Raw genomic sequence first — 60,948 nt, 5'->3', positions numbered from 1 at the left:
ATTCAGCTTTCAGATGATGTATAAATCTCAATTTTAAAAAATTGACCCTTATGACTGGTTTTGTGGTCCAGGGTCACATATACATACAGTACATATATTGACCTCATGACAATGGGATTATTTAGCTATTTCATCATTGCATATTTGTGAAAAAACATTGCAGGTCATTGTGTAATTTTGCTCATCATATTAGTTTTGGTGCCTTAAAGGGATAGTTCATCAAAAAATTAAAGTTCTGTCTTCATTTACTCACCCTTATGTTGTTCCAAACCAGTATGAGTTTCTTTCTTCTGTTGAACACTAAAGAAGATATTTTGAAGAATGTTGGTAACCAGACGGTAGCCACTGACTTCCATAGGTGGGGTGGGGATAGTATGTCAACGTCAACTGTCTGGTTACCAACATTCTTCAAAATATCTTCTTTTGTGTTCAACATAAGAAAGAAACTCATACAGGTTTGGAACAACATAAGGGTGAGTAAATGATGACAGAATTTTCATTTTTGGGTGAACTATCCCTTTAATATGAGAAATATTCCACATATGTGTCTCCACATGAAGTTATGGGAAAAAAAAACTCTATGTATCCTAGATAAACTTATGATGGAAAATTCTCTACTGAGGTACAAGTTGTCAGACATATGTTTTCTTCAGTACATGGTTTGATTTGAATCACATATTACCTTGCTGTTCTTAATCAAAATACGGGCCAACTGGGCAATTTGGTCTCAGAGAGTGTTAATTTTGAACCCTGTGTGGCTAAATACTTGACAATACACAACATGAAGTCAGTTTTGCGTAAATCGCATCTTATGTCTTTCACATTTCACTTCCAGTCATGTGCTCAATATCTTTCTGGACACATCTACAGTACTGCCGATTATATAGACAAACATTGACAATATAATTAAAATGCCCCTATTATGCTTTTTTCGGATATTCCCTTTCATGCAGAGTGTAATATGGCTGTTTGTGAATGTAAAAGCCAAAAGTGCAAAATAAATGGAGTTACTGTCTCCCAAAAGAAAGAACCGATTCCATTGTTACTGTTTGTATCACTCTGTATCAAGCTGAAATTCAGATATGGTAATAGGCGTTTGGTTTTTGACACACGCTGTAAATGGCAGACCAGTCACAACAGACTGGGCCATCTGACCAATCAGAGAAGAGTAGGCTGTCAGAAAGGAGGGGTTTAGAGAGAACGAATCCTTGATCAAATCATTTCAGATACTGTGAGAAAAGAGGTGATGTGCAACGTATATTATGAGAAAATTAAAGTGTTTTTTTGACCTTGGATGCATGTAAACCTACAGTAGGAGACCTCCAAAACAAAATTAGGAACTTTTGAAATAGCATAATAGGGGCAACTTTAATGCTTGTGTACATTAACTACAGGGTGTTACAGTTGATTGATATTTCAAAATATTTTCTGTAATTTTTGAAAATACGTCCATGGATATATAGAATTCATGAAGCAAACTTTTAAATGCAATGCCATATAGGAAGTTTTACAGCATACCTCACATTATTCACATAAAAGTCCTGATGACCTGGCCTTTGAAAACCAGCGCAGGATCTCTGTGTAAAGTGTTCGGAGTAATTCAGTTTTGATCGGCAATGTTCTGCTCTTTGCTCCTCTCCTGCAGGCCGAGATCTCGTTCTGCAACCTCTGAATAGGCAGAGGGCAGTGCGGTCGAACTGGCTGATATTTCCGCAGCCTGGTTGCCAGGTGGACCTTGTGAGCCTGGACTAACTCTGTTCTCAGCCATAAGTGGACTGGTCAGACCCAGACTGCTCAGAGCATCCAACGTGCCATCAGGGTCCACCATGATATCAATTACTAGTGATTTGAAGTTCAAGAAAAATACATCTATTGAGTTATTCTATTATATAGTCATTCACCAATGCATCTAAAGACAATAAATCATTCAGTCAATTAACATATTACACATTGAATAATCTTACCGCCCAAAACATTTTAATGGTAGTGTATAAAACGAAACAAAACAAAACAACACTATAAAATGTTTTAAAATTGTCAAAAACGTAGTGGTTTGGTAATGATGCCTAATAAAGCTGCTTTAAAGGCTGGAATAAACTGCATGACTGCATAAAATCTGAACAGATTTTAAAACACTAGGCATCATACACTTTGCAGACTTTGTAAATGATTACAGAGAAAAACTGGGCATCACACACTACCAGACTTCAAAGTAAACGGTCTAAAAATAAAAATGACCCTTTTTATATATATTTAATAATAATAATAAATTAACAAATACACATTTTCACATCATACAAGTATACAAAGTTACATACTATAGGTCTATATGTACACACAATATAATGACAGGAAAAAAAAAACACTAAATACCAAAGACTTTTTGTTGGGTCTCAGGAGGATATTGCAAGGCAGACATTAAACATATATGGACAAGACAAGAACACCTCAGTACTGCTTACCTAGCAACTGTCGTTCCACTCTTTTCAGATTCTGGAGTATGGAAGAAATCTCCTGAGGATGATAAAATAAAAAAGACTGAATAGAAAACCCTCATAAGCTGCCAGATCTTAGATATAATCAAACCTTTACAGCAAACTGAACAGAGAATTCTGATGCTTTGTGTAAACTACTATGACTTTTTTAAAATAATGTAGCTGAAATTTCAGATTCATAGCACTGATATGGTTGTGGGTAAACACATTATGTAAATATTATAGCAGTTTAAGCCAAGAGATTTTTTTTTTCTGTCAGCGCTCTGTCGTTGTGGTCGTTTGTGCTCCTCCACTGCTCAACAGCTTCTTCATTTCAGAAGTTCCAAGTTCAGTTCAGGCCAGCCTGCATTACAGAGTTAGATTTACTGCCCTGTCATTGAGCAGAGTTGGTACGCCTCAGGCCTAATCTGAGCGGTGACAAACCATGTGTCAAAAGCTCAGTCCAATTAAACTGAGAGATCTTCAGCTGAGGTGCCTGTGATGTATGAACTCTGAAATCTACCAAAACATCAGGACAACTTCCCCATCATTGGAGGAATGATCCCCGTTAAAAAACAAAACAAAAAATGCCCCCACTCTGACAAAGCAATTTGCTTTATACATTTACAGCAAAATCAGAGTACAGGAGGAATGATCCCCGTTAAAAAACAAAACAAAAAATGCCCCCACTCTGACAAAGCAATTTTCTTTATACATTTACAGCAAAATCAGAGTACAAACAGTTTTAGCTTAAAATTAAAGACAAGCCAAAATAACAGTAGATAAATATGAATATGTATTAATGAACCATGCTGAAAATCAGCCTATTTTAAAAACATTGTTAGCTGATGCTAACTGGCTAGCTAACTAGCTAGCTGATGCTAACTTGAGGTAATCTTTAAATATAAAGTCCAAATATTTTTATTCAACCACCTAGTTAGATTACATTTGATGGAAAAACAAAGGATGTGATGTTCAGAACATGGTAACTACAGTAATTATGATAGTGGGAAGTGATGCCCCCTGGGGGCGTTTTACCTCAAGTGGCTGGAAGCTGAAAATATAATTATATTTTCCATACATACCATGTACTCCCTAACTACAGGCCTTACTACTCTCATATCATGTTATGTTTTGCAAAACAACAAAGTTTAAAACACTTTTTTTCTTACTGCTGAAAATTAGATCATTTACTATGAAATCCGTTTTCTCTGAGTTATGTTACCAATGTAAGCTTCACAGTGAATACTTCTATATCACTCTTGTTAACTTAGTTAACGTATATACTGGTTATTTTGGGAAAAACAGTAGGGCGTTTTACCCTAAGGGGGCGTTTTACCCCACTCTACCCTAGTAACAATATACAATACAATACAATATAATATAATATAATATAATATAATCCTGAGTTTGATGATCACTGTTTTCTGATCATTGTTCAAAAAATACTCCCCTCTCACCTGATTAGAGGTCTTGAGGAGAGGCACCTCATTCTCTGCCTGCAGTCTGCTTTCAATCTCTTCCCACTTTCGGTCTTTGTCTTTGAATAAAATCCTGTATGAACAGTTATAATTCAAAATGTGGCCTTCCAAAAGACTGTGCAGAACTAAAACTATGAATGTTTTACATAATACAAGGCTATCAAATCATGGTCAGAGATGCACAAGGATCATTTTTATAACACATATTCCGTGAAGACAATTTTAACAAACATGACATAAAATGTAAAGAATTAAATAAAAATAGTTTACAATTTTGGAGTCAAATTTATTACACAATAACTAATTCAAATGATTAATGTTACTAAATTAACATGTTAAATTCACAGGTTTTATTAAAAACTAAAGCTATGTACTTTTTTTTTTTTAGTAGCAGTGTACCTGATTTTGTTGGCTGTTTTTTCCATGGCCTGTTTGATTTTTGCTGAGAGCTGGGAGACTGATGCCAACAGCAAACTGTCCAACACACCCTGTGAATGCAGAATAAGCATATGCTGTCACTGTAAGAAATAAGATGGATTCAGAGACACGTGTCAAGATCCTGCTTTTTGTTATGACAGACAAAAAAAATAACTTCAGCACCCTCTTGTGGAACACAAGTAACAAAATAAATTGGAACTTCTAGTAATACATTATATAGTAAGTATGTATATACGCTGACTAACAGAGTTCAAGCTCTAAGATTTTTGAGATTCAGCAGATTTACCTCATCTCTGCTCCAGGTCCTACGGCGGATGGCGCGGGGATCTTGACTGCTGATAGCACCGCGAGGTCTTAGTTCCACACCTCTGCCACTGATCTCTGGAGCACTGCCTAGAACATCCTCAAACACACGATCCTCAACCTGAGAGAGGTAGAAAGATAAGTGCTTACATCACTGATTACACAATGCAGTAGTATTGTTATTTTCTATATTGAAAATCTTCCAATATATATCTAAAAATGCAGTGTTTAAAAATGGTTTTTGAAAAATTGTTTCGAATCATAATCTCTTAAACGATCAATATGCCAGTACGCATTTAATTAACTACTGAATTAATTCTGTGAACAATGCACAGTATGCAAAATCAAAGTCCTTAACAGACTTGTCGAGATGTATTAATATTCATCTCTACAGGCACCAAAGAATTAAATGGTCCATATAAATATAGAAGATGCCCATGGCTCTGGTAATGATGTAGTTGTCTTCTCACTGAAGCTGAGGGAGCAGAGGAAGGACTAACAGAGTCAATCTCGCCCGCAACGTCATGAATCTCACGTGCTAACATGGCCAGATCCTTAGCCAGGTCTTGACTGATCCTGGAACAAAGGAATACAAAGTATGATTCATGATCTAAATCAACCATTTACTAGGTCAACAATTATTTGTATTATGAGTAAAAGTACATTTTATTTATCATACAAAGGTAGCTGATAAGACTTTTTAAGGCATAAGCAGTAGGCACTAGCATCACTAAAGATGAAGAAAGTATTTGTGACAATCGAGAGGAGAACAGGATCAAGAAAGGACCTGCAGTGCTGCTATACCACATGTCACAGCGCTGGCCACAATGATATAGGTCTGACAACAGTTTTTAGTTTGTGTTTGATTTGAGTTTTTCCAACATACACTAATGTTCAGTAATATTCTTTTGGAATTAATAGCAAGGATGCATAACATTGATCAAAAAAGTGACCGTAAAGACATTTAAAATGTTAACAACGATATCTCTTTTAAATAAATGTGGTTCTTGAGAATTTTTTCATTCATCAAAAAATGGATCACTCACTGTTACCACAAACATATTAAGCAGCACAACCATTTTCATTATTGTTAATAATAAGAAATTTTATTTGAGCACCAAATCAGCATATCAAAATGATATGTGAAGAATCATGCGACACTAAAGACTGGAGTAATGATGCTGAAAATTCAGCTTTGCCATCGCAAAATTTAAAGTAAATTCGAACAGAAAACAGTTGTTTTAAATTGTATTGTATAATATTTCACAGTACTACTGTTTTACTGTATTAATGACCAAATAAAGGCAGCCTTGGTGAGCATAAGCATTCTTTCATTTAAACATTTAAAAAAGTCGCACCTACCCAAAACTTTTGAACAGTACTGTAAATTTCTTATTGTACCTTGTGTGAATACAATACACACGCACATCCTATAAATACTCTTTAAAATGGATTTTTATGCTGTGTTCCTATTAAAGTGTTTTGGCATGATAGTAGGATGTGAGGTAATGTTTATTAATTATTACACATTATTATTAATTATTACCTCAACAAACAGCCATGAACAACAAATGTCAATCACTCAATTGAACAAATCACATTTTTAAATATTATAATGTTGCTTCAATGTAGCGAACTACTTTTTATATGCTTGTATAGTAGCTAGCTCTAAAAGCTAGCTTCATCTTAGCTTAGCAGATTTGTGTAGTTTGTAGCTTAGTTCATTAAACTTTTTGAGTAGCTTGCCCAACACTGGCCACTTTTTATTACCTGGCAATCTCCTCACTGTGGGCAGTCCAGTCTCTCATGTAATCATCCTGCTCTCTGCTAGACTGGTGTCGTAGCATGGAGATGCCTCCAGGGCTGGGTGTTGCAGGGGCTGAACCCCCTAGCTGGGTTACCCGTGGAGCCATTGGACGCAGACGACCGTGCTGAGTGGAGTGACGGTTGGAGCCATACTCATCCTCTGAGGTAGAAGCATATTCGATAGGTACCCGGCGCCACCTTCCACCAGCTATAAGGAAGACATATTACAGAAGAAGAGTGTTTTAGTTGGAACAATTTCGGCCAATTATCCTTTCTAGTATATTTTCCCCAAAGGTCTGACCTGCAGGTGTATTTTGAACATTGGGAGCACCAGGACACTTATCAGGCAGTTTGGAAGCGCTGTTAGCTCTCGCTCTGGGGACGGCCACAGAGGATGAGGCTGCTGTAGAGCGGAGACCGAGTCGTAGAGCACTCTCTGGGGCAGGGCGTGGGACGAAGCCCCTGATCTTGCCTGATGTAGCCTCTGAGTCACTTCGAGCTGAAGGAGAGCACACTCTTGGCCTTCTTGGCTGAGCAAGTGCTTCAATCCGAGAGAGGGTCCTGCGTCCAGCCGAAGGTCTCGATGCAGAACTGGCGGTAGAGGCCTCTGAAGCAACAGACATATGATCGACATCAGCGAGGTCTGTGTCAGAAGCTTCGCCCAGTCGTGCACGGCGAAGAAGGGAAGAGCGTGTGGGTCTGGGCCGGGGAAGGGTGGATGGTTTAGAGGTGGCTGGTGCAGGAGCTACAGTCGTCTTTGCTCCTTTGCTCTTGCCACTTGTTGGCTCTGCCTTAGAGCTAATATTTTGACCCCGGCCCTGAGGTCGTTTTACCAAAGTAGCGTCTTGGGCAAGCGAAGAGCTCAAGTCATCATCTGTCAGATCGAGAGATGTCCAAGCCCTGGAGCCAGCTGAGCCAGAGGGGTGAGCTTTGCCTTTCCTTTCTATGGCGCTGGTGTTCTTATTGGCTGTTTCACGGCCTGGACCTCCAGCTGAACGTTTCCTTTGGGCTGTTTTACGCCCTCCTTCTCCACCAGCCTGACTGACTGTGCTTGTCGTATCAATGTCAGATTCAGGTGAGACAGACCCCTCCAGGGAGTAGCTCGGTGGATCTGCAAGGTCTGATAAAGTGGTTTCCAGAAAAGCAGCCACAGCCTCTGAGTCTTTTAGTATAGTGGCAGCATCAATGCCCTCATTGATGACAGCCATTTCCCTGTGCTGGGTTGAGGCACCAGGCCCATCGATGCAAGGTATGAGCTCTAGGGGAACATTAGCACTTGGCCGTTCCACTGTAAAGCTCTCTTGTCTCAGTAGCGGCTTCCCTGTCTTCTCTCGGTCCTCATCACCCTTCTTTCGTCTCCCATCTTCTTGTTTCTTCTCGATCTGTCTAGCATGAGTCCCCTGTTGCCCAACTTTATTCTGGATTCTGGGTGGAGTTGGCTTGTTCACTTTGGACCGATCTACATCCATGACAGCTGTGGCCATTCCTGAAACTCTTTGTCCAGTTTTAGAGATTCTATTGAGCTTATCTACTTTCTCCTGAAGTTCTAGATCTTGTTTCTCTGATGAAGGGACTGGTCGTCTGAATTGGCTCTGTGTGCCCTCAGGAGCCAGTGGATCCATAGCAGAGTCTTCAGAAGGGAGGTGCGGGAGGGTCCTTCTCTTACGTTCAGACGCATTGATATCAGCTGTTGAAACAAAAAGAAAATCTGTCAAAATCGAATCATAATACAAAACCTAAGAGCTTTTTTTAGTTGTTTGATGCCCGTGAACCTTTTTCATCTGTGGAAAGCATGGTGGGTTCACCCCCAGATCCCTCAGGATCGGTCCGTATATGACTTGCAGCTAGACTAGCCCACTGTGAGACCCACCTTGGACCACCTACTACAACCAAGTCATCTGGTAGCACCTTTTAAAGAGGAAAATGGACAATAAATTTAGTTGTCTCAAAAATCTCAGAAACAAATGATTAGGAAAAATTGGAAAAGAATCTTTGTGGTTCCAAGAAATCTACATAGTTTCTTTTGAAACTGATATCAATGTTCTTTACTGAATATCTTCAAGGATACTAAAATGTCTTCAAAAAAGTGTGGCAAATATTATTGATATACCTCTGCACCTACATAACCAGTTTGTCTGTTTTCCATGGATCCAGATCTTGGACAGATAGTTCCTCTGTCTTTCTGGTGTTTTGGAAAACGCAGTTTAGTCAGGGCTTGGTTGTCCTCCACCCCAAAAACCTAAAAAGTAACACATTCTGCACCATCATTGCGTATCAGTATCTAAAAGTTGCGATTTTAAAAAGAACTCCAAGTCTATTGGTTTTGACATCTTCAACCATACAATAAAACATAACTTCTATGCTTCTGCAGGTCTACCTTATCAATCATACGCCTGGCCTCTTCCTCCTCAGCATTGCCATTTTCCAGTTCAATGGTGTAGGTCCCTCTGTCGCTTTGGTCATCTATATGTCCCCTATTTGGAGTCTCTTGAGACCCAGTGCTTTGCTCTCTGGGCACGTTGGCTTTCTGTGGGGAAGAACGGTTAGTTCTTTTTCCAACTTCACCTCCTACTGGTTCCATCTTTTTAGCTACAGATGATGGTTTGTACTGGAAGAGATCTTCCCTCCCATAGAAAAGGCCTTCTGTCTTCTGCACACCCTGCCTTCCTCTATAACGCTCCTGCAGGAATGCCCTCCGGTTACTGAGCTGCTCTCCCAGTGCATTCTCTGAGTCACTCTGTGTGCCATCCTCATGTTTACTGCCTGAAAAAGAAGGGGCGAAACATAAAGAAGTATGGAGCAAAACACATGACCAGTCACTTGTGACTACAGCCAATGGCATCCAGAAGGCATTTCGTTATTTATTGGTCAAAGAATTGCTACTCAATTTTTTGGCTGCATCTATATATATATATATATATATGTGTATATAGGATATTACATCAAATATGATGAATTACTTATTCATAAACGTCAGAGTTGCACCACATGACATTTTGCAACCTGAACTAACCTTGTCTTGTCATAAAGTCAAATAATCTGATATTTTAGGAGGTAGCAGGGGGGTCGTGTGAAAACAACAACAACAACTATTTACCTTTAAAAATATATTTTAAAAATAATAAGGTACACTCACATGTATTCAAGGTATAACAAAAGATTTTACTTAAAAATATCACTTTTTACTTGATTGTTTCAATTTCAAAAGAAGGCGGAGGTTTAACAGCTCGCTCTTCGGTTGCTCAACAACAACAAAGCTGGAGAATCTCACGCAGCCAAAATGACGATTGTCAGTAAAGGTGTTCAGCCTTACATTGTTCAATTCAGAGTCGGACACTGATGGCGAGACTCAGGAAGAAGTTACAACTTTTAGAATGCAACTGGACGTTTCTGAATGGTTAGTGGATAAATTTATGTAGTTGCTGTGGAGTTGATTCAACTCATCGACTAGCAAATGCCGTCATGTTAATCCTTTGTGCAAAACCTGTATGGATGCCCACTATACATAGTGTACCTGTTTGCCAAACAGAGCCATATACACACAGGCTAACGTTTATGATTGCTATCAAATGCTGTGAATGGTCTAATATTTTTTCCAAAATATCTCTTGGACAGAAACGCTCCTTTTTTGAGCAAATGAGCTTGCCAGGGTCAACTTGCAGGCTATCCAAGCTAACGAGACTCTAAATAGTGTTCTGTGCTCATCTGTGCAACCAACAGCAGAACAGTTAGCATGCTTTGCTTGAACTTTTGCCATGGCCTTCGAACTAGTACACCGTTGTCGCTTGCGAAAACAAAATGACGGCACTGTGGGTGGAAACATGCAGATTAAGGGGCGGTAATATTATAATAAGATCCACTTCCTATGTCACTAGTGGGCTCGTTTTTTCACATGCTTGCAAAGAAAGGCTCGCCAAAACAAAGTTACTGGGTTGTCCTTTTTCACATTTTCTGGGTTGGTAAATGCACCAGGGACCTGATTATAGCACTTAAACCTGGAAAAGTCAGATTTTCATGATATGTCCCCTTTAACATATCTGCATGAATACAAATATTATTTTTCTGAGTAACGTTACTTGTTAAATGTGTTTTAAACTCAATTTTTACAGGTGCATCTCAATAAATTAGAATATCATGAATTGTTTTTTTTTTCTGTAATTTAATTCAAAAAGTAAAACTTAAATATATTCTAGATTTATTAGAGATAAAGTAAAATATTTCCAGACTTTTTTTCATTTTGATGATTACAGCTTGCTGCCCATCTACAATGAGGGTAAGCCACAGAGGGTCATTACTGAAAGAGCTGGCTGTTCGCAGAGTGCTGTGCCAAAGCATATTCATGGAAAGTTGACTGGAAGGAAAAAGTGTGGTAGGAAAAGGTGTACAAGTGAAAGGAATGACCACAGGCTTGAGAAGATTGTCAGGCGAAGCCGATTTAAGAACTAGGAGAGCTTCAAAAGGAGTGGACTGAAGCTGGAGTCAGTGCATCAAGAGCCACCGCACACAGACGACTTCAGGAAATGGGCTTCAACTGTCACATTCCACGTACCAAGCCACTTCTGAACCAAAGACAACGTCAGAAGATGTCTTACCTGGGCTAAGGAGAAAAAGAACTGGACTGTTGCTCAGTGGTCCAAAGTCTTCTTTTCAGATGAAAGTAAATTTTGCATTTCATTTGGAAATCAAGGTCCCAGAGTCTGGAGGAAGAGTGGAGAGGCACAGAAACCATGTTGCTTGAAGTCCAGTGTGAAGTTTCCACAGTCAGTGATGATTTGGGGGGCTGCCATGTCAGCTGCTGGTGTTGGTCCACTGTGTTTTCTGAAGTCCACAGTCAACGCAGCCATCTACCAGGAAAGTTTAGAGCACTTCATGCTTCCTTCTGCTGACAAGCTTTATGGAGATGCTGATTTCATTTTCCAGCAGGATTTGGCACCTGCCCACACTGCCAAAGGTACCAAAAGCTGGTTCAATGACCATGGTGTTCCTGTGCTTGATTGGCCAGCAAACTCGCCTGACCTGTACCTCATAGACAATCTATTGTCAAGAGGAAGATGAGAGACACCAGACCCAACAATGCAGATGACCTGAAGGCCGCTATCAAAGCAACCTGTGCTTCCATTACACCTGAGCAGTGCAAAAGGAGGCCCAACCAAGTATTGAGTGCATAGAAATGAACATACTTTTCAGAAGCCTGACATTTCTATTTAAAATATCCTTTTTTTTATTGATCTTATGAAGTATTCTAATTTTTTGAGATGGTGAATTGGTGGGTTTTTGTTAAATGTAAGCCAAAATCATCACATTTAAAAGAACCAAAGACTTAAAGTACTTCAGTCTGTGTGCACTGAATTTATTTAATACACGAGTTCCACAGTTTGAGTTGAACTACTGAAATAAATGAACTTTTCCACGACATTCTAATTTATTGAGATGCACCTGTACATGGACATTCATATATCTTTGAGCCTTATACGTGTCTCTTTGAGCAGCATTACACAAATAGAGTCATCAGTAACTCTGTCACCTTACCTCTAAGGCTCCTCAGCTGAACCGGCACATCACTCTTCACGCTGTCTCCATCATCCTCAGCAACAGATTCAGAGCGGGCCAGTGGCAGCTCATTCTGTGCCAGCCAGTCCGCCACCTTTACCTCTGCTGCCACCATGGCAGCCTGCAAGGCACTCAGTTCCTCTCCTGCCCCTCTTTTCGGCCGCTGTCGATGGTCTTGGGCACCCTTTGAGGCTCGCTCTTTGCCCTTCCCTGAAGCCACTGTGTCAAACTCAATAGTGAAGGAGGCATGTCCATGTGCTCCGCCCTCCGACGCAGGGATTGTGGAAGCTGAAGCAACTGCCTCTAAGCTGGTAGGGATGCTTTCTCCTGTGTCGCCCCCGACTAGAGGAGTCTCCTTACAGGGGATCTCAAAGTAGCTTGGTTCCTGGGACCCCGAATTCTGTGTTGTGACTACTGGCCCCATCTCCTGCTTTGTTGCAGTGTCTTTATGGCCTGCATGAACACATAACATGAGCAGGTGGCATTCATGAAGTCAGTTAATTGAACACGACAACAATGACAACAATCTTACCTGTTTCAGATCTAACTTGTTTTTGCTCAGAGGCCTTTGCATCATGTGTTGCAGAATTTTCATCGTCTGCGTCCCCGTCACCCCACCAAGATGGCTGTCCATAAAGAGGGGTTCCTCTGTGGAGCATAGCTATGTCTCCTGCTGAAAGTTGGAGATACTTCAAGTTTGGTAAGCTAAATGTAACTCTTGTAAACTCACAAACCACCCATCTTCTACTCACCTGACACCTTCTCTTCTGCCTTTGGTGCTGATTCTGAAGGTCTAACCTCAGCATCTTTTCCTCCCTCTGCCCCTTTGACCTCTGGACTTTTGGTGGTTTCCGCTGATGGTGAAGGCTTCTTGGTTAGCTGAAGCTGACTGGTGAACTTTTCGTGCTGTCCATGAAGGTGAATGTAAAAAAGTCACTACAGAATACTAGATACAGTATGTTGTCCTGTAAATTTCAATTTCAGTTGAGCTTTATTAGCATGACTGTGAATCACAATGTTGCCAAAGCATTAACATAATATATATAAATAATAAAATAAACAAACAAACAAAACATATATGTATACATCATGTCATATGTAGCATAGTAAATAAATCCATCTAAGTAAATGAATAAATAAAGCAGGTCTCTCTAGAGAGTTATCCATCTCTAATGTTGTGAATGGCTAACACATATTTTGCAGCTAGTGTAAGCGCTGCTATCATCTTCACCAAGTATGAAGGGCATTTTCTCAGTATCACTCAGTTCAATGAATGATGGAATCAGTGGGAGAAATGGGGAGAAATCTGGGGAGAAATGTTTCTCTTACATTGTGATATTTAGGACAGATGAGTAGAAAGTGTTTCTCATCCTCTATTTGCTGTAGATCACAGTGTCTACAGATCCTCTGCTCTCTCGCTGTCCATGTTTGTCTATGTCTTCCTCTCTCTATTTCTAGATCATGGTCACTTAATCTGTATTTGGAGAGGATTTGTCTTTCTTTAAATTGTTTCATTAATAGATAATTTGCCAATTTATTGGTTCTATTTAGGGTCGAGTAACATTAGAGTTTATTTTGGAGTTCAAAATGTGCTTTTAGTGATTCATCATGAGTATCTTTTAGATTTTTGTCAATTTCTTTAATAATAGTTTTGGGGTTGTAGCTGTGGTCAGTTGGGTATTGAGTTTGATGGACAAGTTGAAGAGCGAGTGTGTTTAGAGGATGGGATTGTGCTGAGGTTTCATTGGCGAGGAGGGCTTTATATTGGACTGAATCAGGATCAGACTGATGGAGGTGATGCCAGAACTGAACACATCTCTTCTGGATCTCAATGCTCAGTGGGTACAAGCCTAATTCAGCCCTGTAGGCGTTGTTGGACGTGTTTCTGTGAACCCCTAAAATGTTTTTGCCAATTTCCAATTGTAGTTTTTTTACTGAAGTTTTATCCCAATTTCTAAAATTTTGTACTGGTCCCCAAATTTCACATCCATATAAAAGAATTGGTTTTATTATTGAATTATATAATTTTATCCAAGTTTTAATGGGTAATTTTAAGTGACCGTATCGTGACTTTATAGCATAAAAACCCCTCCGAGCCTTTTCACTCAGTGTTTTGACAGCCAGACCGAAGCTTCCCGAAGCGCTGATGTCGATGCCCAGATAACTGTAGTTAGTGCTGTGCTGTAAATCTGATTGATATTGATCACATACTGATTACCTACTGTTCAAATGTTTGGGTTCAGTAAGTTTTTTTTTTTTTTTTATGTTTTTGAAAGAAGTCTCTTATGCTCACCAAGGCTGCATTTATTTGATCAAAAGTACAGTAAAAAGTGTGATTTGCGAAATATAAATACAATTTAAAATAACTGTTTTCCTGTGATGGCAAAGCTGTCATCATTACTTCAGTATCACAGTCTTTAGTGTCACAAGATCACTCAGAAATCATTCTAATATACTGATTTATTGCTCAAGAAACCTTTCTTGTTATTATCAATGATGTATAAAAATTATTATCAACAGTTGTGATGCTGAATACTTTTGTGGAAACTGCTTTACATTTTTTTTTTTTCCAGGATTCTTTGATGAATAGAACATACAGAAGCATTTATTTGAAATAAAAATCTTTGTAACATTATAAATGTCTTTACTGTCCCATTTGATCAGTATAATGTATCCTTGCTGAATAAAAGTATTGCTTTCTTTCAAAAAACAAATCTTTGAATGATTGTGTATTACAGCATTTGTATCACCTTCAGCGCTTCCTCTGGAACATGTAACTCTCCACGCACTACGGTAAATAGGTTGGTATGTAAGATGTGTTAAGGAGGAAACAAATTTATATAGAAATGTAAATGCATAACATACTTGGTCCAATCGTAATTACATAGTACATACTTAAAATTTTAAATGTAGACAACTTGTTATATTGTGATTGTACAAACTAACTACAGTGGAACAAAACAAACCAAACCATCAAATTTTGTGCTGAAAGGATATCATAGCCAAACCGTAGCTTGTCACCCATTTTCAAAGTAATATATTGCTGTTCTTGTATACGAACTTCATTAACAAAGGTCTACAGGAGAGAAAAGGAGGTCAGCTTTCACCATATGCTTTTCATCATACCAGTGAAAACAAAATTAATATCTATTATAAACAGGCACATTCCTCACCCCATTCAGGCTGCCCAGGTCTTTAACTTTATGTTCATCTGTAGCTACTTCATAATTGATGACGGCGTGCTGTTTGTCAACACTACGAGACTAAAGAATATAAAGAGAAGTGAATGCATTATGGGAATAAAGAATATTCTGTAGATTAGTGGATGCTTGGTTCTAAGTGAAGGTGGGCTGGAGGAAATTATCTTTGAATTCTTTGAAATATTCTGCATAACAATTCACACAAATAGAGTATAAAACATGGTCAGAAACTTTTAAATGCAATATTTTTTTCAGTATATGATAAGTAAAACAAGTTACTAAAATTATGAAATATACTTCAAAATTTGCTTTTTTTACATTCTAGCAATAAAGAACGTCAAAAATAAATAATATGTATAAAATACAGGATACAATACAAATACAAGCAATCACTCAGCTCATTTGGCACCAACTTTACCATAAATTAAAGAAAAATGATTTTGTTAAAGGGATAGTTCACCCAAAAATAAAAATTTGATGTTTATCTGCTTACCCCCAGGGCATCCAAGATGTAGGTGACTTTGTTTCTTCAGTAGAACACAAATGATGATTTTTTAACTCCAACCGTTGCGGTCTGTTAGTCGTATAATGCATATCAATGGTAACACAATCTATGAGAGTAAAAAAAATATGCACAGACAAATCCAAATTAAACCGTGCGGCTCGTGACGACACATTGATGTCCTAAGACACGAAACGATCAGTTTGTGTGAGAAACCGAACAGTATTTATATAATTTTTTACCTCTAATACACTACTATGTCCAACTGCCCTGCACACGGCATCCGATTGTTTCGCTAGATAAGACCCTTATTCCTCGTCTGGTATCATTTAAATCCCTTTGAAGCTGCACTGAAACTGTAATTTTGACCTTCAACCGTTTGGAGAGACCACTGAAGTCCACTCTAAGGAGAATAATCCTGGAATGTTTTCATCAAAAACCTTTATTTCTTTTCGACCGAAGATAGAAAGACATGAACATCTTGGATGACATGTGGGTGAGTAAATTATCAGAAAAATTTTATTTGAAAGTGGACTAATCCTTTAAACTACGCCAGAGCGCGTACACACCTTACACACCGGATGCCGTGTGCAAGGCAGTTGGACATAGTGGTGTATTAGAGGTAAAAAATGATATAAATACTGTTCGGTTTCTCGCACAAACTGATCGTTTCGTGTCTTAGGACATCAATGTGTCGTCACGGGCCGCAGGGTTTAATTTGGATTTGTCTGTGCATGTTTTTTTTTTACTCTCATAGATTGTGTTACTATTGACATGCATTATACGACTGACAGACTGCAACGGTTGAAGTTAAAAATCATCATTTGTGTTCTACTGAAGAAACAAAGTCACCTACATCTTGGATGCCCTGGGGGTAAGCAGATAAATATCAAATTTTCATTTTTGGGTGAACTATCCCTTTAAGAAGGTTGATTGGGCGAGCATTACAACAGATATTTAATTAGTTTGTCTACTTTCATGGCATGTTAACTTTAATGTTAGATAATCTTACATATCTAACAGCTCTTAACACAACACACTAAGTGAAACAAAGTTGTGTAAAGTACCATATAGGCCTACAATATGCAGTTATGGATCCAGGGAGAACTGACTGTACACTTGAAGGGACAATGACGTTCTCCTGCTTGTGTATGAGTAACAGAGATCGAGTTACCTGTAGCATAAGCTCACAGTCATCCCGTCCCACGAAGATCATTTCCCGGGGAAGGCGGTGCCTTATTCCCCCACCGCTCACTAAGAACCAGGATGTCAAACTCATCTTGACTTAACCAGGCCTCCTCTTTTCCTCCTGATCTCTCTCTAGGTCATTCTGTTGAAAGGTCAGAGAAGAGCTGTTGCCAACAGAGACTGGTAAATGAATTAGATAAGCTCAACTTAACTTGTTTTATGTGAATATGGAGGAAATAAAGTAATGTATACTGTATACTGTATACTGAAGTATACTGATTGACAAACATTATTCACTATCAACAAACAAATACATACAGTATGTTGATAGAGCCTAGTCTCAACAATATGACAGTGGAGCTATACAGCTTGACATGAGCAATACTTTCCATAATATAGGTTTGTATTATTTAAAGTGCAGTTCATGAGGCTAAATATACCCGGTGGAAGCGAATTCCTCCATTCCTAATGAAATTGGATAATTTATTGCTAAGCACCAGACAAGCAGCTGACTTCTCTAACAACTTAAACTCTTTCTCCTCTAAAAAGGGTGAAATCAGGGTCTCTTCTTTAAGACTTTCAACTAAACTAAAATAAGTGATGCTGACCTATACCAATAAAAAAAAACCTCACGTCTCTCTCTCTCTCTCTTTTATTTATATATATATATATATATATATATATATATATATATATATATATATACCATTGATTCCAAAGGTTTCTCATACAACTTTTTATTTTACTTGGAAAATATCAGAAATGGGCTAAAGCTAAGACAAATTGTGAACTTTTTATACGAGAAATTAAACAAACATTATGGCACTACTTTTGATAGTATTAAAAACAAAAAAGTAATAACAACTTACGAAGCATTTTGTCACTTTAAAGGGTTAGTTCACCCAAAAATGATAATTATGTAATTAATTACTCACCCTCATGTTGTTCCACACCGGTAAGACCTTCGTTCATCTTCGGAGCACAAATTAAGATATTTTTGATAATATCCGATGGCTCAGTAAGGCCTGCATCGCCAGCAATAACACTCCCTTTTTCAATGTCCATAAAGCTACTAAAAACATATTTAAAACAGTTCATGTAACTACAGTGGTTCAACCTTAATATTATAAAGTGAAGAGAATACTTTTTGTGCGCCAAAAATAACAAAATAGTGAATTTATTCCACAATAGCTAGTGATGGCCGATTTCAAAACACTGCTTCATGAAGCATCGAAGCTTTACGAATCTTCTGTTTTGAATCAGTGATTCAGAGCGCCAAAATCCCATGATTTCAGTAAACGAGGCTTCGTTATGTCATAATTGTTTTGAAACTTCAATAGTTCATGTGACTCTGGCAGTTTGATTCGCGCTCTGAACCACTGATTCGAAACAAATGATTCGTAAAGCTTTGAAGCTTCATGAATCAGTGTTTTGTTATTTTTGGCACACAAAAAGTATTCTAGTCGCTTTATAATATACCACTGTAGAAACATGAACTGTTTTAAATATGTTTTTAGTAGCTTTCTGGGCATTGAAAAAGGGAGTGTTATTGCTGGCAATGCAGGCCTTACTGAGCCATCGGATTTTATCAAAAATATCTTAATTTGTGTTCCGAAGATGAACGAAGGTCTTATGGGTGTGGAACGACATGAGGGTGAGTAATAAATTACATTATTTTCATTTTTGGGTGAACTAACCCTTTAACTTCTTTTTTTTATCAAGTGTAATTTTTTTATCCCTGGCATAAATAGTTTTCCCTTATATATGTGTATTTGTTTTCATAGTAGTTGTGAGTTGTATATATTTTTACAAATTTTGTACATTTTCTGTAATAAAAACAAAATTACCAAGCCAATTTCACTGGGATAAGCGTCAGAAAATCTTTGATAAATTCTTTTCTCGCAAGGGAGATTACCATACACCACCCTGAAAATCATTTTCACAAACAATATTTAAAGGTAGGGTAGGCAATTTCAGAGAGGCTAGCAATAGCAAGCTAGCTTTGAAAGCATAAGATCCCACCCTCCCTTCAGAGCGTCTCCAAAGCCATGCCTCCTTCAAAACACATGAACGTGCACAGCCCAGAGCAGAGTCCGCAGTCGTGTCCGCGCATCTTTCAAAGTATACTCGGCCATGGATGCACACGGATCACCGAATTCGACACATGTGCAGTACAATTTTTTCTATTCTCTGACCAGACATTGTGTCATCAATGGGACATTCGCTGGGCAGGATTGGAGAAGAAAAATAGTGCATCCACCATTGCAACATAGTTCAGAAGATACACCAAAAGAACAGGAATCAAAAACGATGGAGAAGGTTATGCTTCTAAGTTTACTCATCTTGTTTTTGAATCGGCTTTTTCCATACTCTTCTTCGACGACTGCACACTGTGCTCAGTACTGTGCGTATTGCCACCTAGTGGACTCTTCTGTTCTGCTTGCACATGTGCTGTTGTACGCGCAACGTCCGCGTGGTCTCGAAATTTGGGCTGCACCTGCGTCAGCATCACACGCATGCGTCGTGCTGCTCAAATGTACAGCATCGGCCAACACGTTCTGAAGTAAACACAGAAGCGATGAACTGCGATCACTACGTCAACTGCGTATGACAACAGTTCAAATTGTTAAATAAAGTTGTTATTTTTGTTTTATTTTTGCGCAGAAAAAGTATTCTTGTTGCTTTATAACATTAAGGTTGAACCACTGTAGTCACATGGACTATTTTAACGATGTTTTAATACCTTTCTGAACCTCAAAAGGTGCAATGATGTTGCTGCCTATGTGTGATTCAGAAACCCTCAGATTTCAACAAAAATATCTTAATTTGTGTTCCGAAGATGAACGAAGGTCTTAAGGGTTTGGGACGACATGAGGATGAGTACTTAATGACAGAAATTTCATTTTTGGGTGAACTAACCCTTTAAGCATTCATGTTTAGTTTGTTTCGAATCAAAAGGCCCAATTTGTGATTGTTCTTTTGATCCGGCTCATTTCAGTGTATCATTTGAACCAGTTTATCAAATTGGACTGAATCTTTTGACATTTCGTGCCTTGGGTCAGCAATGATTCACAAGCCACTCAATCAGTATACTCAAATGTGTCCAACACTCCAACTAGAAAGGAAATAATATGGTCCTAAAACCCATGATATCTGTTTTTGCTATATCTTATTTGCAATTAACCGCTCAAACCACTTTGCAAATCGGATCTGACTGCAGCAGTTAACTGGTTTTAATGTTTGAGCACACAACAACTAAGATGTCAGAATTACATGATGACGTAAAAAGAACTGATAGACTGGCAAAGAACTGGTTTGAAATGAATCAGACTTTCCAACTCTATTTTGAATGGGTTATTTTCCATGGATTGATCAAACGGTTGAGCAAATCAAGCTGAATTATTTGGACAGTTTACTCACACACTGAATCGTTTGAATCGCTTTCTTACTGCTGTTTCAAACATGATAAGGCTACTTTTAGAACAAAAGAGCAGTGGATTAAGTGGATATTTAGGCTACCTACAATCAATAAAAACAAACTGCTAAAGCTCAGCGATGAAGAAGCTCAGTTTCCAGTGATGAAGATCTTTGCAGCTTGTGAATGACTTTATACTGCAGGTAAAGACATTTTAGTATCAAAACACTAACAGTAGGCCTACACAAAACATAAAATGGCATCACCATATTATTTATTTTTTTATTTATTGTACCTGGGAGTACTAAGTAGCCTATAGTAATCATTCAGTGCCATTGTATTGCCATCTGACTGATACCATGTTGAATGTTTGGTTGACAGAGTTGAAAAAAAAAAACCCTATAAGATATTATTTCATTATAGCCTATGTAATAATTAACTTTTGTAAATCAGGGTGGAGGAACATATAATTTTTGGGGATGGAATCTGTACTTGCAACAGAATTCGAATTCAACTTCCTGTTGGATTAGGCCAATTCAATTCACATTCCAATTCATGATTCCAAAGGGGGCCAGTTTTTCAATTCTGAATTTTGACCAATCCTGGGAAAGTGGAAAGTGATATGATCCAAGACTGTATAGAAATCCACAAGAGACTATAAGAGATCGTGTCAAGAACATGATGCATCAGAAAAATGAGACCAATTAGCAATACATGTTCATGCCAGTTGAATCCATCTGCCCAGTTCCCGTTACTGTAATGGGGGAAGTTCCATTATCATTTCTGTAATGCAAAAAATTACTAATTTCTATAATGCGCTAAAAAAGAAGTTTCATTATCATGAAGAATGTACTGTAGCGTGTGTTTTTAAATTTTGAGCGGAAATATTTAGATGAAACCACCTAATATGCATACATGCATCCTCATCTCGAGAAGCAGCGCATCATTTGCGTGTGTGCGGAGCATCAGTCTCCGCCTCTGCCTTCAAGCATTGGCCTTGTTCTGCACCGGTAATGACAGATATGATGTTTATTCTAAGAGACAGTCGCTCACTATATACACCCAGCGCATATTTTAATACATAGTTCTTAAATACGTAACGTTGCGCAGATATGACGCTCGTGAGGAGAAGTAGCCTACAAATCGACGCATGCATAGGCCTAAATATTTTTAAATAAGTGTACTACTATTTTCATCACGTATCAGACGCCGTTAGAGACCTCCAGTCGGTAATAGGCCAGATCGGTCGCCTCTAGAGCTCATGACAGCCAATTACTCCTTTCCATAAAGCGAAATATTTGCTCTTAAAATTTAAAACGGATATGTTCATAAAAAATGTGATTAGTATATAAAAAACAGCGCAACACTTACCTAGTACATCCCAATATATTTATTCCATAAATAACATCCGTCTGCTCTCGTGCGCGGAGGAGCGCTGCTCTGCCCATCCCAGTCTGAGGTGCAGTTGCGCGTCTTGACGCACGATGGCGCTACGGTGTCAAGAAAGAACAAGATGACAAGCGCTCCCTGTGGTCAGCATAGATTTGTGCTTTTGCGTATATTTTCAGACTTAATTAATGTGGAATTATGGGCTGAAATATAAGCAATTTTTTTTTCAATATATACCAAACAAGCTATGGAGACTTGAATAATAATGACACCAAAAGAAAATATTTTAAATCATATAAATAGACTACAAAATAAAATAGAAGATTAGTGGTTATGTTTATTTGTTTTTAAGCTTTAAATATGTATTAATAATACATTCTGATTCCTGTCAACTTCAGCTATTCGCCACTGATAGACAAAATGGATAAGAAATTAATAGGCTACTGTTTGTTCAGTCACCGAACACTAGATGGCGAAATTGTACATGACAGTCGGGATGATTTTCCTACAACAGAACTAGCAACAATAATAGATGGCAATATCCAAAATCCTTGTGGAGACATTTTTTGGTCCCCATGAGGAAAAACAGGTGATGGTTGTTGAAAATGTAAAAATGCAGGAAGTTTTCTGTGATGGGTAGGATTAGGGGATAGATTAGAATGAATAGTTTGTACATGGAATGTCCCCAAGAAACATGGAAACCCAACATGTGTGTGTGTGTGTGTGTGTACTTGTATTTATTACTTTGTGCGTAAGATATGTAATCTTTGACTTTGTGGGGCACTTTACTTGGTCCTTTATATATATATATATATATATATATATATATATATATATATATATATATCTTATCATCTTACTATCTTAGTGGGGTCATTTGGACCCCACAAAGTAGTATGTGTGTGTGTGTGTGTGCGTGCGCGTTTTTGTGACATATCAGGACATATCAGTATTACATGGAGAGGGTGACTTATGAGGACATTACCCCATGTCCCCATTTTTCAAAAGGCTTATAAATCATACAGAATGAGTTTTTTGTAAACTAAAAATGTGCACAGTTTTCTGTGATGGGTATAGGTTTAGGGGTAGTGTAGGGCGATAGAAAATACGTTTTGTACAGTATACAAACCATTACACCTATGCAATGTCCCCACAATTCACAAAAACAAACCTGTGTGTGTGTGTGTGTGTGTGTGTGTGTGTGTGTGTGTGTGTGTGTGTGTGTGTGTGTGTGTGTTCTTGGATATATGTTCAGAAAAAAAAAAAATTAATAAATTTTGAGTCATGAAATGGATAAAAAATTAGCAGTATTTACTTTTTGTCATCAAAAACATTTAATTTAGGCTAACTTATTTTAATTACATGGATGTTAACTTTATTTTTGTAAATACTGATATTTGAGGTTGATTTAATTGCTACAATATTTTGTCCTAAACTGATGGTTTACTGTTTTTTATTTATTTTATAAAAAGTAATTTTATTACTTCATCATGTCTCTTACAATTATAGAAGTGCCTATAGAGTGAAGAGTAAATGAAAAGCAAACAACAAGTGTCCAGCATCGGAACTCCTTCAAGACAGATGCACGGCATGACGCTGATTAAGATGCAAAGAGTTTGCAAAACACTGCGAAAAGATATACTTCATTTGTTTAGGATTATTAATCTAAAAGTTGAACATAGTAATAATTAAAAGTGAATGGAACTGTTCTCATTATCTTAAAAAAGCAAGCAGTGCAAAAAAAAAAAAAAAAAAAAAAAATGAACAGAAAGATGCACACTTTTTTGAGATGTGCTTATATTTCTCACATAAACACCTGTGATGTAGGCTATTATTAATGTATAATATTTATTATTATATTATATTTCATTTTTTTTAGCCTAAAATTTTATTTGAAGGAAACTATTGAACACAGGAAGGGTCATTTTGACCACCTTTATGTATGTCTTTTGGTTCCTGCATTCAGACATCTCTCTCTCTCTCTCTCTCTCTCTCTCTCTCTCTCACTCACTGCCCATTGGCTGTTGAGGTCTATGGTTCACATGCAGCCCATCATTGGTTTTTACGAGTCTCACCCCCTCCCACTCTCAGCCGTCCTCCTCTTGCCTGTGTTTAGCAGATCCATGTCCATCATCTACCTCTGGACGGTCAAGTTCGCTGGCACGTCACGTCCGCACTTGAACTTGCAGCAGCTCAGGGGGCTTCGCTTACTTTTCCATTCCTGTCTTGTGTTCTTCTCCGAGAAGCCATGAAGCCCAACGCAAGCGTCTTGCCACTACACGCGTCTCTTCTGTACTATTCTCTATAATTCATGTGGGATACCCTATGCATCGCTGAAGAAGATTTTTGCTCTGGACTCTCTGAAGACTCTGGCTCTTCCCAATGTGAGCCCAGCTGAGACCGTGTCCAACATGTCTCGCCGCAAGCAGGGCAAACCCCAGCACTTAAGCAAACGGGAGTTTTCGCGTAAGTTTACGGGGAGTTCTTTTTCTTTCTTGATAGCTCAAATATGTTTCATATAGGCTAAGTTTTAAACTGAGTTCATGAAGATGAGTCTCTCAAGATGGAACGAAGCGCGTGTTGATGTTGCGCTTCGCTATGATTCTCAACGCTTGAAGGTGAATGTTACGTTAAGGTTAGGCTACATATGTATGTGCATATAGCCTATGTATGTGTGTATATGAATGTATATAAGTAAATTAAACGCAACTTTTTAATAATTAAAAAAAAAAAAAAAATCAGTTCGGAAAATTCACCTCTGAGTTCACATTCCCTTTGGATCTTTTAAAAGCCCAAACTAGTTTTTACTAATTTTAGGCTTTAAATTAATACATTTGTGAAACTTATTATAGATACCGTGTTACGTTTGTTTACAAAAACTAAACAAGAGCATCTACGTCTCAGAAAGTGTTTTTTCCCCTCAACTTCCTCCTTCGGTTCTTGAAAGACGATTTTCAAGAATTGAAACGGGAATCTAGATAACGAAGGGTTTTTTTTTTTATTTAGGCTAGAGAAAGAAGGTTCGTTTAACATTGAGTGGTATACAAACCTGTTTTTATGCATCTATCATGTCAAACCTGTTAAAACCCCCCGGCGAGGCGATCAAAGCACCAAAGTGTTGCGTGTCAAAACCTTACAAACATAAAGGCCATTATAAATTATAAAATCTACATGAACTCCATGTGAAAGTGAATTTTACCCTTGATCTAGTAGGGCTTGATTTTATACTTGCATTTAATTTGCGTTTGAACGTGTTCTCTGATACCGCATCGTGTGAAACGAGTTGCCGCTAGGGGGCAGAAAATGAACAAATGAAGGTCCATTCAAGATGAGACAGTACTAGGTGAACTTGAACTTGGTCTTATTCAGCCCAGCCTTCTCTCGGTTCTCCTGTTCTATACATTTACAGTTTTTTATTATATAAACATTACTTTGAGTTCTTGCGGGTAAATGGCAAAGGATTTACAAAATGATAAAAAGGAAATCTAGTTAAAGATCTAGTTTAAAACACGTGCCATAGATATATAATCTTTTTATTCATGATGATTTAGTACATTTTTTGAAAAAATTTTCCATTTAAAAATCAAATTCTCAAAAAAAATTGGTTTTCAATGCTATAAAATGCTACTAAAATATTCCTTGCACCTTGAATACTCAAGGGTATAGAATTTTAGAGTAATTTAATATATCCCGACCAAAAACAAAACAAAAAAGCACCACTTTATTGACCCATGTGTCTTCTTTGCGTTTATCATGTACTTACAATGTATACAGTATTAAATCAGATTAAATATATTCAAAGAATGGAGGAGGGTTTAAAAGTGTTAGTGCATTGTGTTGTTTGGAAACTCTCCTGATGTTTCACAAGAGGTTTGAATTACACCTGTTTGTCCAACACAAGATCCGATCGGAGGCTCAGAGTATCTTGTGTTCTTTGGAAGAACAAAAAGTCGTAAAAGAGCATCGATTAAAATATTAGAGCATGTTTTTAGTCTTCGTCAGAAACTCATATATTGTCGCCCCCACCTTTTGTCCCACGTGACCTGACACAGAATTAGGGTTAACCTACCACCGATGGCAACAATCTCCCTCAGCCCAGTTCAGACGCATGATGTGGTTTTGATTGCTCTTTCATATGTTCTGGCTGTCCTTCTGGGAACTACCCCACATACTCCCCTCAATAGCTAACCTCAGTTCAGAGGATTCCAGCACTTTTAACTAAATGGGTTCCAATCATCTTGCAGTCAAATTAGAATCTATTTTTTGATTCTCTGAGGTGTTGGGTTCATTAAGACGTGAGATTGGCAGGATAATGAACAGGGTCATGCAACTAAAGTGAACAACCCCCTCCTCTTTACTGGGCAACCACTGTTTTTCTCTCCGTCTTTGGTTTCTCATCTTCTCTGCATCTGCCTTTCATTGACTGTCAGTATTCCTCTGATAGAAGTGTCAGCATTTCAATAATGGTTAGATATTAAAGTCTTCTGGTGCAAATGCTATACATTGATGCATTGTAGCATTGGAAAACTTCATGAGGATGAACATCATTGTGCCTAAATCAGCATTTATTTATTCTACATCCCTATGACACCTGACTACATATGACATATAACACCTCTAACACTACTACAGATTTCAACACCTCTTCCATTTATATGGAAATGAATATAATTATCACTTACGGTACATATATAATTAGCACTTATCAAGTCATTATCAAGTTTCGCTATGGATATTACAAGAAGTTATTCCGCCATCTCTCACACCTCCCTTTCTGCGTTTCTCCTACCGTAGCCGAGCCCGTGACGGCAGATATCCCAGAGGACGGGGAAAGCCACCCCAGATTGGAACCATCCACCCCTAAAAGGGATCAGGACCTCCTCACCTGTGGTCAGTGCCGCTCCAAGTTTCCTTTGGCTGACATCCTGGTGTTCATCGAGCACAAACGCAGGCAGTGTCAAGGACGCCTATGCATGGACAAATGTTCAGACCTTCCACCGTCGCCTCCACCCGCAGGCCTGCGGCGAGCCTGCGCCCCTGTGGAGGTGGCAGTTCAAGTTTCGCCCCATGGAGAGGAGCATTTAGCCTCCACACCGCATGGATTACGGCCCAAGCAGGAGAATTTAACAGGTAGAGTAACAGATGTTTGCGTTGAAGCGAATCTATGAGAGCGTTCGCAAAGTCGAAACTTCTAATCGGAAGGCCTTGATGAATACCATGTTTCTAATAGCTTGTGGTTTTACAGCCTCCTTCCACTTTCCATTTATGATTGGTCCTTTTATTTTCAAGAAAAAAGGAACTTGACTGTGTAGTGGATGAAAATAGTGTCCTTGCTGTCAGTATGAATGGACATTCTCTCATTTCTCTCATGTGGGTTTCGCAGATGTTGGTGTGTTTAGTGTGGTTTTCATAAGGTCATATCCTACTCCAGTAAATGTATAGCTGCAGAGTGGTACATTCATACTGATAAAAAAGAAAAGAAAATCATTTTCAGCTGTCCAAGACGAGATCTGCCACAGATTGTTACTGATTCTAGTCATTTTCATACTTATGAGAAAGTGTCTCCCTTTGCGTTAGCCACAGCGTATCCAGAAAGAAGAAAAACATGCAGCATATATCTTGATATTATGTTGCAGTCATACATTTAAATTACACAAATTACAAATAAAAATTCACTTTTTAGGACTTCCACTTTAAAATGGAATGCTCAGCTTGTGCCAGACAAACTTTTCTGTTTGAATTATGAATATATTATCATTTTCACAAGTTGACGTTTGTCTTGAGGTCACACTGGGATGAGGTTTATTAAAACATCTACCTATCTTTCTACATTTGATAGCATTAGAAAGTATTTTACAGTGTCTTTGTTACATGTTACATGCACTTACTATAGTAATAACAGTAAATTATGCATAATTACATACAACTAACCCTAAACCAAACCCTAACCCTAGTAAGAACATGTTAATGAATATTACAGTACTTAATTGTACGGTAACACTGTAACAAGGACAAACCTAAAAAAAAAAGTATTTTTCAATGTATGCCTTGTAGTATCTCTCAGGACGTTCAGTGTTAGCCCGTCCTGGTCCAGACGGGTCACACGCTTTCGCCGTTACATGTAAAGCACATGCGTGATCCGTCGCGTCGTGCAAGCAGATGTCCGTCACAACAGATGGAATTCTGTATCGGCTGTAAATGGTGAATCCGTTAAAGGTTCACGCTTGGAGAAATTTGCATGATAAACAATTTAAGATATGCATGTGGACACAGCAGCTTTTAATACCCCCCTTAACAACACCCCATCACACCCCCATTTTATTCAAGTCTGAATGCCCCCGAGCGGCCAGACGATGAGTTCAGGCAATAACCCCTTTCTGCAGACCTCCCTCCCCCAGCCCCCTTATCTGCTATCTCTCTGGGGTTATTTTCTTAAGTACATCCATGTGAAGCCATTTTCTCTGAGGCTGATATAGGTGATCCCGTCTCGTATTGTTGTTTAATAAGCGCTGTACCGTCTCCTGGTCCCCACAGACTCTAGAAGCCGCTCTTCATAATGTAAACACAAGGAGAAGAACTTTGATGATGAGTTAACTACAATATTTTATTGCGCAGATCATATTTACATTGCACGTTAACTGCGTGTAACTACTAAATTGCGATGAAATGGACTCTTTCTGTTATGTTATCCAGTGTCTGCTGGTGTTCTTGGCCTTGGTGTCTTGATGTCGTTGGCACTGATCCACTATTCTCTTACCGGGGAGAGTTATGGATCATTAGCTGGAACAGAGCAAGTGGAACGGGAGACAGGAAGTTTGGGGATCCTCCAATGGTGCACCATCACTGAGGAACTTTACAGGCTTCTCAGAAAAGATTTTAAAATTGCTAAAAGGCTTCTACTTTTCTCCTGAGAAAAAGACCCTAGTAATCTCATGCACATTTGCTTACACTACTGTTTTAGACAAGATCTTGAGAATGTCTCAAATTGCACTCAAAGCTGTGTACTCTTTGTTTGACAAAAATTATCTCAGTTTTTACTTCTTTAAGTTAATTGTAAGAGAAACATCTAAAACGAAGTTGATATTTAATTGAGAACCATGAAATTTTGAGCAATAAAGTAGTTTGATGCTACACAGAGGGGAGGTGATATTTCTTATATTAATGTCGTAGAAAAAGTGGCTGATCTGAGCAAAAGCGTGTGTGTTTGTGTGTGGTTGGCTGAGTCTGTCTCGACACAACATGACAGCGCGTTTGACTTGGCAAATGCTGCCGAGGGTTCCCTTTCAGTGGGCATATGGCAGGACATTGGCACAGAGCAGACGGGAATGTGTATTGTGGTGAAGTTTATATATTTGTTCGCTGACATGGCATTTCAAGCTAAAACAGCAGTGTCCTGCAGTGTGACATGCATACTATTTTGCATTATTATTATTTTGCTTGCAGGTTTATGACCTCATTAATTGAGGGACTGCATGGAATATACATGGAATATTAGTACTTTTAAAAATTCACAACACACGACTATTTAAGCCTCTGGTGCTCCTCGCGTGGTGGTCAAAAATGGCCAATTTTTTTTATTTCAATGAAATTAATGTACTTTATTTTAATTCAATAATGTTTTTTTATTTAATATTTTGTATTTTTAGGGGATTATATGGTACTAAATTATATTTATGCAGTGGTTATAATCCATTTGTTCACTTTTTGAGCATAGACCTGTCATAAATCTTGAATGCTGTGGAGCACAGTCTAAGTTTGGTCTCTTTTTTTAAAGAAGACACTTGGCAGATTATGGATATTACAAGAAGTGGAAAAAAAAAATTAAGAGTGAACTTAAAAAAGTTTGTTTTACTCTATAACTGCAAAAAAAAATCAAAGCCATAGATCTATACAAGTTGAGTTCCAAATTTGAGGTTGATATCTCAAAAAATTAGCTTTCAGTAAGATTTTGTTTGGGTGCAGTACAAAACGTTTCCACTAGATGAAATTCGCTTCCCATTCATTTCCAATAAGGTCATTTCTGATCGCAAGGAGTACAAATGTGGCTATTTTTTCAGGACCATTTAACATTTTCAAATCATGTCCATGATTTGTGTGCGTGTGTTCACATAGCAAGTGCCAAAACCTTTAACAAGTTTTGTACCATTCCAGTAAAGTAATAAATTATTATTAAAAAAAATAAATACATTTTTGGTCAAAAATGACTGAAGACCACCAGAGGGTTAAGTGAACTGCAAAAAAGCTTAAAATAATGAAAATTGTTGAAATGGAGATGGTTAAAGCATGTAAAATGCATTATATTCATAAAAATATGCAGTGCATTGATACAAATTTTGTTTGCATAGCAGAGCTTGCAGAGCACATGAAAACACATTTATTGTGGACACACATACACATATCTCCATGATGTGTACTGACTGTGTTGTGACACAAACCCCTTTCAGCATGAAGCTATGCAATCATCAGATCTGTCAGGATCATATGATATTGTGACTCACCTGTGCGTGTGTGTGTGCGCGTACGGATGTGTTTGTGTGTGAGTGTGGCCAGCCAGCTGAGCTGTAGACACTTCTATTTAGTGTTTGCCTAGGGAATACAAAACTGCCTGCAGCTCTGTGTTGAAATATTATTGGTAATATAAAGTATAAAATACAGGTTTTGTACTGTACAAGCTTTATTTTTCACAAAAAAACATCAAACATGGGTATAAAGCAGTAAAAATGTGTAAACTAAAGTAAACTAGTTATAAGAAATGTACTCTTCTAATCATCTATTTGACATTTATATCCTCTTTAGGAAAAGATTTTTTACTTATGCAGTAGATTTTTTTGTGAAGATGTGAAGCTAATTTGGAAAAGAACGTTTTGCTTATTGTTATATTGTGGACTCAATATATATATATATTCATGCATGTGTGTATGTTTGTGTGTGTGAGTGTGTGCGTGTGTGTGTGTGTGTGTGGTCTGCAGCTGGTGTGTCTTATCTGTGTTCTATAGAATGAGATAAAGACCCAAGAGGCCCCTCACTGTCTGTGTCTAGGGTCATGGTTCCCTGAAAGTCTCTCGCTCTCTCTCTTGGTGTCTTTCTCCATCTACATTTTATTTTTTACTTCTTCATTCATGCTTTTGCATGCAAACTCAATTTCTTTTGGGTCAGTTGGTTGCATTGGAGTTGAGTGATGTCTGTAGTTTTGCTACACTGTGAAATGAAACATTTTGATGCATGAGGGAAATGAACATTAATACACATCTGTAAAGACACTTAAGACTCTGCTCTTCTGTCTTTGAGCGTTGGACTTTGGAAATGGCTATAGACAATGAATAGGAGGGCAAATAATCATTTAATCATTTATATGTAAAGACATCAGCTGTATAAAGCACAATGCAAGTAGTTCTGTAAAGAGGCTGATTAATTCATTTAATTCTTGAGTATTTAATTTTGCTCTTTTATTGCAATAGAAGCACTGAAGTGGAATGTAACAAAATGTTTAGTCTTTTATCTTGGGAAACATTCTCTCTCTCTCTCCCTCTTTTTCTCTCTCTCTCTGAATCTCACTGATAATATTCTGTGGCTCATTTGAATTTGAAGCACTTCTTTAATCTTCAAAGCCTTGATTGCTTTATGAATATGCATGGTACATGCAGACTTTAGTTCATTACCTTGTTGTAAATTCTAATGACCATTAGTCCCTCTAGGTAATTGCCAATTATTTTGCATATTTGATTAGCCCATTATGAGTTCATTCGGTTGATATGCGTCAGGCGAAGACAGACTGAGTCACTAGAGAAATAAACAGATCAGAACAGAGCTGTGCACCATTAAATGACTTTTAGAGTCTTTTATTCCAAGTCTCATGGTTTAAAATAGTATTTTTATATAACAATGAACATTGCATAAAATGTAAACAAACATCTATTGGATTCCCATGTAGCAGGCATGAGCCAAAGTCATAAATGATTGATCACTCCAAACAGAATGTAGTTGGATTAGTGCTACATGATGCCTCATAATGGATTATTTAGTGTTTCTAAAACATTAGCAACCGAAAGGAGATTGAGGTAGCTTGTTGATGTAATTTAATTCAATGTGTGCTATGATGAATCTTTCATGTATACATTTGGTCATGATTCCAAGTTCACAACACAGTTCAACCATGATAAATTAATTTGAGTTGAATGCACAGCTACGATATTTGAATTTGAACGTAAATGCTCTTTAAAGGCATTTACGTTCAAATTCAAAACCCAAAAATGAAATTTCTGTCATTAATTAGTCACCCTCATGTTGTTCCACATCTGTAAGACCTTCGTTCATCTTTGAAACACAAATTAATATATTTTTGATGAAATCCGAGAGGGTTTTTTTATTATCCCCCATAAAAAACAATGTAATTACCACATTCAAGGTCCAGAAAAGTAGTAAAGACATCTTTAAAATTGTTAACGTGACTACAGTGGTTCAACCTTAATGTTATGAAGCGACAAGAATACTTTTTGTGCGCAAAAACAAAACAAAAATAACAACTTTATTCAACAATTTGGTCTCTCCCCTGTCAGTCTCCTACGCTGTTTACGTTGTATAGACAGTGCAGGCTCCCAGGTTCTACGTTAGAACGCCGACTCATTATTGGCAGGCTCCTGCCTGCTCACATGAACAGCATTGGCCAATACTGAGTCGGCGTTCTGACGTAGTACACGGAAGCCTGCACTGTCTATATAATGTAAACAGCATAGGAGACTGACAGAGGAGAGATGAAATTGTTGAATGAAGTCATTATTTTTGTTTTGTTTTTGCGCACAAAAAGTAAATTTGTGTTCCGAAGATGAACGAAGGTCTTAAGGGTTTGGAACGACATGAGGGTGAGTAATAAATGACAAAATTTTAATTTTTGGGTGAACTAACCCTTTAACTATTCTATTTCAATTTCATGTAGCACTGCGAAATATGTCAACAGTGCAATTTCCAGTTCTTTTGGATCAACTTCTGTTCTGACTGCTGAAAAAATATTCAAAATATTAAAGTTTGTAGCTAGCTACATGAAGAATAACATGTCTGACTTAATGCCACAGACATTTGAAGTTAACTCTATCGCCCTCTTGAGTTGGGAGGTCACGGTAATGCAAGGACACATTAAGTACATGCACACATTATTTATGCTGTCGAAACATTTGAATTCGTATACTTGCGTGAAGTATTTCAGGAATATACCTTTCGGTTACTTTAAATTCATTCCTTCACTGTTACCCTAGTGTAAGGGTTATTTCGGCACTCACAGTACATTTAAGAAATCAGCACCTGTGTTTCATTTTCATGTATGATGCAGTGCAGCTGGCGCTACCTTTATCTGCCCCATCACAGGTGCTGGCTCTCCTCCTGAGCCTGACTTAACCCTGTGTCTATGTCATGGGGTGTGAGAAGAGGCCGGCAGGGAGGCCGACGTGGACACAATGGGGGGATTGTGCTCAGGGTGGGGGCTCGGAGGCTGAGGCAGCCCTGGCTGTGGCCAAACAGGTCCGGCCAGACAGCATGATAGATGGCTTTGTTTAAGGGTCCCGGGGTGGGGCCTGAACTTGAGGCACTTTGTTTATCCTGAATAGAGCAGGGGGGAAGATGCCGGAATGATCTATGTCTCACTAGCTGAAGAGCTTTTGAGGGAAGTAGACAGGAACGGAGAGAAACATCCACAAATAAGTGACCAAAAGAACTCAGGAAACCAGAGAGACAGAAAGAGAAATTCAGTCATTTACTCACCTGCAAGTCCTTCCAAACATGTCTGGCTGATTTTCTTCCATGAAACTAAAATATAGACATTTTTATAGATGAATATTCATGCTACTCTCTTCCATACATACAGTGGATGGTGACCAAAACAAAAAAGCATAAAAATAGTCCATATGAATAATCCATATGATAACTTTCTGCATGTACCAAACCCATCTGACTGAATTTCTTCCATGAAACACAAATATAGAAGTTTTGATGAATGTTCACGCTGCTCTCTTCCATACTTTGAAAGTTAATGGTGACCAATACTCAAAAAAAATGCACAAAAAAAAGCACAATACAAGTATCATAAAAATAGTCCATATGAATCATTAATATGATAACTTTATTCAAGGAACAGACCAAAATTGAAGTTATTTAGGCTACTAAAAATGTTGTCCTCACAACCATGGTCACTATTCACTTTCATTGCTTGTTCGTTGTTTATTACAGCTTGAACAGTCTGCAATAAATATCTCCTTTTATGTTCCATGAAAAAAATAAAGTCATGGAGGTTTTGTTTGTATTTTTAGATGAACTATTGCTCTAAAAAAGTGACAGATAGAGAGAAGGAATGAGATAAAGGAAAAGAAAGTGGCTGAGGGAGAGCAGTGCTAGCTGAGCATGTGTTCTTTAGGTTAACGGAGGGTCAAGTCGAGAACTGCTGGAGGGGGAAGGGCCGTCCTTTCACCCTGACGGTGGCTGTCCATTTCTAGATCAACTTGGCTGAGCTCCAGGTCTTTTAAATCTGACAAGATGTCATGCACACACACATATGCAGCCCTCATACCTGCTGTCTGTATATCAAATGCCAATGGTTTGTTTTTGTTTTTTTTCTGGGCCGACGGCAAAAAGAGGTGCTGACTTTTAGACTGGTTCAAACCGGTTGGCTGGCCTTGTCTTCACTTGCGTGCCTGTGTTCAAGACAATTCACAAAACACATGCGTACACACAAGAAAGAATACCTGAATGAAGCTCTTTTGAGAGTGCAGGACAATGAAAAGCAGGATAGTTGAGAGATATACATTGTGAATTGAATATGATGGGTGTCATGAAACCGCTCATTTGTGTATGGAGGCGAAACATGATAAATGCAACACGGACAAGTTCATTTGAAGTGTGAAAATCACACGTTTGTGAAAATATCTGTTTCGCATAGAGATGGATAAATATGTTCCTTTGCATGCTCTTCACTTGTCTATCAGTTGACCCGCACATTTGCATATGTATTTATGCAGATTTTTGAGGGGGCTCTCACACACAGCAGGGGTCTCTGAGTGTCACGGTTTCTCAGTGTGAATTTGTGCGTCTTTGTGTTTGGTTCTGTTGGGTATGTCTATGTGTGTGTGTAAATGTGCTAGGGTATGTCAGTCTGTTTTCTCAGTCTATCTGTTTTCTCGATCTTTCTGTTGATGTCTCTTTTTACACATTCTCTATTTCATTTTGTGTGTGTATATATGTGCCATACTGCGTTTCTGACTCCTCAAAGTGGGCCACAACTTCCAGATGGTGCTCTGTAGTTTTGTTTGGTAAGTGAATACTTGAGCTGTAGACGGCCTATCAATATCCCCTCTGAATGTGGAGAGACACTGGCTATAGATTCACAATGTTCTCTTTTTACACCCGTCCATGAATAGTTTTAGTTTTTCCACATCTCTGTTTCTGTCAGACGTGATATATTTTTGCGAAAGTGCGGGTTAAACTAGCCAAGGCCATCCATATCAAGATGGAGGTCACTCAGATGTGTTCTCCTTGTTCATTGACTTCTTCCTCAATTCTAAAGAGCTCAGGAAACAGCCACTACGCTGGGGAAATAGTTTGACCTTTCACTGTTACTGCTGATCCCTGACAGAAATGCAACTATGGAATTACTCTTCCGAAATCATTGAGACAAAAATCTAAATCTTTCCTTGAGTTTTCCTCTTGAAGGCACATACATACAATCTTGGCATTCAGCTGAGATGTCATGGCCTCAGACCTAAAAAAATCTTGTCATTATTTACTTACTGTCATGTTGTTCCAAAGCCAAATGACTTTCTTTCTTTATTAAACACTAAGTTAGATGTTAGGAAGAATGTTCACACTGAGAGTTAACACTCTTTCTCTACAACAAAAGCATACAGTACAGTGACCAATTCCAAAAAGCAAGCATCATAAATACAGAATAATGACTGTGTTCAACTGAACAATTCTGCATATACATATGCAGGTCAAATGAGATTTCAGAGTTATGGCAGAAGGAAATGTTATCAGTGAACAGACTTAAATTTTGGTCTATTGCACTAAGCTATAATTTACTTCAGATGACTTGGAATATAGCGCATGAATGGACTGTAAGAAGTCTAGTGGTTGATCTATATATATAAGAAATGCTCTCTGGACACTATATATATATATATATAATTTTTTATTTTTTTAGCATTAAAGTTAATTTTTTTTCTTTCTTTTTTTTAATTATCAGCAGACACATTTTTCTGTTTGGCCATTAAATGTCATAAGTGGGACTTTTATTTTGACAGCACAGAGAGCATTTTTGAAAATGCCTATCTTAGTTTATTATTAAATTATTATTGTTAATAAATAAATTGAATTATTGATTATTAAATTGGATTAGTTTAATGTTTAATGCCCTTCTCTTATTTGTCTTTGACATCCCTTCCTTTCATTCGTTAGCTCTGACAAAAATACAGTGTCCAGAAGAGCTATCTGTCTAGCCAGGGAGCAGATGTCCCATCATGGGCCTGAAGCGTCTCACCCCGTCAGCTGTCAGCGGCCTGAAACAATCTTTGAGCTGAGAGAGAGCGCCGGTCCAATTAAAGAGGTTAATTTGCTTTAGCACTTATCTGTCCATCGATGTATTTCTCTCTGTATCAGCCTCTTCTACTCTTCTCCCACCAGTCTTTCATTCTTTTGACTGTTTGCTCTTCTCTCCCTTTCTTTCATTATACCTCTCATACAATCCCATCTTAGACCCCTTGTCTTATAGTCTCTTTCTTTCCACTGTCTTCCCGTCCCTCTTTCTGTTGTTTGTTTGCCTCTCTTGCATTTGAGCAACACACCGTGGTGACATTACCCTGTAACAAATTGAGCACTTGTAGAATGCAGGCATGAAACAGTCACAAAGCTTCCATTCAGCGTCTTACTGACTGAACATAAAAGCCCATGACAGTTTAAGTGGCGTGTTCAGTTTGCATGTGAAAGCATGTCTACTGAAGTTTACGGCAAGAAAGAGGTTTTGATGAGAAGGTTGAAACAATGCATGTGTGTGAAAAACAGACGGACAGTGTTGCACGCTTTCATTGTGGGGAAAATCTGTCAAATCATTTAACGGTGTGGTATAAATGTGTTGACATGCATAGATTGGGTCACTTTATTTGGCATGTGATGTTTGTGTGCCTACATGTAGTCTCTTGTAGCTGTGCTTGTGACTATCATCTGGCAAAGAACCTTTCAGTGCAGTAACCAGACAACGTCTTAAGAGCCATTCAGAAGGGTAGGGTGCATTTAAAAATCCAAAATCTGTCCAAATCTAAACTCTGATCCCCCGTGCGCCCATTGCTCCTGTCATGTCATTATCGTCTGGATGAGAATGGATCATCTCCTCTGTCCCCTGCCCTGCTCCGTGAACCCCTGCCCTCCAAGCCTGTCAGAGTGAACTATCGCAGACAGACACACACAGAGACACTGTCACATGCACAAAGACACATATAAACCCAGAGGCCCATCACACTGAGAGGACAGATGCCCTCGTTGTGGTGTTGAGCCTTCTCAGGATTTTCCTGTCATGTATTAAGAGGCAGAAGACTTCATGTGAGTACACACATGGAAAAGATGCTTTGCAAAGAATATCAAATGTGAAAGAAAATTCTAGCTACTAAAATTTTGAGGGCCTCGTTTTGGCAAGCTTTTTATTTTTGTCTCTTTGACTTTGTCTGTCCTGGAACAATCTCCCCAACAAAACTATGTTAGTATACTGATAGTATCAGATGGTTAGGCCATAGTGCTTTGATATTTAGCTTGGTACTGAATGAGAACATTCCATGTTTCATGTAACATGGTACTGATATGGTACTCTAAAGGAAGTAGTTCTCAACCAGGGGCCTCTTCTAAAGGAGCCTCAAACTAAAAAAAAGTATTTAAATTTGAAATTATCATGAATATATTAAAAGAATCTGACTCTAAATGAAATTTAAAAAAAAAAAAAGTATTTATTTTTTGAAATTTATTGTATAACATTATAAAATAATAATTTTAATAAAATAATACAAACATAGCCTATATATAAAAATACAACCCCCCAATAACTGTTGTTTTTAATTGAACCTAACATTTAATTGACAATTCTTGAAACTTCTGAAGTCACAAAATGAACTGTGGTAAATTCAATATTTATAATAAAAAAAGTTTAAAAACAGTCAGCTTTGTCATAATTACAGCAGAAATACTGGAAATAGCTTATATTGGGGAGCCAATTTTGTGTTGGATAGCAACAACTGGGGGCGTTTGAGTCAAAAAAGGTTGAAAACCACTTCTTTAAGGGACTTCCAAGAATACCATGCCCACAGAACCACGGTAATACCATAATCTACTGTATCTAAGGTAAATGAAGCTATAAATGCCATATTAGAAGTTGAAATTAACATCTATATATCTAAATCCATGTGCACCATGTTTAAAGAGCCCTTGAAATGTCTTTACAAGCACATGTGTTGACATTTCCTATTGAAACAGAAAGTTGGGACAAAACACAGAAGTCCCACTTTTAAAATAATAGTCCAGTGGCTTTTCGTTTACATTAAAGCCGCATTTCCACCGAAATTACCTGGAACAATTTGTCCCAGGAACTTTTTCCCTTCAGACCTGTTGCTGTCTGTGTTTCCATCGTGGTCTAAAGTACCATGAAGATTCTGCAAATTAGTCCGGTGACGTAGGACTGCGCGCGACTTTCCAGTTCCCACTGGATTTCGTCCTCCGCATATAAGCTTAATAAATCCTGAACCTCGATGTCGGTCTATTGATCATATTTTTTAAACTCCATTGTTGATTCGAATAGCAAACATCTCTTACTGGACGCACTGCAACTTTTAGAAATGGTGGTTGAAATAAAATGCTGAGTGGAGTCAACCAATCAAAATGCTGCATGAACTCAACCAATCAGCATGTTCAACTCCCAAGTCCCACCCCTGAAAGACCCCGAACTTTGAAAGTGAGCAGGGACTTTCTGAGGGAGAAATTTTTACCAGGAACTTCATTTAGACCACGGTCCCTGCGGTCGAAACACACCGAGTACCACCCCAGAGTCCCTAGTTCCTGGGGAAAGTTCCTGCGGTGGAAACGGGTCTTACATCTGTGAATTATGATTTGCTCCTTGCTATTGCTAGTCATATAACTCAAGCAGCATGCCGCTAGCGACTTCAAGGACATGGGTTCGACTCCTAGGGAATGCATAAACCAATAAAACTTAAAGGCAATGTAAGTTGCTTTGAATAAAAGCATCTGCTAAATGCTAAAATCTAAAATGTAGCAGAAAGTATATTCTCATTCTAGAGTGCCTTTGATAGGACAAAAATTTAGCATTTTTAGCAAGATGAGTCATCAATATTTTTGGTCCAAAAGACGAGAGATTTTAAATGCATATAACTGCTCAGTTTGTCAACTTTTAGGAGCACGTTCGCATAATAATGACCTCAACGCTAACACACATGGACTTAATACAACAAAACTCCAATTTTGATTTCACAAATTTTAAGTGCTGTGTCTGCATGTATTTTCCCTTAAAATACTTGCTAGCCAACAAGCTGATGAATGTCTGTTGTGCCGCTCTGTCAAATACTCTTCCGCTTGGCTCCACCACTCACTGAGTTGTGACCCTTGACCTCAGCGGGGCCGTGTATGTGTACGGTCTTGCCAGCGCCTCCCTGGAATGTCTGAATTTAAGGACTCTTCTAGTGCGTAGCTAGAGATGGTGTGCTGTCCTACAGCTGCCTGAGTATAAATCCTGCTGTCACCAGAAGGCCAAAGCTCTCCCCTTCTTTTGCTTGTTGTTTCTATCACTCTCTTCCACTTTTCACTCAGTCACACTACTTTAGTTAACCACACAAGTGTCTCAAAACAGAAATCTGTGCCTCCTGCTCTGTGGTGAATAAGGAAGCTTTTGTGCCTTTGATTTAACGTCTTCAGAGCTCATTCACGGCCGCCGAAAGAGTTGTACGTGACCACACACACAGATGAAACACTCCTACTCTTAAACTGGAAAAAGCAGACAACTGGTTCACCCTGTACTTCATGAGGTTAAAAAAATGTTGTTGACATCTGTTTACATCAGCTAGAAGACCTGGTGAAAACAGCCCCCTCTCTGCAACCTCTGACCTGCTACAGTCTCTCGAAAGTATGTACTGTATAAGAGCTGTGATCTACAGGGCTCCAGACAGATTTCTGGCAAGAGCGCACAGGTAACATTCCAAATCTGTTCGAAATTCCTGAGCTGTAGGTTGTTAAAAAGGTGATTTATCTGTTGCTAGGTTAATTAATATTCTGTCGTTGCGATTGAAATGTGATAGCCCTGACAGATACGATTCTTTTGCCATCTGCCTCAGTCTTTCATGACAACACCAAGCTGCAACGTTGTAAATGATTAAAAATCATTCTTATAAGCAGTTTCGCTCAAACAACATCCATCCACAAAGCAATTTGATTAATTTGTAACCTGTGTATTTTCACTTATTTGGATTTTAACTATAGATTTTCAGATACAAAAATTTCAGTATTCAGTTTGGACACACCTTGTCTTAACCAAGCGACAAACATACTGTATAAAGTTGTTTCATCATGTTAAGTATCATAAATCACACTCTCATTTTAGTTAGTAGCTATTTAACATTCTAGCAAATTGGTGGCTAATTCGAATGAATTTGTACAATCTCATTCGTACATTTTTGTATGATCTGCTTACACCCCACAGTTAGTGTGGACCTTCATGCTTGCTTTTTTGGTAAAAAAATGCAAGTTTCCATACAAATTACATTGTACGAAGAATCGCCATTCATAAAACAGTTACGTTTTCTCATGAGATTAGGTTGGTCATAACCAGCCATGACCACATTAAGCTATAATTGTTTCATATTGCTCTGCAGTTCTCCTTTTGAAAAAGTGAAGACAGTTAAATTACTTGTCGTAGGAAACCCCATGTTGCACCTGGTCAAGGCATTTGTTTCAGAATTTACTGGCTATTTTTACCAGTCTCCTCCTCATTGATGCTCAGAAAGCAGTGGCGTTTTTCAGAACTCTCCCATCTGCTACCATACTGCGATGCAGATCAGAACATATGTATCCAATTAAGTAGCAAAGCAGAGAGCTGGAATCCAGCTTGATGTCAGACAAATGAAGAATTGAGGTGAGTGTGGCCTGTCTTAGCCAAGTGATCGGTGCATCCATCTTATGTACGCTTATTAATGGTAAATGTTATGTTTCAGGTTGTTCAGCGTGTGTTAGCACCATTGTATTTGAGTTAATGTTTGGAAAGGTAGTAATACTATGTCTGCTTAAGTGTAACAGCTGCTTTTGGCTTTTATAGCCCCTCTTTCTCAAACGTCACCTCCTGTAGCTAATGTCAAAGTCAGTTACACTAACATGGCTTTTTAGCTTAACCTGTTAACTTCAGCTTTAGCTTAACCTTTAGCTTATAAATGAGGTGTGCCGCTAGCATCAGCAAACGACGCTGCATAAATAATAAACCTCATCCATCACCCATTGGTTGGACAAATAGGTAGACTAACAATCTCAAACTCACACTAGTGGTTGAGATAGCAATGCAATAGCAATACGGGGGAATCAAACTATAAATGACTTCCATATTTGTTTTTGTAAATTAATTTGGGATAACAGAAATCAAGCTATTTAATTCTAGCTTGATTTACTACATCACTTGTGCCCAAGATGCGCCAGATGGGAAGCCTTAAATATTGACCCCGTGGCTGTAATGTGAATTGGGAACACTGGTCTTTTTGTACTGGTCCCAGTACCAGAGCTCTGCCTGAGGGGTGCTTCCTGAATGAGCTCTCTGACTAGGCCTGACTATCACATGCCCATTTAAGCTTGTAGTCCTCTCATGGATCAGGAGAATGCAAAGAAAGGAACAGAGAAGAGACAGGATGACTTGAAATAATCTTTGTTGAGCAGTGTGGAAATGTTGGCATGGTGGTAAGGTTTGGAGCTATACTGGACCCCTCATTGTACACTGTTCATCAGTGCAGAAGGCCAGCTGTGTTAATGGAATTTCTGAAACTCTTTACAGCAACAGTTCTAAATAAAGCAGTAAGCCACTCAAAGTTAGTGTCAACGACACCAGCAATTTTTGTGTGGAACAGGATTTTGGACCAATGACATTTCATAATGGACAGGGATACTCTGCACAATGCAATCGACAAAAAAGTGCTATGGTTGTCCTGATTAGACAAAAACTCAGATAGACTTGAAAGAGACTTATTCACTGCTTTATTATGCTATGCCTGGTTGGGATGCATTTGCTGGTTACAGTTTTAGCATGAATCTCAAAACTATTTCTCAGTGGTGATTGAAAAAAATCTGTAATACAATGACTTTTAAAATGTAAAGCATGAATTAAGTGCATTACATCAAATTTTACCATTATGTTGATGTATAAATACTTTTCACGTTAATGATAACTGAAAGAAAAATGGGAAATTGTCATGAGAATAATGGCACAATAAAAAAAAAAATCTTCATGGTTCTTAAAACGGGCTTCAATTTCTCTAAACAAAATACATTTACTATTTTACAGCAGCTTTGAACATGGCTCAATCAATCAGATTTTAGAGTCAGAACTAACCATTTTCCAATAAGTATTTCATAAGCACTAGATTATTGCTTGTCGGTGGTTGCCAGCTTGTAGGCTGGAGTCAGAGTCAAACTGTCTCAACCTCACTTTCCTTTCTTCTCTGGTCTTCTATCTTCAATGTTTGCTCTGTCTGTGGGACAGTCTTTTGTGCTAACAAAACTTCCACCTCTGCCCTGTACAGACTAGTCCAGTTCATCTTTCCCAATGGCATCCTCTTTCTTTTTCTCAGACTGTCACCTCCCCCAGTCGAACCCTCCACCCCTCTGTGGGCTTTAAACCGCTATCCCCTTCACCTCTCCGTCTGGTCAACTCCTTTTTGTCTGTCTGCCTCTTTAATGTGCGTTGCTAAGGTGACTGCTGACCCATTGCTTGTCGCTCTATGAGAGGCCCCATTCCAAGATGGCTACCCTCCTCAACCCTCTCAGACACTTTCAATTTGCAGTGGGGGGTAGGGTGTGTGTCCAGCACTGGTATTGAGAACACTGGAAATTAAACACTTGGGCCAACACATGTTTATGGGCACTGACAAGAATATACCAGCTGTCTGATGAGCGCATTCTTTCTTGTGGCCAAATATGGTTTTCTCACCTTGTCCCTGGAGTATCCATATGGCGTTTGGAGCATTTCATTACATTGATTTGAATATGAGAATAATCATGTCTAGATTAAACTAGGGTCAGGTGTGAGGGCACAGATGCTTGAGTGAAGTGTAATTATTTTCTGGCAAATTATGCGTAATTGTAGCCTCATCGCCTCTGTGATCCTTAAATAGTAAATCTTGAATGTGTTTTCACGACGTCAGATGTTCTGATCTGGGCCCTTTAAGTACAAAGTTCAAGTCTTTGGTTTCACATTGATGCTTATCTGTGTGTATTCAGGAAAAGGACTGTATATTAAAGGGTCTGAGAGTACATGGGCTGTTACTTGCATGTGGTACTCTGGGATTCAGGCATATCTGATGTAACCTAAAGTGCAACTCATTACACATGTCAGATCTTCAAATATATATTAGATAATATATTGAATGTTGGTAATTTGCTCTGATCAGTTCAAACACAACTCATATGTATCAAATAGAAAATAAACCTTGTACAAAAAAATGTGTAAACAACTAAAAAGATTAAAAACATAAAAAGACTACAAAATCGAAACCGATAGGAGTTTGTCAAAGTCTTATGTTACTCAAAAGGAAAAAAAAAAGTTAGAAGTATGATTGCACTCCGTATAAGACTTGTAGAGCAATAAAAATGTCTGTCCTTGAAGTGTTTGTATTGGTCAAATAGGTTTTTGTCTGTGGTCAGGCACTCAGTGCAACACAATGAGTCTGACCAGGACAAAGAGAGAATAATCAAGAGAAAGCTGCTCCAAGCTTGTTGTTTGATATGAATGGAATTATATAATACTAAAAATAACATAAAAATGCCTAGACATCTTTGATTTATCCTAGAAGAGGGTATTTTGCTGATGTTCAAAGCAGACAGTTATTTTCTATCCTTTTCTTAAAATCTCAAATGCCCACAAACTGTTCTGCCATACCTCCCCTCACCTTTTAGCATATCACTAAGAAAATGGGATTGTCGGCTATGTGCTGAGAGGAACAAGGTTGAAAGTAATCAATAAGTCGCCCTCTCAGACAAGGCCACCAAGTAATAGCTGCTCTTGGTGAGGTGGGTGTTTTAAATGTCAGCGACGCAGGATGATTATATGTCTAAGGAGAACACTTCCCTTATTTTAGGCTGTTTTCACACTTGGTTTGATTGCTTGGCCCGGACTTGAGAACTTGATTTCCGCTACCTTCCCCCCTGCCCTGCACTTCTTTCACATTGTATTTTGGGGCACCACTGTATTTGTCTTGTTGGATTTACCACTAACTTTACATAGAATGAAAAGGCTTTTTATTATCATCTGCTGCAAATGCATTGCAAGCCATGCAAAGAATGTGAACTGCAACAATTAGTAGTTCACTGTACCCCAGACCATCGCTTGAAGTGGATTTGGGTGGTACACACCTGAGTTCGAGTTTTTTTATACATCAACAAACCAAACTAACTTACATCTAAGATGGAATGAGCTTGGATCTCTGCCAAAAGTTCCCTTGAACAAGCTGTTAAAAGACAGGAATTAGCATATAGATATTATGTAATTTTGTAAGAAATCTACAGTGCTGGTGATATGAAACATATGTATTTTTAAATATTCAAATAAGCATTGGCCTTCTCGTATGATTCATGTGATAATGGTATATGATTTAATTGGAGTAAGCATGAGAATAAGCAGGCAAAGTGAGTAGCTTTTTTATGACGGAAAAATCTCCAGAGGAGGTCAAACCCCACACAGGTGGCAGCAATTAACTGCAATTTTTGCAGATTGTAATGATCCATAATTTACCAGCCTCCTCTTGCATCTCTTATGCAATAAAAAGTGTTTTGATTTGGTACAGGTTTTTTGTTCTCTCTGGCCTTTGTGTCAGATATCTCAGAGACAGGCGAGGCAGTTGATATTTGAAATGATGTTCGAGCAGAAACTGAACTCCCTTTCATTTTCAACAGGTTGAGTTTTACAGTTGTGATTTATCATGTCAAAATGTTAAGGCAAGAACATAATTGTATAAATAATAACAATGTAAAACATTTCTGAAAACATTAATCATATTACGATCTGTTAAGCACCATGCATTTGGATGATGGAGGTAGTGGCTAAAGCTCCAGGTTAGAAAGTAAAAGGTTACTGGTTTGAGCTCCACAAGAAACAAGCCATGAGCTGTCACCATTGTGCCCCTGAGAAAGGTACCTACTCCAAAGGGATTGTCCTTAATAAATGTGCTGGTTAATGTGTCTGATCAATTTGTACTTTCTTGCTGCTTTTCTATGGTGAATTCTTACTGAGCCTTTGTAGTGGAAGAGGAACATTTCCTAAATGGACAACTGACTTTTTCCATCTGCTTTTGTTTTGCAGAAAAAGATGAGCCCAGCAGCTACACTTGCACAACTTGTAAGCAGCCCTTCAGCACTGCTTGGTTCCTGCTACAGCATGCCCAGAATACTCATGGTTTCCGAATATATCTGGAGAGTGAACCTGGAAGCCCGTTAACTCCTCGGGTGGCCTCCGCTCCAGGCATGGGTGGTGACTGTGCCTCACAGCCACCACTGCATGCAGCCCACCTTGCAGACAGTAGTCCCTATAGCCTGATGAGGATAGCCAACAGAGATGGGTCCTCGGTTCCTAGGGAAGGCCGATATCCCAGGACACCTCCACTCTTTAGTCCCCCACCACGGCATCACATGAGCCCAGATGATCTGGCTTTGGCCCCCCACCACCCAAGCGCCTTTGACAGGGTACTGCGTCTTAATTCGGTACCCTTAGACTCCCCATCTATGGACTTCTCGAGACGACTACGGGAACTTGCAGGCAACTCTGCTGGCTCCTCTCCGCCCATGTCGCCCAACAGGCCTAGCCCTATGCAAAGGCTGCTGCAGCCATTCCAGCCAGGGGCATCTCATTCTCCTTCTGGACCTCATTCAACACCCACTCAACAAACGCCAACCATGCCAACTGTGAAGGCAAAGTCTTGTGAGTTTTGTGGAAAGTCTTTTAAGTTCCAGAGCAACTTAATCGTCCACAGGCGCAGTCATACCGGAGAGAAACCTTACAAGTGCCACCTCTGCAACCATGCCTGCACCCAGGCCAGCAAGTTGAAGCGCCACATGAAGACTCATCGGCACAAATCCTCCTCCACTACCTCCAAATCTGATGATGGCCTTTCAACTGCCAGTTCACCTGAGCCAGGCACAAGTGATCTGCTAAGCAGTGCCACCAATGCTCTCAAATCCGTGGTGGCAAAGTTTAAAAGTGAGAACAACGGCATAATCCCAGAAAATGGACAAGAGGAAGATGACGAAGATGAAGAGGAAGAGGAGGAGGAGGAGGAGGAGGAGGATGAAGAAGAAGGGGAGGAAGAGGAGGAGGAGGAGGAGGAAGAGGAGGAGGAGGAGAATGAGAGTGAGGTCGGCGAGAGGAATGATATAAAATTTAGCTTGAGCCTAGAAGGTGCACGTCACCACGAGAACAATAGACAGCGACACAACAAAAGTGTGGAGGGAATTCAGGACTATCGAGATGCCCTAAAACTTTACAAACGAGGGGACCACAGATCAGCTAGTGAGACAGGTTGTGACGATTCCCCAAAAGAGTCTGATCAAGTCAACGAGGGTTATGAACCCATCGTAAATGGAACAGCCTCCTACCCAAACGATGACCTCTCGAGAAAACTTCTTGTCAGAAGTCCAGGATCTGACAGCCCTCTCTCCAAACGCATCAAGGTGGAAAAAGACCTTGATCTTCCAACTCCTACAATCCCCAACTCAGAAAACGTGTACTCTCAGTGGCTGGCCGGATATGCCGCATCACGCCAGCTCAAGGATCCTCTCCTCAACTTTGGGGACTCAAGACAATCACCTTTCGCCACCTCTTCGGAGCACTCCTCGGAGAATGGAAGTCTCAGGTTCTCCACTCCCCCTGGGGAGTTGGATGGAGGGACGGCCTCTGGGCGCAGTGGCACTGGAAGTAGGGCCAGTACACCCCACCTTCAGACTGGTCGACCCAGCTCCAAGGATGGTCGGCGTAGTGACACGTGTGAGTTTTGTGGCAAGGTCTTCAAAAACTGCAGCAACTTGACAGTGCATCGCCGCAGCCACACTGGCGAGAGGCCGTACAAGTGTGAGCTTTGTAGCTACGCCTGTGCTCAGAGCAGCAAGCTAACACGGCACATGAAGACGCATGGACAGACAGGCAAGGACGTTTACAAATGTGAGATATGCCACATGCCTTTTAGCGTCTACAGCACTCTGGAGAAGCACATGAAAAAATGGCACAACGATCAGCCCTTAAGCATTGAAATTAAAACAGAGTAAATTTTATGATGTCTTTCGCAGTCCTAGAAAAATATTTAAAGCACAGCGTCAGTTAATTATGCTGGCTGAGAATTTGTTAAAATGACGCAAGACTCTGAGCCTCTCTAATGTGCAATAACTTAATGTTTTGTACTTCTTTTCTTACTGGTTGGCATGTTTCGTGTGTTAGCTTGATTGATAAGGATTAGCTGTGTTGCTGTTGTTACTGTCTTTTATCAAACAGGACATTTCATGCTGCAAACAATTAATTTTTACATATCATATCTAGCTGTATTTTGTCATTTAAGCCTGTAATCTTTTGACTACCTACATTCACACTGGGGTTTACACTGTTCATTAGGGGTATAGACAAATTGTAGGGTTACCAATGAAAGTTTGAGCGGTAACATTTTACTAAAATACTAAAAAAGTTTGAATTTTTATTGTTGCTTGTGAAAAAAGAGTGCCTTGGGTGTTTTAAGCATCTGTGGTTTCTGCCATTTGCCATAAGCCTGGGGATATTGTTCAATGCAAAATTAGGTCTTGCATCAAGTACCTATTGTGAATTTGCTAAATGCAGGAATCCAGCATATGTTCTTGTGTATATCATTTACTAGTATAACATGTTGTGTTCGTTTAAGTATGATTATTTTGTTGGCATCTTTATGCCTTTTGGCTTGGTGAGATTTTATCTTGTGTTTTGGTATCAAACGGACAGGTATAATAGTAAGTTTTCTTTTAACTTAGGGTCTCAATGTTTCTTTGGCTTTTCTATGAAGGTTTTTTAGAAAGTAGCCCAGAAAATGTGTTTTACTCAGTAGATAGCCAGTTTATTGGACTATACTGATACATTTCTATTTGGTGCATGGAACAAAAAGTTATTATGTAAATATGTCCATTTTTATAAAATTAATTTCTTGACAGGGTCATCCATGAAAACTTAACGTACAGTCCCTGAATAAGCTGTTAAAGAGTTGGCGGGATTGAAAATCCTTTGAATTTTGAATTAAGCTCAGATTGGCTAGAAATAGAAGTAGTTTACCAAGACCAGCTATGATGGAGCAATGCAGGAACGTATTTCAGGACATTTACACATTATTGGATGAAAGTCTGAATACTTTAGTTAACTTGCTTGCTAGTACTTCCACAATGTTTTCGTTTATCCAACACTCTTCAGTTTCTAAAGCTATGTACTGTATATACCCCTGTTTATTAGTAAAGCACTTAGCCACGTTCACATATTTTGTGCCCGTCGAGTTGACATTCAGACTTTTTATTCTCTACATTATCCCATAGTGAATTTTATGAATAGCACTTGCCACTCAGCCTAAAACTCTGTATCTGTCCTGCTAATCTACGGGCAGGTGGTTGAGTATAAAACAAAACTGCTCTCCAATGGCACAAAAAACCTGCACTGTTCAATTTTTTTCCTGTTTACAAGAGACACTCAAGAGATATTTCCTCTCATATGAACAACTTAATGAGGTGTCAACATATTATGTGAAATAGAGTTAGATTAGAAATCTTGGTCAGCGAAAAAGGACTTAAAAGAGGCTTAAAAAGGAAACAATTAAAAAGAAGACTGTTCATTTAGAAGCTAGACTTTAAACTGGAACAGTGTAAGTACGTTTATCTCAGTGAATATACTCCAAACCCGCTGCTTCAACAGCCATTTTTTTTTTCATATGTTTAAAAATGAATTAATGATTAAATGTTTTGGGGGTTTCTTTTTATAATACTTCGGTGTTTTTAACAGGAAATTAATTTAAAGTGTTCCATTTTTTTGCCGCTCATCTTCATTTCTTGGTGGGTTACAATGTACTATGTAAATACTAAATGTTATGTGAATTTCTTTTACTTCTGATTCTTTTTTTTTTCTTTCTTTTTTTTCGCTTTGGCATACACAGTTCTTCAGGATGCATTATAATGAGATTGTAGGAGTATGTTTGACATTTTATAGGGCTGACTTATGGTCTGTCAAAAGCTATTGTGACACACTTCAGTTTGCCATGTCAATGTGTAGAGAGGATCTGGATTTAATTGTTCATCAAGAGTAGTCAAGATAGTATTTATATAGAGACTAGAATTCCAGACTGTTCCTTGTTCACTTTAAAGGTACAAAAATACCTGTAGTTGAGCTCAGCATGCTGCCACCATTTTTCTTTTCTCCTTAACTTGGCAGGATAATATAGTGTGAATCGTTTTAATGTATGGATCTTGAAAATGAGTTTCTAAGAAAAAAAGCTATGTGGGGGTTACACAGATAAAAGGCTATACAATGGTCTATTGACGCAATCCTCTTTGAAATAACACACTGATGAGGAACAGGTGCTTTTATGATCTCTGGCCTTTGGATATGCAGTAAAGTTTCATTGTTAGTGGGTTTTCCTCTTTATTTTGAACTGTCCCTGTCTCCCCCACAACCTGAAACATTCCAGTCATCTTTGAAAGAATGGATGTCTTATGCAATGAATCAAGAGTCAATAAATACATTTAAAATGCATTTTGAAATACAACTGTACAGTTTGTCTTGGTTTGTTTTATTAATGTCCAGACCCACCTAGAATCTACGGCCACAGAAGTTGGATTGTCTGTCTTTTGTAATGCTCCACACCTTCCTCTTGCATGTTTATTTATTAAATATTTCACCTAATTTGATTATGCTCTTTGCTACTAATATAAGTATGTAGTTCCCTCAGCTCTGTTCAACACATTTGATCAATTTAAATCCTTTTTGCAAAATCTTCCCCAAAAATCAATGCAGACAATTTTCTTTTAACTGTAGTTTCACTACATTTGGCCACATAAATGTCTAATTTGATTCATTTTCTTATCTTTTTTTATTTGACCGTCAGTGTTATTTTAGTATTGTTTATATATGATTATAGTATCTATTCATATTTGGATATTTTGATAATCAGCTATTATTTTTTTATATTTTTAGTTTAGGTTTTAGTCATTTTGTTATGTGTTTTGTCATATGTATTTTAGAACTTCAACTTCAGAACTTAAGCCAACATTTCTAATAGTTTTTTTCTTTAAAAAAAAAAAAAAGGTTTGTTATTGTTCTAATATTTTATTCCAGCTTTATTTCAATTGCTGAAAACTATTTGAATAGTTTTAGTTAACAATAACAACATTGTCAACCATTAAGACATTCATAAATCTTTTTGCACATAACACTGATCCAGATTAACTTTTAAAAGTGTGAATAAACATAAAAGGAAAAATTCTTCAAGTTACTTCCAGTTACTATACAAACTGCTTTTTAATTGAGAAACGCTAGTGCCTTTATTCTACGCCGCTGCCCACATGTGTGTGGATGTGTACACATGAGTATTAACACCAGGTGTGTTTGCTTTGGAAAACCCAGACGAAAAGACGGAAGTTGGCTGCTTTATCTTTTGTCTCGGGCTTTGTGTGGTCATTTGGGTGTCTGTTTTATAACTTTAACAGCATCTTTTTTTCTTTCATTTTTTGCACTCTTTGCTTTTCCTTTGTGGACTGACACCAACGTGACAAAGTAATCTCTCTCTCTCTCTCCCTCTCTCTCTCTCTGTCTCTTTATCTATCTCTCTGCCTTTGCTTCAGCTCTTTATGTTTACTGACCTAGAGGTGATTAAAGTCCAGCCTTAGAAAAGGATCCAGCTTTTTAAACTGTTGACAGTTGAGATAAAAGCCCTTAAGACTTGGGGATGGGCACTATGGGTTGTGGCATGTTTGTGTGTATGTGTTTTACGGGGCTTAAGAGCCGAGTGTGCTTTCTGCTCCCCTCTCCCAAGTTCAATGTCAAAGGGTGAACAATGGCAGGTCACAGGGATCCTGGACCCAAACAGAGCGTGCATAGCCTGCATACTTTTCCCATAGCAGGTCCTGACCTCTGCTCTCTGTCTCTCTCCCTCCCTAAAGAATATATTTTCAGGCTCTCAGGGAAGATCTGTCAATTTCCCTCACAAAAGAATTGCTTTTGTCATTTGAGACACCTTTCTGATAAAGAAACCTGGAAAACCAAGTCTTTATAAATTTTTTTATATCTTTATTTGAACAAATAACTGATACATATTTTACCACAGACTCATTGGAAAATATACCTTTATAAAATTCACTGCAGTTTAGAGCTGAAACAAACACTAGAGTGGCAGTAAAACAACAACTTTTATTCCTTTTCACACAAATTATGATTACAGGGGCAGATTATTGATTAATAACGACTAATTTTCACACAATTCCTTACACAATACTATGCTATGACCTCAAAACACTTTTACCATAGTGCATGATTTGTAAACTAATACATTTTAATGTTTGCATCAAATAACCAGCCTAATATGTATGTATTTTTTTGGCATAGTAAACTTGCTCAGTAGCTCACCTGGTACAGCATTGCACTTCCGATGCAGAGCATTTAAGTACGAGTCCTGTGAAACACGAGTCACAACACTCAATAAAATGGCTGAAAGACTTTTAGAACCAAGCTAAAATCGCATGTTTGCTTCAGCAAATGTGTTTTTTATCTCAGGTTTGCTTTTGTTAACACTGTCAGGTTTAGAGTAGGGTTTAGAGTAGGTAGCACGTTATTTTTAAACGTGATAGAGCATTTACCTTTTAGCGCCACTCACCGAACTATTAATTTCTGAACTGCCATGATGCATACAACAACCAGTCAGATTCAGGTTCATCTGTTTCGGGGGAAGTTGAACGTGATTTTAAGTGCCAGTCACTGAACATTTCATATCGAAATATTTTGCAGCAATGCTGCCACATGCATGTTTTTCCAATGAGCCTTGGCTGTATTTTGCACTTTCTTCACATTTTAGTACGTTTATTCCTATTAGAGTATTAGATTGTTAGCTTAGCAACATGCTAACACAAAATGCTATCGAAATCAATTGTGAGGCAAGTCAATCTGCAGCTTCGTGTGACTATAGCACTATTTGTATGACATCACTGGTTTTTACTGGACATTTCTGTAAGGTTGCCTGCCACCTTAGAAGGCAGCATACTATATAGGAAGTAGTTAGTGAGACAAGGTTTTGGAACAGAGCCAGTGTGTCTTGAATGTGCTGGTCTCTGTTCTGTCTTGCCTCAGTGTTTATACTATACAGAGCTTTGCATCGATGACAGGGGAGCCCCCGTCTCAGGGCTCTATGAGGTTAATCCTGTGTGTGTGTGTATGTACAGTATGTGTTATTCTTTAGCAGTAAGGTTGGACTTGTGGACTGATTGCAGCTGCTTACCCTTTTGATTTGAGTCTTGTCCCCTAAAGATCCAATGAACACACAGAAATTATCACTTGGCTGAGGTACTTATGTTTGCCCAGACATAAGTTGAGGACCACTGGATTAGAATCGGGTCTGTGTTTTGTCTAGGATGGAAAATGTAGTAAAAGGGGCGCTCCCTCTTTTTCACAAACAAGAACATACACACACACACACATGTCCGCACACGTGTGCTTTGGCGGAGTCTTGGGGGACGTGACCTCTCTCCAATGCCTCCGATCCTGGCCCCTTCTCCTTGGGTGAAGGCAGAGAAAGGTCAAAGGTGATTTTTTGGGGGGCTCAAGATTAAGTTTCACATGACTGAGCACCTTTGTTGAGGCCGTCCAGCAGAAAGGAAACGTCCAGGAGGCCTTCATGTCTGTCTGAGAAGGGCCCCAAAAGCACCCTTCCCCCTTTGGCCTCTTCTCTTCTCTTCTCTTCTCTTCTCTTCTCTTCTCTTCTCTTCTCTTCCATGTATATATATATATATACATGTATTCCCTGAGAATCAAACCCATGACCTTGGTGTTGCTAGCTGAACATGCAGCTACAAGAACATTTTTCATCAATTGTAATTCTGATGTTCCATGCAAACTCCATGATCCAATCAGCTTGGGCACAACAAAGAGAGCCACCACTGGTGATGTGAAGCATTGCACGCTCTGCCAGATAACGACGGCTCTCCTGCAAATCCAGTAGCAGCAGTTCCTGATATCTGTCTGTGTGAGAAAAGGAGGGTCATTTATCGCTGACCTCTGGCCTGGGTGTCTGTGTACAGTTCTGGTGAGACAGTAGGGCGCCAGCTTTACAACCCTATCAATAACAGAGCCAAAGTTCATCCCTCTTTTTCTTATCTGTTTCGTTTTTTTTGAACTCCACCTGAGACCAGACCAGGCGATGTTTAGGGTGACCCTCTTACGACCCCCTCACCCCAAAACCACAAGCTTTGTCATGAACGGGTGAGAGTCGATGCTGGCATTCATGCATAATTCATCACAGCACCAATAATCCCAGACTGCACCAGGAGGTATGGGAGCAGTTTGATTGGATAGACAAAAAAAGGGTGGGGGGCAGAAGGAGGATTAGACAGTGAAAATATGCCTTTGATAGCTTTCACAGTCTGAGAGGTCTTTGGTTTACGGTTATTCATATTGTGTCTAATCTAATCTGGAACAATCCTGGTCAGGGAGGGGTAAGCGCTGACAGAGAGCATGAAACTGTCTTAGCTTCTTTAAAGAGACAACGGAGGTGTTTGGAGGGGGGTGAACAAAGGGTTCACAGATTCAGAAACTACAGACAAGTGGTTATCAAGCAAACATGACCCAAAAAACCTGACAAGGACACACTTTTATGCAAATGAGCATATCCCCACGCAAGCACATCAACAAACACACACAGACACTTCAGGTGATTAATTGGTCTGAGGCTTTCCCCTCTGTCTGTGGTGTTTGTACTGTTCCATCTTTGTGGCAGCTTGTGTTTGTGATGGAGACACTTTTAAAACACATGACAATGGACATAAAACAAAGAAAAGAAAAAACATACTAACTAAACTACACAGCACTAACTGTGAAAGGAAGTTGACAGACACCAGTGGTCTGTAAACTAGTGCACTCTTTAGCGGTGCATGCTATGGAAACCCTCACTATTAATATTGCTCATATTTAGGGTTAAAGGGTTAGTTCACCCAAAAATGAAAATAATGTCATTTAGTACTCACCCTCATGCCGTTCCACACCCGTGAGACCTTTGTTAATCTTCGGAACGCAAATTAAGATATTTTTGTTGAAATCGATGGCTCAGTGAGGCCTGCATAGCCAGCAATGACATTTCCTCTCTCAAGATCCATTAATGTACTAAAAACATATTTAAATCAGTTTATGTGAGTACAGTGGTTCAGTATTAATATTATAAAGCGACGAGAATATTTTTGGTGCGCCAAAAAAACAAAATAACAACTTATATAGGGATGGCCGATTTCAAAACACTGCTTCATGAAGCTTCGGAGCGTTATGAATCAGCGTGTCGAATTAGCGGTTCGGAGCGCCAAAGTCACGTGATTTCAGCAGTTTGGCGGTTTGACACGTGATCCGAATCATGATTCGACACAAAAGATTCCGCTCCGAAGCTTCATGAAGCAGTGTTTTGAAATCGGCCATCACTATACAAGTCGTTATTTTGTTTTTTTGACGCACCAAAAATATTCTCGTCGCTTTATAATATTAATATTGAACCACTGTACTCACATGAACTGCTTTAAATATGTTTTTAGTATATTAATGGATCTTAAGAGAGTAAATGTCATTGCTGGCTATGCAGGCCATCGGATTTCAACAAAAATATCTTAATTTGTGTTCAGAAGATGAACGAAGGTCTTACGGGTGTGGAACGGCATGAGAGTGAGTAATAAATTACATTATTTTCATTTTTGGGTGAACTAACCCTTTAAGGCCCGGTTATACTTCACTGTCCGCACCCGGATGCGTCTTGCGCGCAGTCGTGTCCACGCATCTTTCAAAGCATACTCAAGTATACTGTTGTTAATTAATCAGTACTTAAATGTATAATTACACTGTAACGAGTACACCTTAAAATAAAGGGTTACACTTTATTTTTATTTGTCTTTGATACACAGTAATTATATATTTAAGTACTGAGTAATATTAAGTAACCACATGTACTTACTATAGGGTTAGGATTAGGGTTTGGTTTGGTTTAGGGTTAGTTGCATGTAATTATGCATAATTTATAGTTACTAGTAACTACATGTAACGTGTAACAATGACACTGTAAAATAAAGTGTTACCGTCATCATTTTTGTTCATTTAAATGCATCCTTGCAGAATAAAATTAACGTCTTAAAAAAAAAAAAAAATCTTACTGGCCCTAAATTTTGAACAATAGTGTATCTAGGGAACAGAATATCATAGAGACTATGGACTGCACTCGGACCTGTAAGCAACCTCATAGCAACCACCCAGAATATGAGTTTTCTACAAAGAAGCAGCTCTCATCACATTTATTTCAGAAAATATAGTATGGTATAGTCTAGATCCTAAGAGCAGTTTATTTCTTTTATAAGTATTATGAGGAATAAATGAATACAAAGTGTCTTATGATTAAATTATGGCATTTGTTTTATCTAAAAAAGGTATAATTGTAAAAATAGAAAGACAGTCTTTCAGAAGTTTAGTAGTATGATATGGTTACCCTTCAAGGCAGCCAGCTGGGTGACCCCCCCTAGACACCCCCTTTCCTTCTGTCTACGGTAAAATCAGAGGGTCAATAGGTTTAAAGCATATAGGGCTGCCCTCTCTGTCTAGCAGCAATCTCACATTCAGAAAGCGGTACTTAAAAATTAATAAATAAATAAATATAAGTGAACTTTACTGAGATAATGTACAATACAACTACACGTGTTTGAAGTTATGAATGTAAAGCTAAATACCTCACCTGTTGTCACACAAGTAAATGTTTACACACTCATTTTTTATGATGTTATTTAATCTATGCATAATGAATGCACATTTCTGTGTTGAGTTGAATGTGGAGTTGTGGTCATCTGATGAACTTGTATGTTTGGGAAGAGTGGGTGCATAAGAGTGACCTTTAAAAAAGAATTTACTAAAATTCCACTTTTCCCAAACATGCACTGACCTTTCCGACCAGACGAGGCCAGAGGGGAAGGGTGAGAGTATGTGAGCATGTGTGTGTGTGTGTGTTTGTAAAAGCTCGGGGATCGTGAACTATGAACCAGCCCTTTTCCCGTTCCCCTGCTGTGGCCCGGGTTTTGCCCACTCCCTTCTACACACATACACACACACACACACACACACACACACACACACACACACACACCTTGCTATCTAAATGATAGCAGACTTCTAACTTCTATTGTTTTTATATAAATCATGCATCTTATAATTATATAATATATTACGGTTTTTTTTTTTTTATATAAAGAAATTAAAACCTTTATTCACAAAATAATTGCCATAAATGCCATAAATTGATCAAAAAGTGACAGTGAAGACATTTATAATGTTACAAATATGATTTCTACTTCAAATAAATGCCGTTCTTTTGAACTTTATTTTCATCAAAGAATCCTGAAAAAAAACTAATGGTTTCCACAAAAAATTTAATCAGCACAACTGTTTCACAATGGATAATAATAAGAAATGTTTCTTGAGCATCAAATCAGCATATTAGAATGATTTCTGAAGGATCGTGTGACACTGAAGACTGGAGTAATGATGCTGAAAATTCAGCTTTGCACCACAGGAATAAATTACATTTTAAAATATATAAAAATAGAAAACAGTTGTTTTAAATTATAATAATATTTCAAAATATTATTGTTTTTAACAGTATTTTTATGTAATAAATGCAGCCATGAAGAGAATAAAAGCCTAACATTTAAAAACAATAAAAAACACATTAAATATTAATCTTACCAACTTCAAATATTTTGAACGGTAGTGTACAGGTGCTGGTCATATAATTAGAATATCATCAAAAAGTTGATTTATTTCACTAATTCCATTCAAAAAGTGAAACTTGTATATTATATTCATTCATTACACACAGACTGATATATTTCAAATGTTTATTTCTTTTCATTTTGATGATTATAACTGACAACTAAGGAAAATCCCAAATTCAGTATCTCAGAAAATTAGAATATTGTGAAAAGGTTCAATATTAAAGACACCTGGTGCCACACTCTAATCAGCTAATTAACTCAAAACACCTGCAAAGGCCTTTAAATGGTCTCTCAGTCTAGTTCTGTAGGCTACACAATCATGGGGAAGACTGCTGACTTGACAGTTGTCCAAAAGACGACCATTGACACCTTGCACAAGGAGGGCAAGACACAAAAGGTCATTGCAAAAGAGGCTGGCTGTTCACAGAGCTCTGTGTCCAAGCACATTAATAGAGAGGCGAAGGGAAGGAAAAGATGTGGTAGAAAAAAGTGTATAAGCAATAGGGATAACCACACCCTGGAGAGGATTGTGAAACAAAACCCATTCAAAAATGTGGGGGAGATTCACAAAGAGTGGACTGCAGCTGGAGTCAGTGCTTCAAGAACCACTACGCACAGACGTATGCAAGACATGGGTTTCAGCTGTCGCATTCCTTGTATCAAGCCACTCTTGAACAACAGAAGCGTCTCGCCTGGGCTAAAGACAAAAAGGACTGGACTGCTGCTGAGTGGTCCAAAGTTATGTTCTCTGATGAAAGTAAATTTTGCATTTCCTTTGGAAATCAGGGTCCCAGAGTCTGGAGGAAGAGAGGAGAGGCACACAATCCACGTTGCTTGAGGTCCAGTGTAAAGTTTCCACAGTCAGTGATGGTTTGGGGTGCCATGTCATCTGCTGGTGTTGGTCCACTGTGTTTTCTGAGGTCCAAGGTCAACGCAGCCGTATACCAGGAAGTTTTAGAGCACTTCATGCTTCCTGCTGCTGACCAACTTTATGGAGATGCAGATTTCATTTTCCAACAGGACTTGGCACCTGCACACAGTGCCAAAGCTACCAATACCTGGTTTAAGGACCATGGTATTCCTGTTCTTAATTGGCCAGCAAACTTGCCTGACCTTAACCCCATAGAAAATCTATGGGGTATTGTGAAGAGGAAGATGCGATATGCCAGACCCAACAATGCAGAAGAGCTGAAGGCCACTATCAGAGCAACCTGAGCTCTTATAACACCTGAGCAATGCCACAGACTGATCGACTCCATGCCACGCCACATTGCTGCAGTAATTCAGGCAAAAGGAGCCCCAACTAAGTATTGAGTGCTGTACATGCTCATACTTTTCATGTTCATACTTTTCAGTTGGCCAAGATTTCTAAAAATCCTTTCTTTGTATTGGTCTTAAGTAATATTCTAATTTTCTGAGATACTGAATTTGGGATTTTCCTTAGTTGTCAGTTATAATCATCAAAATTAAAAGAAATAAACATTTGAAATATATCAGTCTGTGTGTAATGAATGAATATAATATACAAGTTTCACTTTTTGAATGGAATTAGTAAAATAAATCAACTTTTTGATGATATTCTAATTATATGACCAGCACCTGTATATAAAATTTAAAGTGATATAAAATAAATAATTATAATTCTGGAGAGTAACTCTAATTTACTTAATGAATCATTTGGAGCTTTGAAGATGTCCCAAAAAGAGGGTTTTGTCACAATTTAATCCCCAAAGTTGAGCAAAAAAAAACTTTATGCTAATTTATTACACAGAACACTGACGATAACCTTACCATGAAAAAATTTAATCCTCTATTGACCCACTGATAAACCAGTGTATCACCCCCAACACAATCCCTTTTTTCAAACAGCACAATATTGAGAGTAGCAGTGCCCAGCAGGAAAGAAACAAACCCCAATCGATCTGGAATTCCTTTTCTCTCGGATTGTCTGAGCACATCAAGGACCCCCATCCCCCCAACACACATGCATTTACCTAGCCATTTAAGATTTCTGATATTGTGTGTCAGGCCATTGATCAATAGCTGTCGTACCCAGACCATGTCTTGGTAGGTCTTCCGTGCCCCTCACCCCCAGCTTCCATAGACACCCGGATTATAATGAGGGATCCTGCTTTCACAGACAATCCTGGGGAGGGGGGGGTGTCAGACAGAGCCAAGGACCCAGACGGGGGGCCCCATGCCGGGTCACGCCACAAGGCCAAGGTCTTTGTCCCCACCCCCTCGCTCCATTTTGCCGTCGCTTTCTCTCTCCCGGCTATTCTGACCCACAAGGACCGTCTGTGAAGGAAGGGGGGTTTTTTGCACTGGCTGGAGTGGCCACATTCAATAATTGTGGTTGTCATTGATTTTTTTTGTGTAGAATGTGTTAAGTTTGTGTGCATCAGCAGTCCTTTCATTGCTATGAATCAGTTAGCAGCATGAAAAAATGCCATGTACAAAAATGTAACTGCAGAAATTGTTTAAAAATTGGGGAAAAAAAAAATGCATGAAACACCATTTTATTTGCATGAACATGGCACTTCGAGACATGTTGCACTAGGTTTGACATCAATATAGCACTATTCAGTTAAACAATATTTGAGTTACAATTATTAGCATATGTTGCCTGTGATTTCATGTACTAGTTTGGCTTATATAATTATAATTAACTGGAATATTAAATATTACTTAAAATCTCTCCCATAGCTCTCAAATTCACGTTTCTGCATATTAAAAACTGGCAAATTTCATTACTTGAAATATATTAAACATGAACTGAAATACAACAAAATATTATTTCAGCTAGTTGCCAAGGCAGCATTTTACATTTTTGTTTGAAGTTCCTAAAATAAATAATCTAAAACTAAAAATGAAAACTTAATTTTAAAAAACAATACAGGCATATTAAAAAAAGTAATAAAAATGACAAAAATACAATTACTAAAACTTTAAAATTAAAATTAAAACAGAAAATATTAAAATAAAATCTAATTCAAAATATTCCAAAAACTATAATAGTATATCAATGATACTAAAATAATAATCCTTTTTTGAATATGGTTCTTGCTTTCATTGTATGGAAAAGAACATCTCTGTAAAATTCCAAAATGAAAAATAAAAATTAAGTATAAAAATAATGATAACATATTATAAAGCATAATTATTTTATAATAATTTCCCACAAATGAAAGAAAATATTTGCTTTAAAATATAATTTTTCTAACAATAACAGGGTTGTAAAAATATATTTGTTTCTTTTAAGGAAAAAGGTCAGGTTTGGTATGACAACTGTTCCTTTAAACAATCTCGCCAACAGATTAAAACAACATTTAAGAAAAATAACGGGAATCTTTTTTTTTTTTTTTTCCTTCTCTCTTCTTGGTTGATTCTCCCTGCTTCCTGACTTCCCCTCTTGTCCTCAGAAGACATCGTGGTCAGCTCAGAGCAAAAGATAAGAATAAGAGAGACAGGGTTTACCACCACTGATAAAATATAATTGGCGAGTAATAAAATGATAACCAGAAAGAAAAAGGCTGCACAGACAGAGAAACCATCTGAGAACTCCTGGAAATGATTGATACTGCTGTTGACACCTTTGTCCACTGACAGCCGCAATCAGCAACTGTGTGTGTACGTGTGTGAGTGTGTGCGCTGTGAGGCATTCAATCTACCTTTTATGACTATTTTACAACATCAGACTCTTCTGGGAAATGAGAAATAGATGTTTTTTACAGTATATGTTGAGAAGTTGATAGGTCTTTCTGAAGAAACTGTCCTTTGGCCAACACACATGGACAAACACACACACACAGTCCTCTGGGACTTCACTATAGCATTTGTCTGCATGTAAAGTTGCTGTAGGGAGACGCTGGGGTCAGATGTCCACATTTCTGGAAGGAGAAAACAAATGCATCTTTGCAGATCTCTCTCTAAAGCACGCACGCACACA

The 60,948-nt window shown here is 38.4% G+C and overlaps 2 protein-coding genes across 5 annotated transcripts; one reads left to right on the top strand and one right to left on the bottom strand.

Moving 5' to 3' along the window:
• Nucleotides 1–574: 574 nt before the first annotated feature.
• cep170ab (centrosomal protein 170Ab) lies at nucleotides 575–21,843 on the bottom strand. Of its 3 annotated transcripts, none has more exons than XM_051898075.1 (19): nucleotides 21,729–21,843; nucleotides 16,929–17,084; nucleotides 15,226–15,315; nucleotides 15,050–15,128; nucleotides 14,803–14,861; nucleotides 12,805–12,958; nucleotides 12,585–12,725; nucleotides 12,032–12,505; nucleotides 8,880–9,265; nucleotides 8,613–8,741; nucleotides 8,275–8,410; nucleotides 6,804–8,189; nucleotides 6,467–6,710; nucleotides 5,167–5,272; nucleotides 4,680–4,817; nucleotides 4,355–4,443; nucleotides 3,935–4,028; nucleotides 2,463–2,514; nucleotides 575–1,839 (listed from the first exon to the last, which is right to left on the bottom strand). In XM_051898075.1, exons 2-19 carry the CDS (start codon nucleotides 17,031–17,033, stop codon nucleotides 1,601–1,603), a joined length of 4,101 nt encoding a protein of 1,366 aa, XP_051754035.1. In that variant the 5' UTR covers nucleotides 17,034–17,084; nucleotides 21,729–21,843; the 3' UTR covers nucleotides 575–1,600. The 3 variants fall into 3 exon arrangements, with proteins under 3 accessions (XP_051754035.1, XP_051754037.1, XP_051754036.1); XM_051898077.1 differs by having other exon boundaries at nucleotides 5,197–5,272; XM_051898076.1 differs by having other exon boundaries at nucleotides 12,585–12,722.
• Nucleotides 21,844–23,312: 1,469 nt separating this feature from the next.
• On the top strand, nucleotides 23,313–49,771 carry bcl11ab (BCL11 transcription factor A b). 2 transcript variants are annotated; one of them, XM_051897024.1, is made up of 3 exons: nucleotides 23,313–24,212; nucleotides 26,541–26,876; nucleotides 45,322–49,771. In XM_051897024.1, exons 1-3 carry the CDS (start codon nucleotides 24,158–24,160, stop codon nucleotides 47,274–47,276), a joined length of 2,346 nt encoding a protein of 781 aa, XP_051752984.1. In that variant the 5' UTR covers nucleotides 23,313–24,157; the 3' UTR covers nucleotides 47,277–49,771. The 2 variants fall into 2 exon arrangements, with proteins under 2 accessions (XP_051752984.1, XP_051752985.1); XM_051897025.1 differs by lacking the exon at nucleotides 26,541–26,876.
• Nucleotides 49,772–60,948: the final 11,177 nt, after the last annotated feature.

This window comes from Ctenopharyngodon idella, chromosome 6 (genome assembly GCF_019924925.1).
Source record: "Ctenopharyngodon idella isolate HZGC_01 chromosome 6, HZGC01, whole genome shotgun sequence".
Classification (NCBI taxonomy): Eukaryota; Metazoa; Chordata; class Actinopteri; order Cypriniformes; family Xenocyprididae; genus Ctenopharyngodon; species Ctenopharyngodon idella.
Note: the sequence above shows the minus strand (reverse complement) of the source record. Positions and strands in the feature narration are given on the sequence as shown.

Bases quoted from the DNA above. Each gene is read 5' to 3' on its own strand.
- cep170ab (XM_051898075.1), bottom strand. From the start codon at position 17,033: ATGAGTTTGACATCCTGGTTCTTAGTGAGCGGTGGGGGAATAAGGCAC. The intron at 6,711-6,803 runs GTCAGACCTTTG...TCTTCCTTATAG, and splicing joins TGTTCAAAATACACCTGCAG to CTGGTGGAAGGTGGCGCCGG. The intron at 4,444-4,679 runs GTAAATCTGCTG...CTGCATTCACAG, and splicing joins GGACCTGGAGCAGAGATGAG to GGTGTGTTGGACAGTTTGCT.
- bcl11ab (XM_051897024.1), top strand. From the start codon at position 24,158: ATGTCTCGCCGCAAGCAGGGCAAACCCCAGCACTTAAGCAAACGGGAG. The intron at 24,213-26,540 runs GTAAGTTTACGG...CTCCTACCGTAG, and splicing joins AAGCAAACGGGAGTTTTCGC to CCGAGCCCGTGACGGCAGAT. The intron at 26,877-45,321 runs GTAGAGTAACAG...TTTGTTTTGCAG, and splicing joins CAAGCAGGAGAATTTAACAG to AAAAAGATGAGCCCAGCAGC.